Source organism: Mus musculus, chromosome 6 (assembly GCF_000001635.26).
Source record: "Mus musculus strain C57BL/6J chromosome 6, GRCm38.p6 C57BL/6J".
Classification (NCBI taxonomy): Eukaryota; Metazoa; Chordata; class Mammalia; order Rodentia; family Muridae; genus Mus; species Mus musculus.
In genome coordinates this window covers 71,209,250-71,270,150 of record NC_000072.6, presented here as the reverse complement: position 1 = coordinate 71,270,150, position 60,901 = coordinate 71,209,250, and the positions used below count along the sequence as shown (strand labels likewise).

Here is a 60,901-nt window from a genome sequence, read left to right as displayed (position 1 = left end):
TTTTTAAAATATTCTGTATTACATAAAAACTTACAAAGAAATAGAAACGTGGTGTTCCTAAAGATCTGCTCATAATCGTGTGTGTGTGTGTGTGTGTGTGTGTAGTGTGTTTCTTTTTTTGGCTTTTCGAGACAGGGTTTCTCTGTAGCCCTGGCTGTCCTGGAACTCATTTTGTAGATCAGGCTGGCCTCGAACTCAGAAATCCGCCTGCCTCTGCCTCCCAAGTGCTGGGATTAAAGGTGTGTGCCAGCCACCACGCCCTGCGTGTAGTGTGTTTCTGTGTGGAGACGGTATGTGCCCATGTGTGTGTGTCCTAGGAGGTCAGATGCATCAGATCCCCTGGAGACATGTCTGGTTATAAGTGGTCTGATGTGGGTTTTGGGAACCTGACTCAGGTCCTTTGCAAAAGCAGTACAGAGCTCTTAACCTTTGAGCCATCTGGGTAGCCCTTCACCTTTATTTTCAATGCCATTCCCCTTGTTTATTTAGCACCCCCTTAATTCAGTCTCTAAACGTTCTCGTTGGTCTCTCACATTGCTTATGGCACAAATGGATGAGCCTAGGAGTGTACGAGCTCTTCCTGGCCTGTTTAATATTGCCAAGCACTCTGACCATCCTATTATTAGACTCAGCAGGGGCTGGCAAGCATTTTCTGTAAAAGGTCATCAGTAAGCACTTTTGGCCCCGCTGGTTCCAAGTTTTCTAAGGGACATAGCCACCATGCTACAAATACATCTGTAGGAAAGACGTGAGCAAGTGAGTGTGCTTGCTTTCTGATAGTTATATTTAGAGTAACAGAAATTTGAATTTTGTCTAGGTATTTTGCTACAAAATTCATTTGCCTCCCCCCACCCCTCCACCAAACCATTAAAGACAGTAAAAACTATTTTTACTTCACAGCTGTAAAGGGCCCTGGAAATCTTATGCCCTAAATGAACTTTAGCACCAAGTAGAAAGGAAGTTGAAGGGTTGTGCCTTTTACTAACGTATAGGAGGTGAAGCACTTGCAGCTCCCTGGATTTGCCAATAGATGGTGATCTTTCTGAGTGTGTGTGTGTAGCTCAGCCAGTGGGTCTTTGACAGAGAGAACTTTGGAGGTTTTGCAGGGTGTGGTAGCATCCTTCTATTCGGCCAGGCACAGCAAAAACTTATTGCAAACTGTACTGGTAACATTTCCCCTTTACTTTTGGACTTTTATACCTATCCATACATATTCCCTAAACTGTGACATATATAACTGAGGAAACACAATTAATCACCCTCCCCAGGCCTCTGAGGTGATCAGTTGGAACAACAATGTATATGCACAGTGGGTACAGCTAAAGTTCTAAGTGCTACAACAAGCATCTGGAAACACATTCTACCAGAAGTTCAGGTCAGCAAGACGAACTCCTTCTTCCATTAGGAGGCTGTTTACACAGGAGTGGGAGTATACTGGCAATCCCAGCAATTTGGGAGGTTAATGCAGGACAATGACAGTTTTTAAAGGAGGAGCCGCATCAGCAGCAGGAGCCGCAGCAGCTGCAGGAATCTGAAGCATACCTAGGCTTTGTGATGATCTACCATTATCTCCAAAAAAGCCCTATTTTTTCACTACCTTTGAGAATATAGTCCCAGCTGGTCCCTTCCAATCACCAGCCCAACAGCTAGTGCCAGTACTCACACTCTCGGCGATGCTGCTGTGTGTCCTAGGGAGCAAAGGACAACCTTAAACAATAAAGACTCTGCTCATCTCCAATTCCCAGAGTGACAAGAAGGTAGCACCTGAGTGACATTAAACCCTGTTCCTTAATATTTATTTTTATTAATTTGATATTACATTTGTAAGTATGTCTCTGTATAGACACGTATACATGAGTCCAGGAGCTGTCAGAAGCCAGAGGTGAAGTGTCCACCAAGAACTAGAGCTAGAGTTGGTTGTGACCTTGTAGCATAGACACTGAGAACCTAACTGGGGCCCTCTGCAAGAGCAGTATAGCACTCACAGCCTGAACCATCTCTCCAGCCCCTAGAACTGTTATGTTATCATAGAGAAGATTTTAAAACACTTTAATATATTCTGGGGTCTTTTTAATGAATGTGTCTTCTTGTTGATTAAAGAAACAATTATATCCCTTTTGTTCAGCACTCCAAGAAGAAATGCTTACTGCATTATAAAGTCACGTTAGAGACTTCAGTTCCCCTTTAGAGATTTGTGTACCCAGATTTGTCAACCCCGGTTTTAGCTTTCACTGTCATAGTGAATAGGTTTGGAAGTGCAAAGATCTGACCACCTCTGCCTCCTTCTGTAGTTATTCTACCCAAACATATGGAAATGAGCCTTCCATACTGCCGCAGACCCTCTGGGCCCCTTTGTCTGCATGGAACAGCTCTCTAGTCGTGGGTGGGCAAAGCATCAGATGGAATGACAGACCGATGCACACAGGAGAGGTTGTGTAGAATCTGAATGTAATGTCAAATCGAGCATCAAACTTTTTATACAGAAGAAAATAAGGAAGTTGGGTGACACACTCGCAAGGTACAAAGAGGTTACTGGATTCTTACATAAAACAGAGGAATGCAAACACAGAAGGTCTAAGGGAACCACCTGGGATAGAATTCATTGTTAACAACAGGGTTCAAAAAGGGCTCCACCTAAGATTCACTTAATCTTAGAAGCCAGGGTCAAGGGCTTCGTGCCCTTGCCATAGTTCCTATTTTAGTCTATTGTATAGTCCACCTTCCCCCTAGGCCATTGTAAATACGTGTGTATGGGTGTAACTCAGCTATAGTTCTAAGTATCTATTCTGGTTTCTCCTTAGGTCTGAAACTTCCTTCTTCCTAGGTGATGGTAAATTCCTGTGTAGGGCAGTGCCTTAGCTTTTATTCAAAGTGATAGTGTAATACCAGAGGCAATTCTGAATGTCACTGAATAGCAACATTCTTACTGAATTTCAAGCCCATGGTCTTGCTCAAGGACGTTCTAGGACTGTTGGAACACTGGCGAAGGCTTTAGCTATGTCAGAATTCAATCTTAAAAGGCACTTATAATAGGATAATACTAAAAGAGAGCACGCGGATCCATACTTCAGACTAATGTGGGAATGGAATATTTATGTATGGGTTAGAGAAAACGCCAGACTCCAGGAGTGAGTTTCCGTGAAACTCTTCTGTCTCGTGAGTAGCTTCCAAGCCTCTCGGCTTGTCAAACTGACTCGACCAGAGTGCATAGCAACATACTTTATCTGCAACACACATATATTAATTTATTGTACATTAACTTTCAGTGTCTTCTATATTGAAGTAAGCTAATAGCTTGTTTTTAGCTGTGAGCTAGTAAATGACATTCTTCCTGAATTTCATTTCAGGTTTGTTTGCTTGTTTTGTTTTGAGACAGGATCTCACTGTGTAGTCCTGGTTGGTCTGGAATTTTCTATGAGAAATGGTTAGTTATATTTACTGTAATAAGAGGCAAAGGTAATATTTTATGTTAGATTCCTATTAGTGAGGTAACAAATTATTACAAAATTAGTGACTTAAAATAATGTACATTTACAACCACCTTACAGTTCTGGTGATCAAAAGGATATAGCGTTCACCTTGTCAGTAAGACCAAGCTCCCTCTGGAGGCTCTGGAGTGGGGGTTTCTTTCTTAGCTATTCTAATTTTCACATGTCTCCTGGATATTTGGGCTCCTGATCCCACCCCCTCAACTTCGAAATCAGCAAGGAAGGCCTTTGCAGTGTGTCTCAGACTCTGATCCTCTTGCCTCCAAGGTCATCTTTTCTGTCCCTGCTTTCCTCCTATGAAGATTGCTATGATTACATTGGTCCCATCAGGATTACACAGGATAATACAGGATAATCCTCTCACTGAAAGATCTTGAATTTAGCCATATTTGCAGAGTTCCTCCTGCCATGTGTCTCAGTCCATTTTTGGAGTCCCCAACAAAATATCGCAGATTAATTTATAAGGAATATGCTTTTTGACTCATGATTCAGGTGGCTGGGAAGTCCATGGTCAGGTGGCTGAATGTGTCGGAGTCCTCTTGTTGGTGGGACTTTCTGCAGAGGTCCAAGATGGAGCAGGACATTGCTCTGAGGGACAAAACATCCCCACTCACATCCTTTTTCCTCTTAAAGCCACAGTACTGTCAGATGAAGGTCTCCCCTACGGCCTCATTTCTACTACTTTCCCCAGAACCTTCAAATACCACAACTGGATTATGTTTCTATCCTCTACATGCTTCATGATAGAAAGTCTATTTCTACACGAATTTTGGTAGACTCTATAGATAACATTTGTAAGGTGGCATTTATATTTTAACTTGGGCATCTTCTAAGGGCTACCTGTCTTCCACCTGACTTCCTACTTCGTAACTCTACTGTGATGAGATGAATATCCACAGACACAGCTAAAGCTCAGAGCCTGAGTCTTTGTCTTTCCTCTCTGCCTCAGGTCAGGTAGATTTCTTTTTTGACCATGGCTTGGGCTGAGCATGTGCCAGTACAGCATCTAGAGTAGGTTTGAGTCCTTGCCCATCTGAGCACTGCCCTCAGAGCTTTTGTTGCAAAGGCTGTGGGTTACTGAGCATTGTCGACACAGAGCACTTAATGGATTGAAAACTCAAACTGGGTTGAAAAACTCATACTTTTTTTTTTCACTCTCTTGGTGTCTTAGCTTGGGTTTCCATTGCTGTGAAGAGACACCATGACCATGGCAACTCTTATAAAGAACAGCCTTTAATTGGCTCTGGCTTACAGGTTCTGAGGTTCAGTCCATTATCATTATAGACAGAAGCATGGCAGTGTTCAGGCAGGCCTGGTGTTGGAGGAACTTTGAGTTTTACATGTTGTTCCAAAGGCAAACAGTAGAAGACTGACTCCCACATGGCTAGGACTTCTCAAAGCCTACACCCAAAGTGGTACACTTCCTCCAACAAGGTCACTCGCTGGGCCAAACATTCAAACCACTACACTTGGCATCAGTGATATTTTATTTATTTATTTATTTATTTATTGCCTTTCTTTCTTTCTTTCTTTCTTTCTTTCTTTCTTTCTTTCTTTCTTTCTTTCTTTCTTTTTCCAAGACAGGGTTTCTCTGTGCAGCACTGGCTGTCCTGGAACTTACTCTGTGGACCAGATTGGGCTTGAACTCAGAAATCCACCTGCCTCTGCCTCCCAAGTGCTGGGATTAAAGGCATGCACCACCACTGCCCGGCTTTATTGCTTTTCTTGTTCCTCCTCCTCCTCTTCCTCCTTCTCCTCCTCCTCCTCCTCTTCTTCCTCTTCCTCTTATTATCCTTCTCCTACTTTGAGATAGGGTCATGCTATTTAGCCCATGACATGAAACTCACAATCTACCTGCCCTAGCCTCTAAAGTAGCACGTGTGAAGACTTGAATGAGAATGCCCCCGTAGGCTCATGTTTGAATGCTTAGCTCCCAGTTGGTAGACTTTTTGGGAAGGATTAGAAGGTGTGGTCTTGCTGGAGGAGATGTGTCACTGGTGGTGGGCTTTTGAGGTTTCAAAAACCTCCACTAGGCCCAGTCTCTGTCCTTCTGCCTCCATCTTGCAGATAAGATGTAAACTCTCAATGACTGCTCCAGCACCATGCCTGCCTGCTACAGTGCTTCCCACCATGATGATCCTGAGCTAACCACCTGAAACTGTTAGCAAGACTTCAATTTAAATTCTTTCTTTTTAAAGTTACCTTGGTCATGGTGTTTCTTCACAGCAATAGAATAGTAAGTACAACAGCTGGGAGTGTGTGGTGCTTTGAGTTTTGCTCATTAGGATACATCTGAAATAGCTGAGATTCTCTAGCTCTGGTATTCTAAGAATTAAGACATGCTGTCGGACAAGGGCGTTGGATGGCTTAAGGGGTTTTGAGACATGCAGTTTGGATGAAGACACAGAACTTCTGGTATATCCTGAAGACTTAGAGGGGATATGACGGAGTAAATAAAATAAAGCAAATCACTGAAATGCCAAGACCTGTGCTGTCCTTGCGCAGGACACCTAATTTCTCGCCCACCACACCAGTGAGGCAGAGATTATCACCCTTGTTTCAAAGATTCCATCTGTAGGTGGTAGCAGCAGACTCACAGTGACACACTTCCTCCAGCAAGGCCACACCTCCTATAATGCCACTCCCTGGGCCAAGCATATTCAAACCTCCATGCCAGGCATCAAGCTAGGATGCTTGATCAACAAAGCACTGTCACCTGCTGACAGCTATAAGAACACCACCACCAAGGTGTCTCTTTGCCCATTGACAGGGGGTCACTGGGTTATTTATAGTGAACAAAAATGTATCGACTCCTGATTCTGAAGACCTTCTTGCTGAATCACAGAATGGCAAAAGGTCCCCAGTGGATATGTGGTGGGGGAGAGGCCAAACTCATAGGACTCCATTCTCTCGATAATGGGTTCATTCATTTGTGAGGGCGCAGATCTAATGAACTAATCATTCTAAGATGTGCTGACTCTCCTGAATGCAGCACTGGTTATTGTTAGGTCTTAAACCCAGGACAAATCTCATTCAGTACCTCTAGCTCCTTCTAGCACTTTTATCCTTCCCCCATCCTAAGTCTCTCTCTCCCAGGGCTGGGCTTCCACATCCCTTCCCCCAGCCAGATCCCTATATAATGCAGGCATTTGGGCTATGAAGATCTCTTGGCCTCTGGGCTCAGGCCACCTCTCTTGCTCTCTTATTCCTCCCCCTCTCTTTTTTCATAGTTCAGTTTAGTCTTCAGGTCACGATCAGCCTGGACTGCACTCTGCCGGCTTTCTCCATTTTACCTGGAATAAAATCTCCTCCACAATTTGAGAGTAGTCACATGTACCTCCTTTTATTTCTTCTCTTCCTCCCCCCCCCCCCCATTCATTTATGTTTTCTGACACTTGAACTGTGAGGGTCACACTCAAACTATAACAACCCAGAATCTAAACATAACCAGAAATTTAAAAAAAATACTACACAGAAGCTAAGCCACAGAGCAGAATCCGCAAGGGCCATTCCCTCAACCTTAGTAAGATAGGCCAGTTGGCCAAGGAGTGGTGCTAAATTCACCGGGATTTTAGAACCATGCCTCTAATATCGCCCCTCCTGAGTGAGAGGAGGGACAGAGCAAGTTGATACTTTCCTGGCCACAGACACATCCTTGAGGGAGTTTGGTAGAAAGGTCTGGGAGACGGGTGCTCTTCTTTTCAATCCTGCCTTCTCTGAATCCAGCTGTCTTGTATCACCAGTGATGCTGAGAATTCTGACTTCCATGCCATGGGGTGGGCTGCTGTGAGAGACACAGCTGACATGGGAGAGAAACAATGTCCCTTGAGTCCTAAGAGTTCTGCTACATATGTGGCAAAAGGCTCATTTTAGCTTCTGCTATTTATTTCTTGCCACGGGGAGACACTAGGGTGGGGGTGGGGCAAGGGGCCCACCTCACTTGAGAAAGTCTGCATCTGACAGCTGAAGGGTCCCAGGGCAGCCATTATTACTTTGCCTCTTTTCTCTGTCCACTCCAGTTGTCTCCTTTTGATTGTCAGAGGCACCTGGAGGCTAAAAATAGCCTACTGACCAAGTGCTCTTGATTTCATCTCAAGCTGAATATGACCGCAGTTCAGAACACAGCACATGCTGGGAGTATCTTTAAGTGGGTTTTCAAATCCTGTCTGTCAGGATCCATGTCAGGACCACACTAGCTTGTGGTCATTTTCTGTCTTGGTGTCTTTTCTGGGTGATGAACGAGACCTTTGTAAGGCCACTCTTCATTGGCCTTTTCCCTCCTGACACAGTGGTGGAGGGGGAGGTGAGGGCCCAGCTCTGGAGAGGAGTTGGGAAGGGGAGGTGGCCAGTCCATTTATAGTCCTGCTCTTTGGGACGATGAAGGAGCTAAATAGCAGCAAGGACAAGAGGCTTGGCTCAGTGTGAGCGAGCCACCTCGAAGGCCTGACAGACTCTGAGATGACAATAGGCAGCATGGAGAACGTGGAGGTCTTCACTTCCGAGGGCAAAGGCAGAGGTCTGAAGGCTACGAAGGAGTTCTGGGCTGCGGATGTCATCTTTGCGGAGAGGGCTTATTCTGCAGTGGTTTTTGACAGGTATGTCAAGCAGGGAGCCAAGCTCTTAAGTTCTGGCTCCCCAAACTGTCAGGGAAAGAAGTGACGTTCATGGGTTCTTCAATGTTTAATATAAGCATTATTACATTTATTTATGTGTGTGTGTGTGTATGTGCGTGCGTGTGTGCAAAACACTCATGTGCCTTGGTGTGGAACTTAACTCTTGCCCCAGTGCATGTGGAGAGGCCAGAGGATAGCTTTCGGGAGTCAGTTCTCTCCTTCCACCCTGCAGGCTCTGGGGACTGAACTCAGGTAGTCAGCCCTGTTGGATAGATAGCACCTTTGCCCACGGAACCATCTTGCTGGCCCTTCAAATTGCGCTTCTGATAGCTATCTGCTGGCATCTCTTTTCTGCAAGGAGTCATTGTCTCTAACTATCTATGATCCCTATCAGAGTCCAAAGCTGAGCAGGGCCTTTAGACACTTTTTCTAATTACAGAGAACTTGGCTAAGAGACCGTGCTGGCTGTGGATGGGTGGGTATGGTGCAGCAGGAAATATTTTCTTACAAAAAGCCCCCTCGTTTTAGTTCATTTGTATATACAAGTGAGACCAAAAGTCTGAAGAACCCAATAGAATATAAAGCATGTGTGATAATATAAGAAGTTAGGTTTAACTATAAGTAATACATGTGTGGGTGTGTGCAAAACACTCATGTGCCTTGGTGTGGAACTTAACTCTTGCCCCAGTGCATGTGGAGAGGCCAGAGGATAGCTTTCAGGAGTCAGTTAATCCAAATATTAGAGTCTTGCCCAATGTCTACCTTAGGGGTAACTTGTGCTTTATTTTAAATAAACATTTCCCAGAACGTTCTCATATTACTTCATATATTGATTTGCCCTAGTCAAGCTGGAGAGCCACAGTTTGTCTTTGTCAGTTTTATAGAATGATACCGTGCTTCAAGGCTCAGGTTAGAGTTTGCTTTTTTCTGATCCTATCCTTGTGAGGACATTGAGTCTATCTATAGTTACTTCATTTGCTTCGATTTCATTAAAATTGTGTGTGTGTGTTCCTGTACATAGGTGTGTACATGTGGAGGTTAGAAAACAACTTTCTGGAGTTAGTTCTTTCCCTCTTTCATATAGGTCCTAGGATTGAACTCAGATCCTCAGCCTTGGGGGCAGACACCTTTACCTGCTCAGCCATCTTGCCTGTCCTGACACATCTTTTTTTTTTTTCTGGTTTTTGGTTTTTCCAGACAGAGTTTCTCTGTGTAGCCCTAGCTGTCCTGGAACTCACTCTGTAGACCAGGCTGGTCTCGAACTCAGAAATTCACCTGCCTCTGCCTCCCAAGTGCTGGGATTAAAGGCGTGAACCACCACACCCGGCTCTGACACATCTTATAAAGCCTCAAAGATCAATTTATTTTAACTATGCATAGAGCTTTCATATTTATTCACAAACTACATGGCTATCCATTTTTACAGCTGTAAATATTCCACCCTATACATGTAGATGTACATTTTACTTATTTTCCAACTAAGAGACATTTTATGGGTTCCTATTTCTCATAAAATCAAACACTCCTGGAATGAAAATGTATTCCCGTGTCCACAAGTACGTGTGTGACTAGAAAAGGGCTTCTGTTTTCAGCTTTACAGGGCTCTGTTCTCATGTGCCTACAACCTTTCCTACGTGGAACTATCAAAATTTAAGAATAGTACTTAGTCCTTATTTAAAAACCACCCCCTCCCCCCAGCCTGCGACACAGTGGTTATGTCGGAATGACAGTATTTTCTGAGCCACAGTAGGAGAGACATCTGGTGATTGTGTGGCTGAATTGAGACAGCCTCTGATAAGCTTCCGGGTGAGGAGCTGCAGGATCAGCTGTTGTGGGGGGGGGGGGTAGCACTGCTTTTTAGAGATAAGGTGGATAGCATTTAAATGCTCCTCCCTCCTGATTGCACCTACAGAGACTTTCAGGAAAAAAGCAGTGAACCAGGGTAAGCAACTCCTTACCATCCAAGGAGTAATCAGGAGCTCAAGTGACACTAATCATTTTAGAGGAGTCTGTGGTGCATGTGTGTGCCTGACCGAGTGCTCGTGGAATGCAGGTATGGAGTCAGATTTAGAGTTAAAAATATAAAAACACAGCCACACCAGATGGCAGGTGCTCTCTTGGTCCTGCCACCACCCATCATATACTTTGAATTCTCCAGAGCCAGTCTAGCCAGATTGGACTCAAGACTGAAGTTGAGTAGAGGGTTCCAGTAAAATGTTCTCTTCCTTTTCTAGACCAGCCACACCATGGAGCCCTGGCTGTCTTGGAGCTCACAGAGATCCGCCAACTCTGCCGACCCCTACTTAACTCTGGTTAAAGGTGTGCACCACCATGCCCGGCTCTCCACAGAGAATTTTTATTCTTAGCATGTTAGGCTCTTCCTTCTGGTTCATTTTATTCATTTTACTACACAGCAGAGCTTTTACTAAAAGACTTTTTCCCCCATTTAATAATTTGACCATCTTCTGTGTTTCCCTTTGAGTCCGTGTGCACATCATGTGTGAGTGTGAGAAGGTCTGCCATCGCTTGGTGTGGGTGTGAGCAGGGCGTGCCATGGCTGGTGTGTGGAGCTCAGCAGACAACCTCAGGGTTTGATCCTCACCTTCTACCTTGTCTGAGGCAGGGGTTGTTGTTGTTCCAAGACAGACAGATAGCCCTGGCTATCTGTAAACCAGTCTGGCCTTGGACTCACAGATCAGCCTTCCTCTACCTCCCAGAGTTCTGGGATTAAGGAGTCCCCAGGGTCTTTTGTTGGCAGGTTGAGTGGCCTAGGAGCATCTGAGGACTCTCCTGTCTTCATCTCCTAGGAGATGCTGAATTTACAGGTGTGTGCAATGGCATCTAACTTCATGTGGGACCTGAGATTCGAATTCAAGTCCCCATACTCTGTTGGGCAAGCACTTTGGCAGTTCTTATTGTGTTCCATTTGATAGTGATACCTAAGTTTTAAGCATCTTTCTTGTTTGTTTAATTTTTATTTCTTGTGTTTATGTATATGCATGCATGGAGTGTGCATGTGTTTGTGTGGGTTGGAGGCTTTAGTTGGGAGTCTTCCTCAATTCTCTATGTTATTTTTTATTTTACCTTTTCTGTGAATTGGTGTTTTGCCTGCATGTGTGTCTGTGTGAGGCTGTCAGATCCTGGAGTTACAGACAGTTGTGAGCTGCCAGGTAGGTGCTGGAAACTGAGTCTGAATCCTCTGGAAGAGCAGTCAGGGCTCTTAACTGCTGAGTCATTTCTCCAGTTCCTCTGCGTGCTATTTTTGAGGCAGGACTTTTCAATGAGCAAAGAACTCACCAACTCAGCTAGACTGATTTCTAGGAAACCCCAGTGGCCCTCCTGTCCCTGCTTTGTTTCTATGGGTGCTTGACAGGTGCACTGAGGTTCTCTTCTGACTAAACACTTTACTGGCTGATCCATCTCCCCGGGCCCATGATTCTTTATTTTAAAGATTTATTTATTTATTTATTTATTATAAGTACACTGTAGCTGTCTTCAGACACTCCAGAAGGGCGTCAGATCTCACTACAAATGGTTGTGAGCCACCATGTGGTTGCTGAGATTTGAACTCAGGACCTTAGGAAGAGCAGTCAGTGCTCTTAACCACTGAGCCATCTCTCCAGCCCTGATTCTTTATTTTAATTTAGTTCCTATTGCTATTGCCTTTGTTAATTTTTCTTTTTTTTCTTTCTTTTTTTTTTTTTGTTTTTGTTGTTTGTTTGTTTTCTAGACAGGGTTTCTCTGTGTAGCCCTGGCTGTCCTGGAACTCACTTTGTAGACCAGGCTGGCCTTGAATTCAGAAATCCGTCTGCCTCTGCCTCCCAAGTGCTGGGATTAAAGGCGTGTGCCACCACCACCCGGTTTGTTAATTTTTCATGTTCAGCAAATTAACTTAATTTTGTATCAAGAAGGAGATAATCACTATCGCCACTATCAGTACCATCACCGTCACTACTATAAGCATCATAATCCTCACAATAGGGAAGAGCTCACCGCTGAACTCATTCCCATCTGTGCTTATCACACTTGAATAGATTTTATGATTTTCTTTGTCTATTTAAGAGCTCCTGTAGCTCAGGCTAGCCTCAAACTCACCTTAGAGCAGAGGGTGACCTTGAACTCTTGGTTCTCTTGACTCTACTTGTCAAGTGTTAGGATTACAGGCATATGCCACCACACTCAGCTTATAATTTGCTTTTTAAAGTTGTTACTTATTTTTCATTTTGCTTTCTAAAATTTTTAGCTTATAAAAATATTTAACACTACTAAAAGATGTCAGGCTCCAAAGTATTTTCTGGGTATACCTAAATTCTTTTAAGTGCCTGACAGTGAATTTTCACTGCTTTTGGATGAAAGGCCCTGGAAGTACTGTGTAGAGAGACAAAGAGCTATTTTCCAGGCCCTTCCCTATCTGCTGAGGATGCTGTACGTGGAATCAGGCCACAGAAGAGAACTGAATCACATGACCCAAAAGAGCTGACACTGTGAAATTCTGTGGGTTGCAATGGGCCAAGTGCAGCAGGAGAGGGATGCCAGGCAGCAAAATGGAGCTGATTCTGATTATTACTTTAATCTAATATCAAATGCAAGAAAGATACAGTGATGCTGACTATGGGCAGTGCTAAGAATCCCAAATTTTCAATTCTCCTTTCCTTTTTAAAAATAAGGTTTCACTATGTAGCCCATGTTGTCCTCCTGCCTCCACTTCCTAGGTGCTTCACACCAGGCTCAGTTGTGTGTGTGTGTGTGTGCACACGCATGTATGTGTGCACATATGTGTGTGCAAGTGTGTGCATGTGTGTGATGTGCACACAAGTGAATTTGCCCAGGAGGCCAGATAAGGGCTTCAGCTTTCCCAGGACTGGAGTTATAGATGGTTGTAAGCTGACTGACATGGATGCTGGAAAGCTAACTCTGATCTCCTGCAAGAACAGTAAGTGCCCCTAACTGCTGAGCCATCCCACAGCTCTCTCGACCTCTCAATTATTTCTCCTGCAACAATAATAGCAATAATAATAGTAACAGTTATTATTATTATTATTATTATTATATCAGTGTCAGATACCTTGACTTCAGAGTTAGTTTAGCCCCTGGTCTCTTCATGGATCCTAAACTAGGGAAGTATCTGTAAGAGGAAGATCAACATCTGTGCAGATGCGCACATTTGATTTTTACTTCCGTGGAGAAAGTCAATAGCTTTTGTTGCTTTCAAATGGTCCTCAATATAGAAGTAGAAACCCATTGAGTTTCTTTCTTTCTAATAGATAGATAGGAAAACTGAGACCTAAAGAGGCAGTAGTAACCTTTCCCAGGTTGTAGTCACAGGGCAAGCCTGGTCTCTGAACTTCCCAAACAAGCAGACTCTGAGCACTGTCCACTTAAGTTTTCTTGTTCACATCGGTGCAATTCATATTATTTAGTGTTAATAAAAGAAAGGGCAGCTCTGGAGATGTAGCTCAGATGCCCTGCCTAACATGTGCAGAAAAGGATATCTACTATTAACTTTAGAAAAATCAAAAGTTGATTCTGGAGCCAGAGAAGTGTTAGGTCCACAAAGCAGGTAAGAAGTAGGAGCCCACAGTGGTTGGCGGCAGGCAGCTTAGTGGATCACACACCGGCAATGTAAGCCTGAGGAACTGCGTTCAGAGTTCTAAAACCAGATGTGGCCGTGTGTCTGCAATCCTAGCTTCTCTCTATTGAGACAGGAGGGAGAAGCAAGAGTCCTCAGGAGAAGCTCATGGAACTGAGGCTGTACTCTGAGCTCCATGGACTGCCATGACACTTGTGCACCCACACCCACATTTGAACACACGCGCGCGCGCACACGCACACACACACACACACACACACAACATAAAGATTTTTTTAAACAGGAATATAAAAGTGATTAAAAAGAGGGAATGTCCTTATAGTGATATATATATATATATATATATATATATATATATGCTATAACACACTACCATAACCCAGGGGCCCTTAAGACAACACACATTCTCTATACTTTCTGGGAGACTAAAATGGGGTGATGATTCTGTTTGTTCTCCTTTCCAGCCTTGAGAAGCTACTCCTAGATAGGAAGACGGCTCACATATTTCTCATCTTTTACATTTTTAAATTTTATGCCCACGAGTGTTTGGCTTCCATGTGTGCTTGTGCACCATGTGTGTGCCTGGTGCCCATGGAGATCAGAAGAGGCGGTTGGATCCCTGAACTGGAGTTACAGGCAGCAGTGTGTTATCATGTGGGTGCTGGGAACTGAACCCAGACCCTCTGCAAGAGTCGCAAAGGCTCTGCGCTGATGAGTTCTCTCCAGTCTGAAAGTTCCTTGATTTAATTTATCTGCAAAGTCTCTTTTGACACCCGGCTGGGTTCTGGGAATTAAGACACGGACATTTTCAGAGACTGATTCCAGGCCTCTACAGCCATACGCTATTATTTAACTATTCTAGATTAACTCAATTATCACAAACATATATAAGGCTGTTGCTGGACTTTTCTTTTTAATTCCCTTTCTTTCCTGTACTAGGGAATATCTGCATGTGGGAGGCAAATGTTATACCACTGACCCATACCCCAGTCCCCTTCTAAATTCTTTAAAGAAAAACTTGACCGTTTCCCAAATGACTGGCTAAGAACTGAAAGTACCTAGGGCTGTGCATATTTCTGTGTGGAGGTAAAATGACAAAAGGGTGAACACGAGAAACAGTTGAATACTTTTCAAGAAATCGGTGTCAATCAGGCTGTTTTTGAAAATCAAACCAATTATGAGCATTCTTAGGCCCCCTGGGGACATCTGGGCTTTTAGTCAATGTATTTATTCTATGTGAACCTGTGGGAGAGACAGGATTAGCCCTGCCATTTGCAGTAGCACACAGGTGATTTTTAATCTGATAACAGCTGGTGAGTGAGTGGTAATGGGCAGGCAATGTTATAAATGGGAATAATTTAATAACAGGATTATAAAAATTCTCGAGCAATTAGTTCAGAAAATGAAATAAGTGTTTGCTAAATTATTCAAGCTTCTCCTCAATGTTTAAACTTGTTGAGAACAAGCTGTAACAGATGTAGAATTATGCCATTTATTTAGCCGTTTTTGGGTATAGAGACAAGATATGCTGACATGCCACACAAACTGTAGTGAGCTATATTGCAAAATTTTATTACATAATAATGAAACTAATAACTCTGAAAATAATTGATATTTTATTTCATCTCTGGCTTTTGGGGACAAGTCTTTCAGAGCTCAGGCTGGCCTTGAGCTCTGTGTCGTGGAAGATGACCTTGAGCGGCTGATCTTCCAGCCTCTAACTCCGAGCGCTGGGATCGCATGTGTGTGACACTATGTTTGGCTTTTCGTTTTAATATTTTGAATCTGGGTTTTGCTGTGTAGCTCAGACTGTCCTAGAACTCTAGATCCTACTGGTGCCCCTCCCTAGTGCTTGGTGTTACAGGCCAGTAGACACCACCTTTTAAACCCAGAATAAAAGGATGGATCTCTGGCAGAATGAGGTTGCTTTTCTGAGGGTGTGACTTGAATTGTCAGCTCCAGAACAAGGCTTATCCAGGTGTGAATATGGGTGTGTGCATCTCACTCTGTGAGAGCTGTCGTGGAAAAACCGCTGTCGTGGAAAAACCTTGAGAACTGGCAGTGTGGAGTTTAAAACATCTGTGTGTGTGTGTGTGTGTGTGTGTGTGTGTGTGTGTGTGTGTACATGTCTCTCTCTGTGTGAATGTGGGTACATCCATGCCATGATACACTCACAGAAGACACTCCTAGAGAATAATTTCGGAGAGTCTGTGTTAGTTACTATCACTGTGGACTCTGAAGGTGGAGCTCAGGTTGCCAGGCTTGTTTGGCAAGTGCCTTTATCCACGGCACCACCTCATACACCTTCTCAATCTTAGTTTTCAAGAGTGGTCTCTCCCTGAACCTGGAGCTCACAAGTGCACCTAGACTGTCTGGCCGGTGGCCACCCTACCCTGCCTCCTCAATGCTGAGGCCACAGACACGCACTGCCACACCCAGAATGTATGTGATGTTGATGGTCTGAATTTGGCTTAATTTTTTTTTAATCTTTCAAATTAAATTTAGTGTGTGTGTGTGTGTGTGTGTGTGTGTGTGTGTGTGTGTGCGCGCTGGCGCATGTGTGTGTGCATGTATGTATGTGTGTGCATGTGTGTGTGTGCATGTATGTATGTATGTGTGTGCATATGTGTGTGCATGTATGTATGTGTGTGCATGTGTGTGTGTGCGTGCATGTGTGTGTTGAATGGGTGCTACACTATGTGGGTGTGGAGGTCAGATGATTGCTCTCTGGAGTTGATTTTCTCCTTTACCATTCAGGCCCCGGGGATTGAACTCAGGTCATCTGTTTGGGATGCAAGTTCCTTAACCTCTTGAGCCTGCTTCCCTCCTTTTCTCATTTGTCCTTTCTTTCACCATATCCTATATGGTGAGCAGAGTGTACACTTACATACACACAGACCCTCACACCAAGCTTGGAGCAGAGCAGTACTAATGTACATAGCTGGTCACAGTTTATGAGTTAGAGACTAAAAAAATGTTAGTTTTTCTCTTTTGTATATGCTCTGGAAATAGGGGGGAGACCCCCATTAATTAAGATATTAATAAAATTATAGATATTTCTATATTGCTTTGAGAAAAAAATCACATAAAAAACATTGTTATAAATGCTACCAGACCTTAACAGTAGCTGAACACTGTTTTTGTTTGTTTGTTTGTTTGTTTTATTTTGTTTTGTTTTTGTGTAGCCCTGGCTGGCCTGGAACTCACTCTCTGCCTGCCTCTACCTCCCAAGTATAGGATCAAAGGTGTGCATGCCATGTCCAGCATGCACCATTACAGCATAACCATAGACATCGTTTTCTGTCCTGAGGATGATGCAGACCTCCTGGCATTTCTGGTTTTCCTGCTTTGGCTTTTTAAGATTTTATTTTTATTTTTATTTTATGCGTATGAGTGCTTTGCTTTTTTTTTTTTTTTGGTTTTTCGAGGCAGCGTTTCTCTGTGTAGCCGTGGCTGTCTTGGAACTCACTCTGTAGACCAGGCTGGCCTTGAACTCAGAAATCTGCCTGCCTCCACCTCCCAAGTGCTGGGACTAAAGGCATGTGCCACCACTGCCCGGCTGCTTTACTTTTATATATGTATGCACACCGTGTGCATGCCTAGTGCTCAATAGGACCAGAAGAGGGCATCATATTCCCTGGAACTAGAGTTAACAGACATTTTGTGAGTCACTATGTACATGCTGGGAACCAAACCTGGGTCCTCTGTAGCAAGTACTTTAACTTCTGAGCATCTCTATAGCCTAATTTCCTGTCATTGGGGGGTGGGGTGAGTATCAGTTTCATTATCATCTTCCTTGTGTGTTTTAGGGTCCTACCCTTGAACATGTTCTTCCTTGAATTGGTTCTGGAAGGCAGTCTTTAGTTACATCCTATTCTTAAATTCCATAAGCGTCTCAATAGAGAGGTCCTAAAGCCCACAGTTTCTTACATATGTCACCTGACTGTTCTCCAGGCTCAGTGTCACCTGGTAGGTGAGCACTGAGGCGAGCATGCCTCAGGCTAGGTGCTTCCTAGATTGTTTTACAGGTGGAGACATTAGTCCCTGCAGTTCCTTTATGTGTCGTATGAGAAACTATCCCGATTCATCTGCTTCTTGATATGTTTCTGTAGAACACGTCTTGTTTTTAGACGGAGAGCTCCACTCTCAACTGTCTCCTGATCTTGTTCAAAAGTGGATTCCCCACCCAGCTCTTTCTGGTGTTTGTGGAGAGGACAGTCTTCTGGCCCATCTGATTTGAGGGATGCATCTGGAAAGCACCCTCCAAGGCAGCTTAGCTACCTCTTCCCATTCTGTAGGCGGAAGGGCCTGGGGACTGCTGGCTTTGGCATGTCTTAGAAAAGAAGGTTTTATAGCTATATCCTGGCACATTTGGAAAGGATAGGTTTGAAGAACAGTTACTTTTAGGCGTATTTTGGGAGAGAGGCCTTCAGGTTTGTCATATGTTGGTATTTTTCAGAAGGATGGTCCTCTAACACCACTTCCTAGTTCTCAGAAGTTGGTTGGTTTGTTTTAAGATTTGCTTCTTTCTTTCTTTATGTGTGTATAGGGGAATTCATAGAGACCAAAGTGGATGGTATTAAATATCTGGAGTTGTGATTATAGGTGATTGTGAGCCACCCAATGATGTAAGAGCTGGGAATTGAACTTGGGTCCTCTAGAAGTGCCAGCAAGTGAGCACAAGCAACCACTGAGCCATCTCTCCAGACCCATTTAAAACTTTCTGGGTGGATTTCAGATCAGTGTTTTGCAGGAACAAAGTTTTAAGGAGAGACTAAGAATAGAAGGTCTCTTGAGGCAGGTTGGTAGGTTCTTCTTGGCGGTTGCTGGTGCGTTCTCCATAGTTCCTTCTCTCCTTGTGATGGAGGCTCTAACTTAAGTTTGAATTTTGTTGTTTTTTTTTTTTTTTTGCTTCTCTGATTTTCCTCTCCTGCTCTCTGCCACTTGCATTTCCTTCTGTTCTCCCAGGAGCTGTTGTGAGGTTTGCTTCTCTTGCTTCAGATTTTTATTTCCCAAGCTGTTCTGTTCCACAGACTCCCAGGTTCCAGTGACTGCTGAGGCACAGCCTCCAGATGAGGTTGAGGTGTGTAGTGGAGCTTCAACTGGACTTGGTCCTTTTCCAGTCCATTACCAGTACCGCCAGGTAACTGCTCTGACTTCCAACAGCCGCCCTTCCCCATTCTTCTGGATATCTAGACAGTGAGAGCCTTTACTGCTGCTAAGGATGCTGTGCGGAGAGCCCAGGGCAGGGAGAGCCTCCTTCAGGCTCCTGGCAGTTGTTCGGGGCTGTATCTCTCATCTGCAGCAGCTGCTGCTGACCTCATCTTTACCAACCGGTGGGAACTCCTATGAGTCATTGAGTTTTTCTGGACTGCCACTTACCCGCTTAGTGCCACTCTTCTGGCTTGTGGAAGTTAGTGTTTTAATAAAAAGTGATGTTAAAAATAGGACTGGGAAGGTGGCTCAGTGGGTTAAATGCTTGCTACATACGCATGAGATTCTGAGTTCGAATTCCCAGCATCCATGTAAAAGGATGGATGGTACTTTGCTCTCGTAGCGAGTAGAGACAGGAGCATCCCAAGTGCTTGCTGGCTGTCTAGTCTATATGAAGCAGTGAGTTTCAGGTCCAGTGAGAAGCCCTGTCTCAAAAAGTACGGAGGAGAATAATAAAGGAAGACACTGGATGTTGAACTCTGAGTCTGCATGTGACATTGTAATTGACACTTAATCTCAAATGTTTTTTTCTTTTTTACCCTGCCTTTGATCATTGAGGTACCAGATAAAAGACTCACAACCTTTATATTTATAATAAACCTTAATCAGCACTAAGGCTGGGCTGATTTATTGCTCTCCTCTACTTCTCTGCCAGCAACTGCACAATATGACTTGCCATTTTCTGTCTGGGCCAATTCAGCATCCCTCAGAGACATGTTTATAAGATTCTTACTCCATGGTGTCGTCTCCTCTTTCTACCTTCTTCTCCCTCTCCTCTCCTCATGGTCTTTCCTCAGACCCCAAGTCTGGGAACCAAAAACCCTACCTATATCCAGCCCAGCTAGAAGATGCCAACATCTTTTTTAACCAATGGTTTTAAATTAAGGAGCAAGGTCACACTGTATGTGCAGATTCTCTCATCCCTGTGGGCAACCAGGCCTTGGGGGCCAGTATTTAGCATTACAATACATAGCAAAAGGACCAACCCTCAACAGTGACATACTTGTATACACCACACGCACACATGCATGCACCTACACACATGCACAGCTGGGCATGGTAATACCTGCCTATAACTTCAGTACTTGAGATGTGAAGGCAGGAAGATCACACATTTGAGACCAACCTGGGTTTCACAAGGAGACTGTCTCAACAAACAGGACAAGACTAACAAGGCAAGGCAAATAGACTATCCTTAAGCTTAAAGAAGGAAGCTGTACTGCCTAATTTGCGCCTAGGTATATAATAGTACAAACCTGGGCCCAGAAGTGCCTCAAGGATGACAGAGATCTCTGGATGACTGCCCCAGGCAGCAAAAGGGGCTCATTGTACTCTGACTGCATTGTTCCCTTCTGCAAATGCCTGCAAGGACTCTGCCCTTTGCCTACAGGACATAGACACGCTACTGAGAGTGACCTCCCCTGCCCCTGCAGTCTGGTTATCTCCCTGACATCATGTCCCAGAATAGGGAATCCTCTGAACTCATGTTCTTACATGTGTCTGCATGCCACCTGCCCTCAAGCCTTTGTCTTCCATCAGTGCCTCTTGTCAGAAGTCCTTGACCTTCTCTGAGTACGAACTCAGGCCACCTTTCCAGAGTTAGAACAATGTCTCTTTCCTGTCTGGTGGATTGAGTTTCTGGATGCCTCACCTTCTCCACCCTGGTGGGGGTAAAGGCTCCCTTCTTGGATATTTATTGAATTCACCCACATCTTTATGTGTTTATGTGCCAGCTCAGCCTGAGGTCTACTGGGAAGCAAAGTCTCTGTGTTGTTTATATTGAAGAACCACAGAGATGGTTTGAATGAGATGGCCCCCATGGTTTTAGGCATTTAAGTACTTGGTCCCCAGTTGATGATGGTGTTTGGGAGGCTTAGGAAGCCTGGCCTTGCTGGAGGGAGCCATGTGACTGGAGGCAGGTTTTGAGAGCTTAAAGATGTGCTTCATTTGGAGTTCATTTTGTGGTTCAAAGTGCGATCCCTCAGCTGCTGCTCCAGTCCCCATGCCTGCCTGTAGCCATGCTTTCCTGGTGCAATGGTGGCGGCCTCTTACTCTTCTGGACTGAACTTTGTGCATGCTAGACAAACATTTTACCAGTTGAGCTACATCTTTAGCCCCCAGGCTGAGTTTTTAAGCAAATTTGAGACACAAAAGCATTGGCTCAACCTTATTGGATCCATAGTATTCTTGCAGGACTGTTCGTTCACGGTGCACAGACCTTGTCTCTGCATATATCTGTTATGGCTCCTTATTCCCATATAAGGAGCTGTCACACAGCTGCTGTTCTGGTCCTCTTGACTCTGACAGATGAGAGAACTCAGGACAGGGCTGAAGAGTGAGTAGTGATTTGCAGACTTTCCTCCAGGGCAGAGAGTATACTTCAGGGTCCTGGCAAAGAGGTTTCTTCCATGTATTCCAGGAGCAGTGGTTGGGAGCAAAGACTTGTGAGACCAGTGCTGCCAATGAGGACAGTGATCACTGGCACTCTAAAGAGCAGATTAGGAGACTAGGAGTGCTGGGGAGGTGGCTCAGAGGTTAAGAGCATTGCTGCTCTTCCAGAGTTCAATTTCTGACACCTACACAGTGGCTCACAGTGTAGCTCCAGTAACTCCAGTTCCAGGGACTCTGACCCCTGTGAACACCATGAACACATATAGTACCTGCATAGTGTACATGCAGGCAAAACATCCATACACATAAAATAAATATACAAAAAGTTAAGAAGAGTGGCTAAAAACATCACTTCGAGGATGGTGAAGTTTGGTGAAAATGGGAATGGCTACCTTGTGTGAACAGGAAGTTGAGGATGGAGGGGGCACAAGACTTGCTGAAACTTACCTGGCTGGAGTAAGCACCCTTTCTCCTGGAATCCAACAGGAATTTGGGCACCTGGTGCCTTTTGGACACTTTCCATTGCTAGGGAAAGTAATAGGTAGGGTAGTGGTATTTCTGTCATTTATTGTCCTTTTTCTCAAATAGCGGTTCTCCCCTACCCAGCTGACTTCCTTTCCCATGGCTGCCTTTCCCATGGGTGCTAGAAGAGAGAGAACTTGAGTTCCCTGGCTCAACCATGCCATGAGACATTGGATGGGCAGGGTAGGCATATGTCTGTGGAGCTCGTGCCCAGAGACAAGTGGCATGGCACCTGCTTTACCCTTGTTATTCTTGTTACTCCAGTTAACTTTGGGTCACCTTGACAATGAAGAAACTGGAAAATCTGTCCATCTGTCTATTTATATCTATCTATCTATCTATCTATCTATCTATCTATCTATCTATCTATCTATCTATCTACCTATCTATCTTCATCATCATCTATCTACCTATATAATCTATTTATGTACCATTTATCTCTATCCACCAATCATCTATTTATTAGCTATCTAATTTTTCTATTTATATATCATCTATCTATATTTATTTTCCATCAATGATCCATCTATTATCTAATCTATCTATCTATCTATCTATCTATCTATCTATCTATCTATCTATCTATCTATTGCATCTATGTATATGTATGCCACCTGGAGTTGTAAGCAGTAGTAGGCTGCTTGATGTAGGTGCCAGGAAACACATCTTCTAGAAGAGCAGAAAGTACTCTTAACCACTGATCGGTATCTCTTCCCCTCCTTATATTGTCTTTATTTGAGAGAGAAAGAGAAAGAGAGACAGAGAAAGAGAGAGGGGTAAGGGGAGGGGGAGAGAGAGGGAGAAGAAGAATGCCACTTGTATGTGACAGAGACCAGAAGATGTTGGATCCCCTAAAGCTAGAATTACAAGTGGTTGTGAATTGTCTGATGTGTGTGCTGGGAACTAACCCGGGGTTCCGTGGAAGAGAAGCAGGTACTTTGAACTGTGGAGCCATCTCTCCAGTCCTGGAAGTTCTGAAACTTCTTTATAACTTTCTTCTTGACTACATTTTTTTTCTTGTGACTAAGTTTTGAAGGTTTTTGGTTGTTTTAAGTCAATGTCTCACAAATCCAAGGGCAACATAAAAGTGACCATCTATCTATGAATAACCTTAAAATTCTGACGTTCCTCCCCTAAGCTCCAAAGTGCTGAGATTACAGGCCTATGACATCATCTCCAGTGTCTGAGTTGCTTTTCTATTGCTATCATAAGACACTGTGACCATTGCCATTCATTAGAATATTGAGGTTATTTCAGGCTTACAGTTTCAGAGGGTTAGGGTCCATGACCGTTATGGCAGGGAATATGGCATTAAGCTGCCAGAAATGGTGGTGGAGCAGTAGTTGAGGGCTCAAATCTGGAGATAACCAGGTGGCAAAGAGAGCTGACGGGTAATGGCCTGGGCTTTTGAAACATTGAAGCCTACCTCCAGTGACATACTTCTTTTAACAAGGCCACAACTCCTAATCCTTCCCAAACAGCTTCAAACAAGGACTAAATACTCAAATATAAGAGCATAAGAGAGGCATTCTCATTCAAACTACCATAACCAGGGTATGCAGTATTGGGGCCCTGACCCAGTAATAGGTCACTCATAGAGCATTTACTCATTCCCAGGACATAGATTTACTTACTCGTCTTCTGAAACAGAGTCACTTATGTTTCAAGCTGGTCTTGACCTCCTGGGCTGGGAACATATGTATGCACCACCATGCCCCAGTTTCTGTGGGCTTTCTTCACGCTAGGCAAGTACTGTGCCAACTCAGCTTCCATTCATTTTGTTTTTTGAGACAAAGTGTCCTTCTGTAGCCCATAATGATCTGAAGTTCACTATGTAGTCCAAGCTGGCCTCAAATTCACTTTAATCTTTCTGCCTCATTCTCCCAAGTGCTAGGCTTTACCATATTCATTTGCTCAATTGGAAAGAGTATATTTGTGTGTGTGTGTGTGTGTGTGTGTGTGTGTGTGTGTGTGTGTGTGTGTGTGTGAATGCCTGGTGACTCCATTGGTCAGAGAGTACACTGGATTCCATGGACCTGGAGTTACAGATGCTTGTAAACCATCATGCGGATGCTGGGAACTGAACCTGGGTCCTCTGCGAGAGCAACACATGCTCTAAATTGAGAAGCCATCTTGCCAACCCCCAGTTTGTCTAATTTTAAAATTTGGTTTCTGATTTTGTGTTTTTGTGGGCATTGGCGATGATGATGATGGTGACACTTATTATGTTGTGAATTTCTTGGTTTGTTTGTTTGCCATTTTGTTTGTTAAAGAGAGGGAGAAAGAAAAGGCAAGGAGTTGGGTGGGCAGGGAGGGGGAGGAATTGGGAGAGGGGAAACATGATCAGAATATATTATAAAACATTAAAAGAAAGCAATAGTTATATGTATTCAAGCTGTCAAGACATCACTGTTTCTATTTGCTTTTTCACATCAGGAAGCATAGGCTCAGAAAAGTAAGAACTTGCTCAGGGTGATACAGGTAGTAGATCAGGAGTGGAATCCAGCTTAAACCAAGTCCACCTCTGACCTGCCACACTCCTGCCAGGAACAGATGGGAACTAGAGGACTGTGCCTCCCTTCCTCCCTCCCTCCCTCCCTCCCTCCCTTCCTCCCTCCCTTCCTTCCCTTGTATCCCTCTGTCTGTCTGTCTTTCTGTCTGTCTTAACTTCCCCTTCTCGTCTACTTAGCATTTCTCAGCATGCCCAATCCAGATGGAATAGGATTGAGTTTTTGTTTGTCTGTTTCTCTACCTTCTTGCCAAGTGTCTTCAGGAATAAGAAAGTTGAAGTCCCAAGCTCCAGCCAGATCTGGAATTAGATTCTGAATTTTAAACAAGATCTCTGAGGATGAATGTGAGTAGGTGAAAGCTGAGAAGTACTGTTTTACATTGTGTACCATTCTCAGGGTCTCAGCTGAGGCAGGGTGGCAGCTATGGTAATGAAAACATGGCTGCTCTCCCAAGGAAACCCATGTCAGAAGGAAGCTTGTAGTGCTCACTGATTTGTTTTATATTTTAACACTCTCAGGCTCTGTCTTTGTCTCTGTCTCTCTCTCCCTCCCTCCTTCCTCCCCCCCCCCTTTCTGTATGTCTTCTTTATTCAGGTGTTTGTGGAGGTCAGAAGAGGGTGTTAGGTTCTGGGCAGTTGGAGTTACAGGTGATTGTGAGCAGCTCAAGGTGGGTGCTGGGAACTGAACTCAGGTCGTCTGCAAGAGCAGCACACACTCTTAACAACTGGTCCATCTTTCTAGTCCTTCATTTCATCTTAATACATGTCTCTAAGCCCAAGAAAAAATGTGGAACAGAATTTAAGTCATATTTTGAGTTCAGAGGAAATACTTGGTGGTTCATATTCACAATGAGAAAAAAACATCCCAAATTGATGATGTTTGTTTTTATGAAAAATTTCTTATGGTGAAGTGATTTTTGTAGAGAAGCTTGCGAGATAAAATGTTGGGTGCCCTGGTTTCATCTCTGTTGCTGTGACAAAAAGCAACATCGGGGAAGAAGGGTTTATCTGGCTTAAGGAGTCCAGGTTACAGAGCATCATCTCAGGAAAACCAAGACAGGAATTCAAAATTCAATCACAACACAAAGAGAGATAAGTACAGAGAGAGAGAGAGAGAGAGAGAGAGAGAGAGAGAGAGAGAGAGAGAGAGTAAACACACCTCTGTTTCCTGCTAGCTGCCTCCTCTTGTATACTGTTCAGGACCCCACCACCTAAGGAACAGCATCACCTCCAATGGTTAGGTCTCCTTACATTGATTAACAATCAAGGTGTCCTCCACAGACATGCCCACAGGCCAACCTGATCTAGTCAACTCCTCACCGAGTCTCAGGTGACTCTAGATTGAGTCAGGTTGGCAGTTAGAACTAACCAGCACAATGAGGAGATATTCTTGAGCTGGGAGGGATTTTGATTGAAGGCTTAGCAAGTGATTGTAGATGTTCCCTTGCTACTCAGCCATAGGTGACAATTTTACTGTAGGAACCCCAAGGATATGCTCACAGCTTTCTCCTGGTCAAAGTGACTCTGAAGACATTGGACCACGCAGCTGGAACTTATTTCTAGAAATATAACATAGTTACAGTTCACAGCAAGCAGATCGTTTTATAACTGTGCTCTATTCAAAGAGTATTAAGTCAGTCATAGGCACCAAGGCTAGTGCCAGTTAAGGCACATTCCTTCCTTCTGTGTCAGTCTGGGAAACCTTGTCCCAGTCAGCCACAGGTTGTGTGCACCAGAAAAGTGCAGGGCAGGGCAGGGCAGGACATCTGGTTCATCCTTGGTACAGGCAACAAAGGGAATTTAGCACAGAAGTAAAAGGCACTTAGCAGCTAAAACAGGAGGATCAGAAATTCGAAGTCAATGTAATTGAGGAAAATACGTAATAAAAAAATATATAATAAAAATAAAAGAAATTCAAAGTTACCTATACAGTGAGTTGGGGGCTGGCCTGGGCTATACAGTGAGTTGGGGGCTAGCCTGGGCTATATGCGACCCTATCAAAAAACAAAACATGGTGGAAAGATGGCTCAGCAGTTAAGAATCTGTACTACTTTTGCTGAGGACCCATACCATATGCCTGCAACGTCTACTCCAACTGCTTTGATATCGTGCAAGGCATCTGAATTCTAGTGCACATAGCCCCACAGAGGCACACAAACACATAATCTCTTAAAATCTCTTAAAAATCAAAACAAAACAGCAAATAACAAAAATAATAAAACTAACTAGAAGTCAACCATTTTAAATAAATAAATAAAATTCTTAGGGCTGGAGAGATGACTCAGAGATTAAGGGTTGCTCTTCTGGAGGTCTCGAGATCAATTCTCAGCAAGCACATGGTGGCTCATAACCATTTATAATGGGATCTGGTGCCCTCTTCTGGTGTGAAGGCATATATGCATACAGAATACTGTATATTAAATAAATAAATCTTTTTTAAATTTAAACTTTTTATTGATTCTTTGTAAATTTCACATCACGCACCCAATCCCCTTTATCTCCTAATCCCTCCACGTTTGCCCTCTGCCCTTGCAACTCCCCACAAAACAAAACAAAACAAAACAAAACAAAACAAAACAAAACAAAACAAAACAAGACAAAACAAAACAAAACATCTTACTGTGGAAGCTGCAGTGTGTTACAATGTGTCACACAGTGATACCCTTTTGCCCAAACAGCTTTTCTTGCAAATGTTTGTTGCAATGAGTCATTGGTCTGGTTCGAGACCTCTGGCTTCTGCTACACTATAACTACTGTGTTCTCACCAGTTTTCCTCTGGAATGACCTACTGTTGCCTTGTGTTATGGAGATCCTGCAGCTTTGGCTCTGCAGGAATGGCCCCTTCACACACTTCAGCAGTTCAGAGATGGGGTAAATGTTGGGTAACTCAGAGCCCTGGATCTGAGCCTGGGTGGTAGCTGAGTTGGCCAGCCTGCCAGCTCTCCTGAGCCCAAGCCACTGGGCCAGCTCTCCAGCATTGCCCAAGTGAGGGGCTCATCCCTTGGACATTAATGTGACAGCCCAGATATAGACATCCATATGACCTATGGCGATAACGTGGCCAATGGACATAGACATAGATCCTGCTGCAGCAGGGTCATGGACCCTGACATAGCCCCTGTGGCAGCACAGCCTGGACATCACCATGGCTTCAGATGGCAGAGCAGACAGGCTGTCCCTCACATCAGGCTGTCCCTCACATCAGGCTGTCCCTCACATCAGGCTGTCCCTCATCTCAGGCTGTCCCTCATCAGCTTTGTCCATCAAAGCTCCAGTCCTATCTTTCCTTATCTTCCCCTCTCTCTCATCTCTCCACCACACAGTTGCTCAGCACAGTGGTGTTCACCCAAGGGTGATGTGTGGTGGTGGGCGGGCCTCTGCTGGTCAACCTGTTTTAAATCACCACACACCAGTGATTCGAAACAATCCAACAACAGTCTCTCCTGCCTCCTAACCAGTGTCGGCACATGTCTCAAGTAATCGTTGTCAACTGAACTTCACATGATGACCATATTACTTATCCTAGAAAAACTTGCCCCCCCCCGAAGTTAGTTTGACACACAGTGTGGCCTCAGCTGCATGAGTCATTTCTGAAGGTCCTGAACTGTTCAGGCTGGCTCTGGTCTCAGAGCATAATACCAATCCTACGATACTTCATACCCTAGTATTTTAAATAGATAAGAAATGAGCAGCCATTGTAACAATGAGGGATGGGGCTGTAAAACACCTCTGGGTTCCAGGGGGCAGTCCAGGTTTGGTTTAATTTTTGCTTTTGACAAGGTCTCACATGCCAGATGTATGGAGGCCAGGGGTCAGGCAGCAAGAGTGAGTTCTCTCCTTTTACCTTGAGGGACCAAGGGATTAAACTCAGATTATCAGGCTTAGTACAAGTGCCTTCACCAGCTGAGCCATCTCACCAACCATTAAATTTTATTGAAAAAAAATAGTATTGAGTTATACCCACAACCTTCAGCATTTAACATCCAAGGCATAGACACTGATGGGAATTGTGTTTTATAATATTTTTGTTTTTGTTCAAAAAGTAGGAACAAATTTAATTCATGAAATACAGAATATACATATATGAGTAAAAACATGAGGAGACTCTATTAAGAGTGTTCTAGAACATCCATTTGGAAATAATCTATCAGAGCAGGTGTAGGATGCCCCTGAACAGATGGATATGGAGTAATAACTGACGGCCAGCATGACTGTGCCTACATCTAACCCCCGCCCTCTTCAGATTCCTTCCTGACTTAGATGTGCGTTTCTGAGCCAGAAGTGGACGCTTGTTCCTCTTCCTTCCCAAACTAAGTCAGGCTCTCAGACTTTCAGATGACTCCATACTTAGGGTACATCTTTTATACCGGTATAAAAGATGACCAGACAGCTCAAAATGACCTTGACTATTTGGAATGCGGCACTGAGAGCAGCTAGAAGAAACGTGAACCCTACACTTCCAGTTAGATAACGGAGTGTCCTGAACAACCTTCCGGCCATGAGGTATGCTGCCTATCTTAATGAAATATTTGTCAGAACCTATCATGGAGGTAGAATGGATGTTTCATGAGATGGGCATGAGCCTTTGGGGGCACAGCAGAATTCTACAGTTTAGACCTTGATTGTCCCCCCAAAGGCCCGTATGTTAAAGGCTTGGTTCCAGCCTGTGGTACCAGTGGGGGTAGTTCTTTAGGAGGTGGGGCTTGATGGAAGAAAGTAAATTCACTGGGAAGTGTGCCGGCGAAGGGGATTCCAGGATCCTGGACACAGCTCGCTCTTTTTCTATTTGCTTCCCAGCTGGTGAGCAGCTGGCTTCCTCTGCCCTGCACTCCTGCCAGGATTTACTACCATCTTGACGTAGGTCTAAAAGTAAGGGGCCAGACAACAGCTCCAAGCCTGCTCTTATAAACCTTTCTCCTCTTAAAACTGATTATTTGGGGGGCATTTTAAACACATTTTGTGCACAATAATGCGAGCACATGTGCGTATGCATGGATGTGTCACAAATGTGGAGGTCAGAGGACAGTTTGCAGGAGTTCTTTTCTTCTACCGTGGGAGTCCTGAAAACTGAACTCATGTTGGTAGGTTTGGCAGCAAACACCTTTATCCACTGAGCCATCTCTGCAGCTCTGTTTGGGTTGTTGTTGAGTGTTGTTATTATTATTACTATTGGGACTGAACCCAGGACCTTGCCTGTGCTGAGCTTGTACCTCTAAGCTACAAGCCCAGTCCTAAGGAATACCTGGGAGAGTAGCTCCACTCTGATATCTTGATTAACCCTGCCTCCCAGAGGCGCCACCTCAAAACACATAGTTTAATTGTTTTCATTTCCTTAGTACTTCTAGATGGGAATTACAACTCATACGTTTAATCATGGGGACACGTTAAAGACTGTCCCCAAACCAGGGTGCATGGAAAGAGTATATTACTGCAGATGGGGGAGCTGGGTTCCAGTCCTGCCTCAGAATGTGGTCTTTATCGTTCTCAACTTTAGATTCTCAATTTTCAAAATTAAGGTCTTATTCTAAAGGCCTCTTCTGGATGGAATTAGTTCTTTAGCAGACACTTTCAACTGTGAACTAAAGTAAATCTGTCTTCTTTATCCCTTTTGTTGTTAAGGCTGGCTTCAAACTCTCACACACACCCCAACCCCCACCTTTGCCTTCTGAGGGCTGGGATTGCAGGTGTGCCATCCAGCTAGGTAGTTCTCCTGTTCTCTCTCTCTCTCTCTCTCTCTCTCTCTCTCTCTCTCTCTCCCTCCCTCCCTCCCTCCCTCCCTTCCTCTGACTTACCTTGCTTGTGGTAATGTAAGTATTGTATTTGCAACAAAATATGGGCAAAGGCACCCCTTATTTTAAAAAAAGATGTATATATTTTTAAATTATGCATATGTATATATGGGCACAAGAGTGGGTGGCTTCTTAGACCAGAGGCGTCGATCCTCTGGAGCTGGCTTTAGGGGTGGTAATAGGCCACCGGCATAAATGCTGGGACCAAACTTGGCTCCTCTGCAAGAGCGCTATTTGTTCTTAACCTCTGAGCCATCTCTCCAGACCCCATACTTCCTGTCTTCATTTTCTCCCTGTCTGTATTTCAGCCTCATTAACTTCGTGTGCCACACCTGCTTCAAGAGGCAGGAGAAGCTCCATCGCTGCGGGCAGTGCAAGTTCGCCCATTACTGCGACCGCACGTGCCAGAAGGATGCTTGGCTGAATCACAAGAACGAGTGCGCTGCCATCAAGAAATATGGGAAAGTGCCCAACGAGAACATCAGGTCAGAGCTGGTGCCCAGGACAGGACTTGGGATTTCCAAATGGGATGGCAGAGGTGCCAGCGTTCTCGGGTCTCAGGATGCCAGGCCGAGTGCCAGTGCCTCAGGTCCTTTATTCCGCTCACTTCTTTAGGCCTGAGAGGAACACTGGGTGTCTCTACCTCCGATTCCAAGCGCGCTCCTAGAGAGGTGCATCGGACCCCACAGAGCTCCTCCGGAAAGCACACATTGTGAAGAAATAGTTTCTGTTTTCTCTGGGGAACACGAGTAAAAGCGAAACTCTGACATGCAGTTAACAGCCTGTGCCTCTCATAAAAGATTTTCTAAGTCACGGAGCTCCCTTTACAGTGGTCCTCCTTGAAGTCCAGGCATGTGCATGCGTTGAAGATGCAGACTTCCACATGGGGCGGTTGCTAGGAGGTTCGGGGCCTAGTACGAGAGTTTCTGCTGAGAGCTCCCTAATGTTGGTGGTTCTCTTGGAAGAAGGTGTTGGTGCTGGGATGTGGGCAGGACTGTAGGAAGCCAGGCTGACTCGGAAGCGAAGTGCGTGAGGACAGTGATAATAGAAAGCGTGGGCTTACAGGGTGTGACAGTCAAGAACAGAGTCTCATTTCCTGGGGACATTAGGAATCTTCAGGCTGCGGCTCCATCAGTCTCGCCAGGCTCCCTGTCCTCTGTCTACTGGAGTCATAGTTTTCAAGACCCACAATAAATACATCTCCGAATGAATGAATGAATGAATGACGAGTGTGTTTAGTCCTCCCTAATGCTGTCCTCCCCTCTCTTCCCAGGCTGGCCGCCCGCATCATGTGGCGGGTGGAGAGAGAGGGCACTGGGCTCACAGAGGGCTGCCTGGTGTCCGTGGATGACTTACAGAACCACGTGGAGCACTTTGGGGAGGAGGAGCAGAAGGAACTCCGAGTAGACGTGGACACGTTCTTGCAGTACTGGCCACCACAGAGCCAGCAGTTCAGCATGCAGTATATCTCACACATCTTTGGTGTGGTATGGCTTTTCATCCCCTCCACCACCCCTGCTCTGTCCCCTGAGTCCGTCTCCTCCCTCCTCCCCCTCTTCCCCTTTGGGAGCATAGAGTTTTTCAGATGGAAGGAAGCCCCAGCTCCCCTGGATGATGTTTCCTGTTTTCATGACAATGGCCTCTAGCCCAGGCAGCCGGAAGCATGAAGAGTGTCCTCTTGCTTCCCAGGTGTAACAGGAATGCATACCGCCCTTCTGGTTCTGAACTCAGAGTCAGGTTCCTAAATGAGCCCAGTAAAATAAACCAGAACCTTCCAATAAGATTTCTCATAATAGAGAGGCCATGGTGACTCTGGGTATTGTCCAGCTAGGAAGCTTCCAGAAGCAGTTGGAACAGACTCAGGAGAGAAGGCTTAAAGTCTGGAAAGGACAGAAACTTAAAATGATGCTGGTTTATCCTACCATATTTTCTCTCTTCATTTTTCTACTTACTTGGCTTTGAATTCCCAAATCTACTATATCTACTTCCCAAGTACTGGGACGCAAGTGAGTGCCACCTCTCCTAGATCAAGAGTATTTGCTCTTATTTGATTTACACACACACACACACACACACACACACACACACACACACACCACACCAGAATATGGAAAGATAAACCAAGATGGATACTTAAAACAACCGCTGAGACACAGATGGCATTAGCAGCCAGCATTCCTGTCTTTGGTCCTTATTAGGCTGGAACTACTGAGAGCTTCAAAGTGGTTTTGTTAAACATGGGACTCCTTCCATGGCACACATCTCGTGTGAAATGTGTGAAAAACAAGTCTTCAGGATGAAAATCTCCCTTTTAAAAGATTGATCATTTTTGCTATTTGTAATTACACATGCATATACTATATTCGGATAATCTCTCCACCCCTATTGTCCCCTCCTATCTTTGTTAACACCCTGCCCCACCTCCCTACCTGTCCCTTTCCCAGACTCATGAGGCCCTCTAGTTTTCAAACTTCTTCAACATCTAGGGTGATAATCTGTACCGATCTGTGCCTGTTGACTGAATCTTTTCTCTTGTCCTCTGGGTAGATCAACTGCAACGGTTTCACTCTCAGTGACCAGAGAGGGCTACAGGCAGTAGGTGTGGGCATCTTCCCCAACCTGGGCCTGGTGAACCATGATTGCTGGCCAAACTGCACTGTCATATTCAACAATGGCAAGTGAGTGCAACGGGGATTGGGCAATCTTCTACTTGATTTCAACCAAAGTCAAACTTGTAAACGTGGACTGCCATGCACTGCCAATGTTCGGCAACTCAGAGTCTCACTCCAGACCGAGGAGAGGCAGGAACTGAGGTGGATGCAGAAGAATTTTACCTTGTCCGTTTCTGAATCTCTAGGTCTGCCTCCGTGTATTGGATAAATCATTAACTACTGCTCTAAAACTTGACCTCTGGGATTATTTGCCTAGAGCCAAAAAAAAGTGCTCTGGCAGTAGCCTGTGCTAGCTAAGGGTCTATAAGAAAGTAGAAAGCACATTCAAAGGAGTAGAGTCAGACAGAATTTAGTAAAAAGACAATTTACAGGCATGTGGGCAGGGTTTGGGAAGGACCAGGCACAAAAGGAATAGGATCGATAAACAGCCTGGGGCCTGATGGTGCAGCTCAGGCTGGGGAGGTCTGGGGGGGGGGGGGGATGAAGCCTGAACAATGTGCTCGGAAAGATGGCTCCTTCCACTGAGCTGTGCCATACAACTGCTCCTGCAAAGAAGTTAGGCACTGCTGGAAATACGGGCTAACAACTTCAACCCCGTTCTCTTCCACTTGGCCAACCTCACCCAGAGGCCAAAGAGCAAAGGAACCCAGGTGACGCAGTCCTCAGGGTTCAGCCCTTTGCCCCCAGAAAGGCACAGATCAAAGACACGTGGGCAGACACTTGGATCTTGGGAGTGGGGCACATGACAGATGAAAGCCAACTTCGAGCCACCCACCAGCAGCTTTCTCCTAAACCTTCCTTGAAGCCAGAGACAGTGGTTTCTGGGTCTCAGCTGAGAACCAGGTTGAAGTGGCCACATAGCCAAGGCTATGAGTTCTTATTTCCTTTCTGTTCCTGACCCCAGTATCTAAAGCAGTTGAGAGAGATGACAAAGATTGGGAAAGCTTATTTTGGACTCTGAGAATAATATTTTCTAGCACATTGTACTCCAGGGTCTAAGCCTCTAGGGACAATTGGCCTAGACCTCATGGAATCTTTTTAGAGGATCTGTTACCCAGGTTTAGCCTGGTTGACTGAGTTAATCACACTTAGCTATGCACAATTCCCAGATGGCCCTTCTGTAAGTGCTGGTGACCCCAGGCCCCTATTCTGACTGTGTAATAATTAATGAACCTAGGGCCCGTGCTTCAGGGCATCTCTGGTGTCTGCTGTAGCTTCTTTGTATCTACTAACTGTGAGTGGTCATGTGTTCCCTGGATCTGTTTGCTTTTGTGCAAGGGAGAAGGTCATTACAGTCACTGCCTATCTGCCTGCGACACTGGAAATCAGCCTGGACATGGTATCAGTGGCCCCATTTTTTTTTTTTTTTTTTTTTTTTTTTTTTTTTTTTTTTTTTTTTTTCGAGACAGGGTTTCTCTTTTAGCTCTGGCTGTCCTAGAACTCACTCTGTAGACCAGGCTGGCCTCAAACTCAGAAATCTGCCTGCCTCTGCCTCCCAAGTGCTGGGATTAAAGGTGTGTGCTACCACTGCCCGGCTCAGTGGCCCCATTTTAACCACAATAAGTACTCTCTACATATGCAATTCAGAACTCTCCCCCAAAGAGAGTCACCAAAAAGGCCGTGCTTATTGATGCACCATGCTAGTCACTGGGACAGGAAAATCATCTCTACATTTTTCTCAGCACTCTCTTCTCAGTTACGTTGTCTTACAACAATCTCACTGTTGTACTCTAAGTGGACACTGAGGACCTGGGAAAGGAGGTCAGTTGTTCAGCAGTGAATCCCTCTGTGACTCCATTTTGTAACCCTGTTCCCAGTGCGCTCTCACTGTTCCGGGCAGCACCCTGGCAGGGGAGCCCAGCTAGCAGGGGTGAGGTTGGTCGTGACTGTCAATGCCCTGATTGCGTGAGCCCACAATGCTGTGCTCTCTTGGGGCTGCAGTGGTATTGACTTCCTCGTGGGTGTCTGTTTTGTCTTTCAGTCATGAGGCAGTGAAATCCATGTTTCACACGCAGATGAGGTGGGTCAGTCTTCTCACATGTCCGTGTTTGTCTGACCCATCTCCCTCACGTGCCTGGCTTCCTGGGGACAGCCTTTCCTGACTGCTTGGCTGCTGTCACGCGTCATGCCCTGTACTGCAGTGTCTTGGCTTCACCGAATGGCGATTTTTCCTGTCGTTGAAGTCACGACTTCCTCCTCGCCTGCCTGCCTCTCACTTGCCTATGTTTTATTTTGTTTGCTGTCTTCCCTCCCTCTCACCCCTTACTTCTCCACTTTTATCTCAGTGTGTGAACCTTCCAGTTATTTCAGCCCCAAAGTACACTGGCTCTTTAAACTCCGCTTGCCACTAACCCGCCAATTCACCGTGTGCTCGTGTGTAGACCCAGCTTCTCACCAATAGCACCCAGAGCTGGGATGTTTTTGCTAAATATGTATTCATTGTGTACTTTTTAACGGATTAAAACTGTGAACATGTGGCTTAGGTAGCATTTTACTTTAAACTTTGTTGTTTTTAAGGAAACAAGAGATAGTTTATTTTGGACTAAACCGTTTTGAGTGACCATGGCCCAGGAACATAGATTTAGGTTGCCCTAAATTCCATGTTCCAACACGGTAGCAGTTTTATGAAGGTCTTGTTTTTATTTTATTTCGATATGACTTCACAGAACAAAGAAAGTCATAAGTCAAGGCAAGTTTAAGATACCTTGATAGGTACATCAGAGAGGCAGGTGCAGCAAGATTGGGAAGAAGCTTTCATTGGGCTCACTGTGTCATCTGCTGACATCAGTAGCTAAGTTAATTGATTCTAGCTAGTTCTGACATAGATGCAGGAAAGGGCCGGCTCTTTTGGAGGGCTAGAACTAGCCTATGATAAGATAACTGGCCTCTGGAACGGCAACATTCAAACCTCCCTGCAGACTGAAATGCTAGCCAGTCAGTCAGCCTCTGCAGACACAGCCTCTTTTCAGGAGTTTCTGTTCACAGCTCTGCTTTCTGGCCAAGCATCACATTTTGTACATGTGTAGGTAACATATTACTTATTAAATATTGTTAGGTCCCTCAGAGCTAGGAAGGCTTATTCATAGGATCTGATATAAGGGAGGCTGAGTAGTGGGCAGGACAGCAGTCTCAGGACAGAGGCAGAGCTGGTAAAGGCCACGGAGGAAGAAACTTCTGGATCATATCAAGCCTATTATCCATCATGATGTGGATCTGAATTTTTTTTAACACTGTGTCTGACTTAACACTTACATGTGACCTAGGATGACAAATCTAATCCCCTGTATTCACAGTTATTTACACTCTATGAGTCATCTTACTTATATTTAAATTTTTAGAAATGGGACTTTCAAATGAGTCACTGTAGTATTGTTTCTTTTTTTATTAGTAAAAAAATTGTTTAATGAATTTTTAATCCTAGCTATTTGTACTAAAGGACATTTTGGATATTAATTAAATCAATAAATACCAGTGCTTAAGGTATAAACCATCATGAATGTTGTTGTTATTAGGAAATGATGTCCTCTGTATAATTTGGATAAGAAGAGTTAACCCAAATTTTTGGACATTTCTAGGTAGAGTAAATGGAGTGAAAATTTAATTTAAAAATGAAATATTTTTGTTTTGTCCAAATTATACTGAACAATGAGAAAATATATTTATATATTTATATATATTTATATATATATTTATATATATATTTATGTATTTATATGCATTTATAAAAACAATGAAAATACTTGACTCTTTCAGACATTAATTTTAAATAAGGTAGGGTTTAGGGTAAGCAAATAGTCACAACCAAAAGGATGATCAAATGAAAGAACACAATATTTTAAATTCATTGAAATGAAAATTAGTATTATTTTATCAGTTAGAAATCTACCACATAGAATAATGGATTTCATAAGCAATTTCTAACATCTAATTACACAATGAATAAGGAACATAAAAAGTGAGAGCAATGTTTAATAACTTGGAATACTCGCTCGTCGGTGGCATTGGAAGTAGGTATTGCACAGCATGGTGAGGTCCTCATGAACGTGCTCTCAGACCATGTGAGCACCTTCCCCGTCTCTTAGGCGTGAGTTGGAAGTTCCCGGGTAATGTCCTGATCTTTCAGTCAGAATGGAGTCTTCCATGTGATGTCTTCTTTTCCTTCAGTTGATAGAATCATTTGCGGTTTTGTTTATTTGGAGACTCTGTAACTAATTTTGATTTTTAATTATTAAAGTTAACTTTTTTTTACAATATTATGCATTATTTGTTTATCTGCTAGATCAAATTTTATTGACCTGGACCCACTGTTATTCCTCAGTGACAGAGACCTAATGGGGAGGACCAGAAGATGGGGAGATAAAGAAGACAGGAAAGATGGGGTCAGGTGACCGTGCATAAGCCGTGTCTTACGCCAAGAAGGTTTATTGAGAACTACATAATCTTACTTACACTTTGTTGGAGAAAAATAGGACAGAGTCAGCAGAGAGCTAATCGTATGATACATCACACAATGGGACAAAGTCAGCAGGAAGCTAATCAAGCAAATTGCACAAGGGGAACACACAGTATCTCAAGGGTATCACAAACCCGGCACACAGCAACCTTGAGACTGATAACTCCAGTCTCTTCGGGAAGAAAAGTCAGTTCCCGGGAAAGAACCTTCAGTCCTTCGAGGCTCTGGCTCCAGCCCTAGACACAGAATTAGGTTCCCTTGTCCTTTCAACAGGGCCTCTGAGAAAGCCTTTGCTTGCCTGGCTTCCAACATTTTATAAATAAATTTAAATCTTTGTCTATCAAAACACATTTCATAATCACTCTGTAAGTTAGAAATATTCTAAATAGGCATAACTCTCTAAACAGATCACACGCACACGCACACGCACACGCACACACACGTAATGATACAAAAGCAAAGGCTCTGTCCAGTGAGGAAACATATTAAATTTACTACGCAGATTTTAAATGTCTTTGTAGTAAAAGGATACTAAGAACAAATAGAACCTTGAGAGAATATTGTAGAAAATCAAGCATTAATTTTATCTCAGGGTATTGAATTAATTTAAAAACTTTTAAATACTCTTTTTATATTGTTTTAAACTCAATTACACTATATTAATTTTTAAAACAACCTTCTATAACATACTTTATTTTCTTTATTATTATTGTTGTTGTTGTTATTAATACTACTACTACAAAATTTAGAAAACAATTTTAGTGAGGTAATTTTAAACGAAAGCTCAGGAGGTTATGTCTAAAAAACCAGAAAATATGATATCCTAGACATGTCAGTTATAAACATAGGTAAAGTATATTCACTGTTTTCTTAACCAAATTTAATTACTTGTTAAAAATTAAAGTTATTTGAAAACGTAGATAGAAATAGTGTTTTGGTTGTTGTTAGAAAAAGCATTTACTTTTCATTTGTGTTTATGAGACATAAAATGTAGACTAAGAGGTCCAGGGCTGGATAAAGTTTTGCATTTATAACTTTATTGTTATTTTTTTACTAAAAATCATAGAAGCATAATTTTTAAGTCTATTGTTATGATGTAATATACTAAGGTGATCTGTAAACTCTAGGATGTCTGTGTAACCCTTAAAGTAGGTTTTAAAAATGACAATAATTTCGGTTTTAGTTTTTTTCTTATGTAGGTTTGGCTACAGTAAGGATCTTGAGAAGCTTATTTGTTTATGCATTTGTTTGTAAAGAGGCAGCATGGTAAAAAATATCCTTAAAATCCCTAAAATGTACCCTGCAGTGGGTAATCATCTAAGTTAATTTGTATTTTCAAGCGATAGGGACCATGTAGTAGAACCAGAATTGGGACACGGATCCAGGAGAGAACACCCTGACCAGAATTGTTTCTGTAGTCTTGTCCTTCAAAGCAGATTTCGAAAATTTATTTATTTATTTATAAAATAGTACACATTTATTAGGCCTTAATGTCCGATCACAGCATTTCAATTTAATCCACACATGCACTTTATTCAGGCATGCCAAAAAAAATTTAGCACATAAAAAAATAGAATTTTAAAAAAGTAGAGTGTACACAATTTATTACAATTTTTTTGACACAGCAACATAATGAAAACAACAAAAATATACCAAACCAGTTATCATAGACAGACTCATGATGCAACTGCACGAAAGTAGGTGTCCCCAGCTTAGGAAAAAAGTCTCTCCATTTCCTTAAGCTGTGTGGAAGACTTAGTTACACAAAAGATCTCCATGTAGACTCAAGGTCTCTCTCCCTCTTTAAATAGCTGAGGGGATAGTGTGTGTGTGTGTGTGTGTGTGTGTGTGTGTGTGTTTTGTTTGTCTTTATTGTGTCCTAGGCTGCTTTCTAGCAGGTAACTAGGAGATCACAGCTTGTGCCAAGTCAGGTCTGGCCACCCTTCCACAACAAGTCAATTAAAAGAGACAAAAGTGGAAAGCAGAAAAAGATTTATGAATTCAGGTCACATTGGGAAGCTGGAGAGAGGAGAACAAAAAGATGTGCAAATCCCTCACATCCATCTTTAAAGTCCCGAAGGTCAAAGTTTAAATAGAGGGACTGGGATATATGCACAGCACAACAGTCATGGTATATGCACATCAGAACAGTCATGATATATGCACACCACAACAGTCATGATATATGCACACCACAACAGTCATGGTATATGCACATCACAACAGTTATGATATATGCACACCAGAACAGTCATGGTCAAAGTTCAGTTATGCTTCCCCATTGAGGGGTTATTGTCTGAGTTTCAGTCTAATCCTCTAAGTTGTTAGAACTGTGTGAAATCTCTTTCCAGGAGACAAGCTTCCTCTCTGATCCTTCCCTCTCTCCAGAGAAACTTCCATATCCTTAGGGTCCATTTTTCTAAGAGTCTGATAGTTAGATTGAGAGATATGATTGTATCTAGAACATCTTGTATCTGCCAGCCCTGTTACAAGGGGGAAATCAGGTTTTATGAAGATACCCCTCAGTAAAGCCATGTATTAATTACTACATACATCCATGGGCAGAATATGGATGGGTCTAGGGAATATCTATCTTTGATGTTAGTAGCACTCAAACTGTTAATGGGAGGAGAAAGACACTGACCCAAATCAATGTGGCCAAATTAATTAAAGCAAGCAAGTAATTAAAGCAAGATTAAAAAAAAATTGTGTACATGGGCTGCGTCCTGCTAAGGTAGGGCTTGAGAGGCCAGCATTGGATGTGAGGAAGACAAGGGTTTTATAGCTCAGGGGAAGGGGCCTTACAAACGAGGGGATTTTGCAGGCAAACCAGGCAGGGTTACAGGAACAGAACATAAATGTAACAAGTTGGTGCCTCCAGAAACAAAGATATAGTTGCAAGGTGGGCACCACAAGGTAGTTATGACAACAGGCAGTCATACCAAGGTAGGCACAGGTGCTCATGTAACCTTTTGAAACAAAAGTAGACTTGCAAAATGGTTATAAACAAGTTTTTGAAACAAAGAGGCGATTGCCATTCTGGAACAGATAGTACAGAACTATTTGTAGTTAAGGTTTCAGACAGATGCAGTCATAAACAGGAAAATTAGTTTGTCCTTACTATATGATGGCTTTTAAGCATAAGATGGAGGCAGGCTGGTTCATCATCAGTAACATCAGATGGTCTGGCCTTAATGGGGCCATGTCTATACCATGGTGCAGGCGATTCCTCTGGTGGAAAATGGATCATTTTCATGTTGTGGCATAGTAATTGTCAACCCAACAACCACAGCTCTCATTTTAAAGGGAATAAGACCATGGCCAGGAAACAAATTTAGGTCACCCAAAATTCCATATCCCCTGGGCTTTTCTTAACGATGACCACATGGGTCTTTTGCTTGGTCTGGGCTTAAAAACTGGACTTCAAGTGGATTTAAAGCAAAATGTTGTATTCCAAAATTTGAGCTTTGCAGTGAGGGCAGGAATGGTTGGTATATCTGTGTCAGTGTGTACCGCTTGTGACTGGATCACTCTCCCCATGTCCTAGGCTAAACCTGTAGTGTGAAGGTCAAAAGCACATAGGCAGTAGAGCTGTAGGGCAGGAGAATCAGGAGTTCCAACCTGACTTGTTTCAAATCAAACAAAACAAAAATAACAAAATAAACAACATTGAAAGAAGCAACTCTGAGGACCTCCTTAGTTCTAAGTCTATGTGGTTCTGGCGTTGTTCCCCATGTCTGCAAGAAACACTTGGATGAGTTGCTTGCTTGCAGTTTGGTTAGCTCCACTACAGAACTGTAGAATGTTGGGGTCTGGGTCTTGGGGTGAATCAGATTTAACCAAGGAAGCTGGGTAGAGGAAGGGGCAAGGCTAAGCCCTCAATTCTTGGCTCCTGCAGTGATTATTTTAATCACTGTTCATCTTTCTCTTAACCCCTGATTCTGAGTATAGGCAGTTCCTAACTTACTGTGGTTTGACTTGACAGTCTTTATGCTTTACGGTAATAACAAGCAAATAAGGATATAACCATGACATTTCTCACCTTTAGGACAGTGATAAACGTACTATGGGACATTTGTCCCTTCACTATAAAACAGGCTTCGTGCTGGCTCATTTTGCCTAACTATAGTCTATTGAACATGTTCTGAGCACATTTAAGGCAGGCAAAGCTAAACCATGGTGCTCAGTACATTAGATGCTTATAGTGTTTTTAACATACCGTGAATTTACTGGGACACTCCCTGCTATGTATTGAGAAGCATCTGTAGTATAAAATGGGGTGGGGATCTATAGATTCTCTCCTTCCCATGACCCTTACCTCTACTTCTCTTCTCTTTTTTTCTTTCCAGTCCTAGGGATTGAACCTAACACCTGAGGTGTCAAACATGCAGTCTACCACTGAGCTATATCTCCAGCCCCCTTTCTATTTTCTATTTTGAGACCATCACTAATTTGTTTAGGCTTGCCTTGAGCTCTCTTGTCCAGGTAGACCTTGAATTTACCACCTTAGTCTTTGGAGTAGCTGAGATTATAGGCATATTTTTATATTTAAGTGACATAAGTTAATTCATTTTGGAATCCTTTTTCCTCCCTTCCTGTGGCCATCCTACTACCTTTTCTCCCCTCTTCTTGTTTTCTTTCATTTTTCTTCTCTTCCTTTTCTTCTCTGCTCCAACTTTCTCCTTCCTTCCTTCCTTCTTTCCTTCCTTCCTTCCTTCCTTCCTTCCTTCCTTCCTTCCTTCCTTTTCCTTCCTTCCTTTCTTTCTTTCTTGGAATAGGGGCTTACTGAATAACCCACCCTGGCCCTGGACTTCCTATGTAGCCTAGGCTGACCTCAAACCCATAATCCTCAAGAGTGTTACAGCATGCACCACCACACTCACTTTGGTTTTGATCTTTCCCCCCACTATTGAAACAATCCAATATACCCGAGTCCTTGCGTGGGAAGGAGAGTGTCTGAAAGTACCAATCAATCTGCCACTGCCACTGAATCACACTGCATCATGATCTGTCACTATAGTGGCCGGCTCTGTAAAGGGTCTCCAGGGGAATACTTAGTCCCCCAAATATGCCCAAAACATAGACTATGGAGGCTGGAGATGTAGCTCAGCAGAGGAATGCTTCCAACTTGAGCCTTCCACTGTCCTCACTGCCCAGGAGTAGCTCACATAGGACATTTTAGAACACTAGTGGAGCCATATAAATAAGGCCCTTGGTCGTGTATCTGTCACAGACCCAGGGGGCAGCTGAAAGCCATGAGCTGCCAGTCTGAAGGATACAAAGGACCTAAATTCTAATCTTGGCTCTGCCTCCCACTGGGATTTTGAGGGAAATGACTTATTTCTCTCATGTAGGCAGCCTTCTCTGTGAAATGAGGGTTCTCTACAGGTTGGAAATACCAGGCTTCTCAGAAAGCAGTGAGCAGGAGCCTCCCTCCCCCATTTGTCTTTGTCACTTCAGCTATACCCTTTGGAGACAACTGGAAAGCATTCCTGGAATGCCGGAGCTCCAGCTGCCTGGCACCACCAGGGATTAACATTTTAAACTGTGTTCTATTCAGAGAGCCAAGGGTCTGCGGAGGTAGCAGACTACAGCTTCAGAAATAGCTGCCTTCCATGTCGCCTCTACCAGCAGAAGGTCAGTCACCCTGGAGCTCAGTCAGCCACGCCTCTGAGACTCGCAGTGTCTGTGCTATAATTCCTAGCACTCTTTCCTCATTCTGTGGATGTCTGGACCAAGACACTTCGTGAAATGCTGGGTCTAGTCAGTGTGCCAATATTATTGTGGCATCTGGGCTGTGTATGTTTGTGCACATGTGTGTGTGCCTGTGTTGGTAATAGTTACCTCAGAGCAAACCAGTGTTGATTTATCAGTAACACGTATATGCAGACTCCTATCTACAACTGGGAGTTTAATTGTATCTTATAAGACAGAATATGGAAAGTGCCCCGGTTTTTCCTGCCCCTTTCAAGGGAAATGAAGGAGTGAGAGTTGGGCAGCAGACAGGCTTTCCAAAGCACCATTCAGTTGGATTTATACACATTCATTCTCTCCCCTTCCCTGACTTCAGTGCTGAGAACTGAGCCGTGGCTCTCGGCTCCATGCGTGCTTAGGAAGCAGTCTTCTACTGAGCCACACTCCCGGCTCGGCCCCCAACATTATCACGTGTCCCCCACTTATGCACAAGGCTTTGGAACCTTAAGTAGTCAGCCCAGAGAGTGGGGCCTGCATATCCCTGTCACTCAGCATCTGCTTCTGCATCTTCAAAGAAGACTGGGAAGGGGGTGTCTTTGGACCTTTCTGGGGTCCTGGGGTCTTGCTTTTCACATGGTGCTTGACAATCTTTCTAGGAGTGATGACCAAGAATTTCTGCCCCAGTCTGCTGCTTTCTGCCACTTACTACCTGGTCAGTGAAACTCCAGGCTCCTGGGGCTACAGGAACATAACTGAGGACTGAGCCTTGCCACTTTTCCTCTTTCTCCCTCTCCTCCTTCTCAGACCCTCGTCCTCCCTCTCTTCCTCCTCCTCTTCCTTCTCCCCCTTCTTCCCCCCCAACTCCCCCCCCCCCCCCGCCCTGCAGTCTGACTGTGGTAGAGAGGCATGGCTGAGAGGTGCCTGTCTGAGATGGACTGTGCTGCGTAGCTGGATGGCTGTCAGTGGTCTTTTTCACTTCAGCACCTTCTGTGTTATTAAACAGTAAGGCGGGTAGTTTTCTGAGTAACCAGAGGGCCATGCCTAGATTGAGAGGAAATAAAAATTTAAAATACTGTTGCTAACGAACAGTTAGAACCATCTTCTTACAAACGCGAAAGTGAATCAGATTAGGAGCCTCTCTTTATATTTAGATTCCTTTGGTGGTCTCCAGTGAGCATACGTTCTCTACATAATGTAGTCCTGAGCTTGAACCTATGCATAAAGAACAAGGAACCATAAAAGGTTTAGCACAGAATGGGCCGAGATGGTAGCAGCTTCACATGTGTGTTACAGAGGATGTGGTCTTCAAACTAGGAAAATGATTTCTGAATCTTTTTTTGTTTTCTCCTTGTTATTATTCCTATCCTGTGACAGCTGATCAGTAGATGAGTGTATTAAACCTTGGGCATAGTCGCTGTATAGGGCTTTAAGACCAAGCCTGGTCCTTTATAGGATCAGGTTCTATCTGGTCTATCTGGTTCTATCTGAACCAGTTCCAGAAAAGTTAACTGAATGGAGCAGATGTGACACTGGATGAGAGTGATAGCTCTGCTTTTAGGTTGTGACCTTTCTGGAGGAAGTAGGCATTTTCTCAGCGCCTTAGTGGAGGCTGTTGCCATTGAAGCCGGCTTGCTGGAAGCCCTGGAGAATGCTAATCGGCCGGGGGTTCTGTTGACTTTCTTGTCTTGCTTCAGGATTGAGCTCCGGGCCCTGGGCAAGATCTCAGAAGGCGAGGAGCTGACTGTGTCCTACATAGACTTCCTGCACCTCAGTGAGGAGCGCAGGCGGCAGCTGAAGAAACAGTACTACTTTGACTGCTCCTGTGAGCACTGCCAGAAGGGGCTGAAGGACGACCTCTTCCTGGCAGCGAAGGAAGACCCCAAGGTACACACCACCCTGCTTCAGGGTCCGAGGCTGCCTTCCCAGCAGCTGGGCAAGGGTGGCATGTATAGCCTTGAGGGGTGGCGTGGGATGGAGAGAAGAGCGGGGCAGGCAGGTCCCAGCTGACCTGGGGATGTCTGAAGAAGCCAGTCTTCCCTGTGAAAGGATAACAACGACCTGACTACATGGTTATTATGAACATTGGGCAAGATGACCTGCACAAAAGGCTTGGCACAGGGCACTCAGCAGGATCCAGTTCCTTACCCCTCAGCCTGTGCAGAGCCTGTGCAGGTTAATTAATGTGGAGAACTTCAGATCAAAATCCAATGGGCAAAGGGATTGCTATGGATTTCCTTGTGTTGAGATAGGTACTATGGAGATGGGGCAGGCTTGCCAAGGGGATGCCAGGAGCTCAGCTGAGCTGGGAGAGACCTGAGCTGTCAGGAGACAAAGTAGCCAGTTAAAGCCACATGCCAAAAATTCAAGTGAAATATCCAACACTTACATAGCAGTATAAACAAGAAGCAGAAACGAGACAAGATGCCAATTCCGTTTCCTCCCTTGGAGCACACAGGGGTGGAGGGTGGGTTAGTACAGACATGGGGCCACTGTTCTCAGTGTTGGGAGAACTCTGTCAAAAGGCTCAGGCCATTTTCTGAATGTATGAGTAGAGGAAACAATCTGTCATTCTGTCAAGGGGCAGAAATCTCAGGGTACAAAATAATTGGCTATCACATCATAGTGTTAAAAATGGAAGGGGAAGTCTTCAAGGCTTCCTCTCTTCCTCAGTAATGAGGTCTCAGTAGAGGTATGCAAGAAGTTAGCTAGATGATTCTCTATAACTGCTACTCCACTAGTGGCTGTGAGTACACACACATGAACTTATAACCCCGCTCTGAATCCTGTGTGTGGGAGGAAATATGTTCCTAGTCAGAACAGAGGGGCTGGGTGGATTCCAGGGTTCCAGTCATATGATCTGTCTCATGGCTCCATTACCTACTGGTGTATGTGCTCACTCATGTTGAGACAACATCCTCCACACCCCAGTGCATCTTGCTCTCTCATCCCTGGGCTGCTCTACACAATGTTCTGGCCAGGAACTTATTTGTATTCTTTTCTTCTCTTTCCTCTTCTTTTCTTTTCTTTCCTTTCCTTTTTTTTTCTTTCTTTTCTTTACTTTTTTTTTTTTTTTGGTTTTTTTTTTTTTTTTTTGGTTTTTCGAGACAGGGTTTCTCTGTGTAGCCCTGGCTGTCCTGGAACTCACTCTGTAGGCCAGGCTGGCCTTGAACTCAGAAATCCGCCTGCCTCTTCACCAAGAAGTTCTACTTCTAAGAGTCTACCCAGAAGAGACACATACATGTTTGCTATAAGATACACAGATAAAGATAGACTGTACTGGTGCTATTAAGAACAATAAAGTAGTGAGAGGAAAAAAATACCCTCAAGTCAATACACAGGGAAATATTTAAATAGAAAATAATGCCCTAAGCCATTCCTATGAATGAAGCAGGTATCTGTATGCAGTGCTGCAGTGGATCTGTTCCTCAAGGAAACCAAGTTAAGGGGCCCAAAGATGCTATGTGCATATATTAGATTGCTTGAGATGCTATAGCAGATGCCCCAAACTGGGCAGTTTAAACCTTAGTGTCACCGGTCTTACAGTTCTGAAAGTCAGAGGCATACCAGCCATCCATCATCAGGCCATTTGGGAAGGATCTATTCTGGCTGTTTCTCCTGAGCTTGTAGAAGAATTGTCTTCCCCCAGAGTTTCCTCTTTGCGTCATCTTCCCCTTTGCTTGTTGGTCCTCTTTTTTTAAATGAGGTCACCAGTTGTGTGGGGCTAGCGATCAACCCTACTTCATTCACCATGACTCATCTTAGGTCATTGTATCTGCAAGGATGCTACTTGCAAGTCAGACTGCATTCTGAGATCTTTGGGCTTAGGATCTCAACATATGATTTTGAGAGAGTGGCACTCGATTCATAACAACATGTCTTCTTATCGTGTTGTGAAACTTAAAAGACATGCACACACACTTTGACATGCAAGAATAGCCAATATCCTTGCAGAAAGAAACAGAAGCAAGCTGTGACCAGTTGGTCATTGGAGCACGGGGTAGAGACATTTAATTCATCCTCCTAAACAGGAAATAAAATAGTTTGGGTCAAGGATTATGTTTTTAACAGGAACAACCTCTTTTTTCCCCCTTCAGAATCAAAGGACTTATATACTGTTACTATTGTTTTTTAGGGTGTTTTGTTTTGTTGTGTTGTGTGTTTTTTGTTTTGTTTTGTTTTTTGTTTCTTGTTTTGTTTTGTTTTGTTTGGTTTGGTTTGGTAAGTAGACAAGATCCTCTGTATACCTTTCAAAATTCTACAATACATAGTAGTTTAAGTCTTTATATATTTTGGATGGGTTTCTGCAGTTCAGAAGGTGATGGTGGTCTGAGGTCCTACTCCATCACTGTAGATAAATTGCCAGTGGTGATAATGTGCTGATGTCTCTCAGGTTGACATGTCTCTGAGAAAAGATTGATGGTTTCTTCTTGAACCTAACTAGATTCAAAGGAAAATCTTTCTAGTATTTTTCTAGACACCAAGTTGGGCTTTCTATTTTAAAACATTTAAATTACATTTATTGGCTGGGTGTGGCGGGGCATTTAATTTCAGGAAAATAAAGTAGGTTGATTTCTATGAGTTTGAGGCCAGCTTGGTCTACATAGTGAGTTCCAGAACACCCTGGGCTACACAATAGAGAGACCCTGTCTCAAAACCAAAGTTTAAAATGAGAATAAAAACAGATAATGCTCCCCCCTCAAAAAATAAACAAACAAAACAAAAAAACCCTGTAGACCGTCTAACAAAACCTCCAGTGCTAGATACAGGAAACCTCCCTTTCATTTGTTGATCAGTGATGTCTAAGGAGACTCCAGAAACAATAGGCTACTACCATTGCCCTTGGTTAGCTCCCAGCGCTTGAAGGCAAGACCCTCTTGCCGAAGACATCCCACACCAGAGACAGGACTTGGAGGAACGATGGGCTTCTTTCCTGAGGACTGGCTCTCAGAGTATTGGAAGGTGCTATGCAACCTTGCAAGGAAGAACTAACTGGTAGAAGAACCCACATGAAAGCCTAAAAGCCACAGTGATGACTGGCTGGCAAGAGATCCTTAATGATGCGATAGTGACAACTTCATCTTGGCAGTAAACGACAGATGTTTAATTGGACGTAAGGTCCAAGCACAGTCAGAATTCATGCACTGTAAAAATACCTACCCATTGCTGGGGAGGCCATGGAGCCCAGCAGAGAGCCTACGACTTTTCTAAACCAATGTAATTTCTAGCTGTATTCTAAATACTGATGCTTTTATTCCTAGATAAGTGTGGTTCTCACTCCTCATCAAAGATGCTTCTTTTTGCCCAGTCTATGACAGAGATCCACAACTGGTCAAATTGCACAGGACAAGTGACCATAAAGTGACCAACTCCAACTGATAGACCCACAATGCAGCCCCTACACCCAAGGCTCAGGGAAAATTACAGAAAGGGGAGCAGAAAGATTCTAAGAGCCAAAGGACCAGGATGCCTGCTGTGAGATAGTATCTTCTAGACACAACAGGAAAACCACGCCCATTAAACCTCAACGAAGTGGTTGCCTAAGCAAAATCTGAATAAGAGCAATAGTCCATGCAACCTGTATAGACAGAGAAGCTCTTACAAGGCCCCACCCCTAAGTGAAAAGCTACGGATAGTCAATGGCTGCTGAGAGAGGGAGCATCCATTTTCTCCAGGGGTGAGCTTCCTGGTAAGTTATTCGAGTCAAGTGGTCATCCTTACCGTATGTGTGTGTGTGCACAAGTGTATGTGGGCATATGTGTGAGGAGCATTGAGAGGGAATGGGGGAACATGGGAGAGATTGAAGTAGAAAAAAAAGGGATAGAAATAATGTGGATTCAGTTCTCATGTGTAAAATCCTCAAAAACCAAAAGACTCTAAATTAAGAAAGTGAGCAAAAGAAGCACAAAGAAGCAGTTGGCAAAGACAAGGGGTCTTTAGCACACTTGGAGAAATGAGACATTCGGAATTCAGAGGGCTCTGACCCTGTATTACAGTGAATGTCCAAGATGGCAGATACTCGAAGAGAGTTAACTTTTCTTTCTTTCTTTTCTGGTAGTGATGGGATTGAACCTTGGGCATTATGCATGCAAGGCAAGTGCTCTTCCATGGAATTACATTCCCAGCCTTCTGGTACTCAGAGATAGAATGGGCCGCCCCATGAGGTGATCTCAAACTGGATGTCCCTCTCTTTCCCAGCCCTCCCAGGAAGTGGTGAAGGAGATGATACAATTCTCAAAGGATACACTGGAAAAAATAGACAAGGCTCGCTCCGAGGGTTTGTATCACGAGGTGAGAGCACTTTTAACAGAAGACAGTGATGGGGAAGAGGATGGAGAGGGAGGGAGGGAGGGAGGTATGTGAAGAGAAAAGGGAGACCACTGAACAAGTTGCACTCCTGGAAGGCTGTTTCTCTTCATGCCCTTCCATCTTAGCACCCACTAAGGACATATTCTCAATGCCCGCCGAACCCAACGAGATCTGGCCCAGGAGAGCAGAAGCTGCCGGGCCCTGAGTTAGGGATTGGGGAGATGCCCGTGACAGCTCGTGAGTCATCAGAAATGGAAGAGTGGACACTGAGAGTGGCCTGCCTGCCTTTGCATCACTGAGTATAAGCCTCTTACACCCTGTCGCTGCACACTGGGCATTCAACGTTGGCTCCTCTGGCTGTATACTATAATCACCTGTGTAAACGCCTCATGCCCTCCCCCAACCAGGACAATTTCTCTAAAAGTCTCTGCTAGAGGAATCTAGGCATCAAGGTTTTGCAGCCTCCACAGGTTTTCAGTGTGCAGCCAAGTGGTCGGCAGAGCTAATGCTGGGTTGGTTTTTGGAAACAAGGTCTTTGTGTGTAATAGAGACTGGCCTTCAACTCTCTATCTTCCTGAGTATGGGAATGACAGCATATACCATCATACCTGACAAGTTAATCGCAGTGACATGTTGGAAGTTTATTCTTGTGTCTTGCCCTCTGAGCTGGGATCTATCACTGAAATAGAACAGAAGCACCGTGAGTCAGTGCCTTCCCCCAAGCTCGCTGTGCAGCTTGGATGAGCCAGGTGTGGCTGCCACTAGGGTGTGTTAGTATAGTAGTTAATTTTACTTCATGCCTGCTTCATTTCCCTTCTTTTCCTCCTTCTCCTTTACTATGTATGAGCCCTTACTATGGTGCCCAGTGTAAGGCAGTCTCCTTAGCCCCTGAGTCCTGTCAGATGGGAGGAAGCCATGAAAACTAAGTGTTCTGCATGGTAGGGAATCTATGAAAAAGGCATGTGTTAGGAGCCACAGCAAGGGTGGAGGGGTGTCAGTCCCCGGACTCCATTCCTCTGTTCTACCCTCTTCACTTCTGTCCCCCAAGAACATCACAGGCTGATGACTAAGCCTTAGGGTGGGCACTTACCCAAACAATCTCAGTACATTTACTTTGCATATATTCACACACACATATGCGCATATACATACTATATATATTATATGTATATATACATATTATATATATACAGAGAGAGCATATATAGAGAGATATACACACATGCATGCATATATAGTTTCCATAGCTCTGCTGTCTACTGACTGAAAACTCCTCTCTTTGTTGTGTCATCTTTATGTCCCGACTCTATCCTTTCCCATGCCTATATCTTAGCCACGCAGACCATTTTGTTAGTTCAAACCACAAAGTTTGTTTTAATTTTTCCACCAGGTTTCAAAGAGTGAGTCTAGTGTTGTCTTGATGTTCCACGTGTCGGTTAAGACATACTCTGGTACTGTAATGATGAATGAAGCTGTGTCTCCCTCCAGGTTGTGAAGCTGTGTCGGGAGTGCCTGGAGAAGCAGGAGCCAGTGTTCGCCGACACCAACCTCTACGTGCTTCGGCTGCTCAGCATTGCATCAGAGGTCCTCTCCTACCTCCAGGCCTATGAGGAGGCCTCACATTATGCCAGGAGGATGGTTGATGGCTACATGTAAGTGATGGTCCTGAGTCTCAGGTAGTCTCCCGGACATCCTCTGTTCCAGGGATGCCAAAGAGATGGCACACATTTGACTGTTCCTCTTATACCCACAAACGGCATCAGCCACAGGCCATGGTCATGGTCAGGCTTCTCCTTACAAATGAACCTTTTTATCATGTTGTTCCAAGTAATAATGATCAAATAATGATGTCGGACCTGGTCCTCAGGTGAAACCTAGTTGTCATCTCTGGTTTATTTGTGTACACATTCCTTACTTGTCACTTGAGCCATGTCTTTTACCTTTGATTTTCCTAAAAGAAGCTTGATTTTAAGTGCTTGGAAAGTTTTTTTTTTTCCCTTTAATAACCTATGACCAATCTGTAACTCATAGGTCTTGGCCTTTGGCACTTATCCAAACCATAGCAATGTATTTACACTTTGTATATCTTTATATGAGTATACATGTGATATATATATATATATATATATATATATATATATATGTATGTATATGTGTGTACATATGTGTGTATGTATATATATAAATAAAACATGTGCATAAGTTTCCGCAGCTCTACTATGATGAGAGAGGCCATTCTTGCTTATAAATTATAATATGTTGCTTTCTTATTCCCTTCCACCAATGTTCTCTCTTACTGTTTATGTTCATATTATCATAGAAATTTGTGTTTCTGGTCAGATGAGTAAGTTGTCATGAGAAGGCTTTTCTTTAGAGGATGCTGCTCATTAAAAATGCAGGTAAACTGTAAGCATGCTAGGAAGGAGCCCTGCTAGGAGAAGAAATGAGTGCAGCCCCAGGTGCCACAGACAATCTGGGTCCCTGGTCTGTGAAGAACGGGATTTCTTAGGCAGATGGACAAAGAGTTTGGATGAAAATGACAGACAGATACACGAAAGATGTGTTGAATCTGAATGTAATGTTCTGGTTGAGCTTCAGACTTATATAACAACGAATTATCAGAGGATACAAATCACAAAAAGACAAGATACACTGAAATTCACCAGTTACAGCAGAAAGGAATTTACAGGGACTAATTAAATGTTTACATTAGGGATAACAAGCCCTGCCTAGGATCAGCCTAATGCCAGGCAAGAATTTCACACTTTAAGGTTAAAAGCATCAGGGGGTTGTTAACTCTTGACAGGCCTTAAGAGTAATGCGCTATCACAGAGCTCTAAATTCTTAGGTCTAGTAAAACTTATCTTGTCTGGAGAGTTTCCCCTTATCAGGGTAGTATATCAACTTATACTTGACATGGAAGTAGCCTGTAGTAAAAGATTTCTATCTCAGTGAGACTTTTAGTCTCTATCTGTAAACAGCTGAGTAAAATGGCAAGTGCTTAATTGTTTACTGAATGGGTTAAGCTCCTTGCTGCTATCTGGAATCTAAGAACACTGGAAAAGGGCTTTAGCTATGTTAGAATACAATCTTAAAAGGCATTTACTATAAGGTAAAGCTATATAGAGTGCACGTGGATCCATACACTAGACTAATGTGGGTTTGGAAAATTAATTTTATGGGTTAGGGAAATAGCCAAAGATCCAGGAGTAAGTTTCCTTGAAACTTTTTCCTCATGAGAAAGCTTTCAGACTTTCATCTGTCAAGCTGACTCCACCGGAGTCCCTGGCACCCAGGAAGGACATTAAAGTTACATTTTCCACCTTGAGCTTTTTTTCATGTCCCCCAGAGAACTGGGGGTGCTCCAGATGGTACCTGCCTCTCTATGCTCAGGCTCAGAGTACACCTGTGACCCTCTTTGTCTATGAAGCACTGACTCGATGGTTCAGATCAGATTCCCAAGTCTCCTGACCTCACTGTGTAGAACATTAGCCAGCTCTATGCATTTCAATATCTTATGACAAGCTGCTGGTGCCTAATAGCAGTAGTGGGACGACTAGATGGACTTTATCTGTAAGAGTACTGGCTTTGATATCATTTCTGTCTACTGTGACAGAGTACCCCGAGAGAAACAGCTTAGAAGAAAGTTTATTTTAGCTTACAATTCCAGGGTCACAGCCCATCACTGCTGGGAAGCTGAGGTCACAGCACACCCACACTCAATAGCAGAGAGGAATGAATGAATGCATGCATGCAAGCTTGGTCTCAGTTTGTCCTCTCCACTCATACAAAGCATAGGATCCTCAGCTCAGGGAATGGTGCTATCCACAGGTCCTCAAGAAAGCTGCCCACAAACATACCCATTGCCTCATTGAGACTCTTGTCCCAAGTGATGCTAGATTATGTCAAGGTGACAATGATAACCACCAGAGTACATTAAGAGTTATTCTGTGCTGTACAGATGTAAGGACGGTTGAGATAATGAGTCATGATTACTTTCTGTGCCTCTGCAGGAAACTCTACCACCATAACAATGCCCAACTGGGCATGGCTGTGATGAGGGCAGGGCTTACCAACTGGCATGCTGGTCACATCGAAGTGGGGCATGGGATGATCTGCAAAGCCTATGCTATTCTCCTGGTGACCCATGGACCCTCCCACCCTATCACCAAAGACTTAGAGGTAAATAGCATCCTGGGGGTGGGCAGTAACTGTATTGTTAGAAGATCTCTTAAGATGGGAGACCTGGTTCATCTGGACTTTGCTTTGTGGTAAGACTTTCTGGTATAGACTTCCAGCTAGACCAGAAAGAAACATAAAATGCTTAGCCCACCCCCTTGATTAATATGTGGAAACAGAAGCCCCAAAGAGGGGAGTTCTCTGTCTATAGTTATCTAATGGTTTGATGGTAAGGTTGGAGATGGCTAATTTTATATCTAGTATATTAATCTTGTCAATTATATATATAATATTGTCAAATCTTGGCAGGATCTCTTGTCAGTCTTACCATAGTGTCCTGAGTCTCTGAGCATCTAGCTCCCTCTGAATATTCCCTGAGTGGATATGTGGGAGAACAAGAACTTAGTTGCGTCTTGTTCCCGATAATCTTTCCAACCTGCTGTAAAGTACAGAGAAATCTTACTGTCTTTGGAATGGTGAAACAGGGGGCTGAAGTGATCAAGGCGCTTCGCTGAGGTCCTACAACCACAGAGTTCAGGATCCAGGGTTCAGATCCAGGTTCTCAGCTGATAGTGAGAGGAAGCATTTTCTACTGAAAACAACCATTTGGCTACTGTCTCATGGGTCCAACTTCCTCTCTCTATGATGCTAGGCATACTGCTACACCATCAATTCACAATATTGTAAACCCCCCGCCGCCCCCCGTTTTTGAAGGGATAGAGTTAAATAATACTGACCAGGGGTCATTTATCCAAAGATGTGTCAGAACTGTGTCTTGAGGACTTGTTATTATCGGTGCTGTGTCTATCTATGTCCCACAGGCCATGCGGATGCAGACAGAGATGGAGCTGCGTATGTTCCGCCAAAACGAATTCATGTATCACAAGATGCGAGAGGCTGCCCTGAACAACCAGCCCATGCAGGTCATGGCTGAGCCTAGCAATGAACCAGCCCCCGCTCTGTTCCATAAGAAGCAGTGAGGACCTTGTTGGAGGGTGGGGGGGCTGTGGCTGGGGAGCTGAGGAAATGACTACTCTGTGTCCTCCACTGTCGTTTTGGTTCAATTCAATTCAGTTTAGTTCTCTTTCATTTCAGACCAACTCTTCCTACATGTGTCAGGTGCTAGATCCCACCATCTATTTAATAAGGGAGCCCCAAATATAATTGTGCTAGAAAGAAAAATGTAAACAAACAAGGCACAGCATAATAGTAAATGCCATGGTGAGCTCTATGCAGAGGGGTTTGTTTAGGGGAGGTGAGTTTGTGTGTGTATCGGGTGGGGGTAACACCTGAGCTAAGAGTGGCAGGTACCTAGAATCCCAGGTGACTGCTTGTGTATCTGTGTAGGCATCTCTGGGGCTGCTGGTCTCATCTACAGTTATGAATATTTAGGTTTTGCAGACTGGGGTGGGTGATGTCCTGAATCCTCAGGCCAAAAGTGTTTGACCCTTTGAGATATACTCAGTGATGCCTAGAAAGATGCAGGGATCTTGGGATCCTGTGGTCTTTACTCCTAATCAGAGCTTGAAGCATAACTTTAAAATAACTCTAGAACACACATAGAAGGAATTTTTCCCTCCCTGGTCCTACCCACCATGCCTGTAGCTCTTTATGATGTTGAAGAAAAGCTGAGTTTTTCCTGGCCATTGACTTGTAAAGCTGACTGTGCATGCCTGCCAGTGATGGACCCATCAGAAGTGGTGTGTAGGGGCTTCCAAGACTGAGAAGTCTGCCTCAGCCTAGGCTTCATCATTGGCCCAATGAGGCTCTACTCATTGTATTGAGTGACTGTTAGTTCCTCTGCTTAATTTCTTTATCCTGTCTGTGCTCTGGGGGCTTCTCCCCTTTCGTAAGGCAGTTCACCTGGCCTGGATCTCATTGGAGAGTGGCCAGTTTGCTCTCATTTACTTGGAGGCTGACTTCCAGCTGAGAAATGAAGGCCCAAGAAGTGTCTTTTAGTTTCTGGAACCCCAACTTTCACACCAACATGATGGGAAATCATGAAGTAAATTCTTTTGGTTGAGGGTGTCACCAAAACTTCTACGAAACCTTGTGCTACCACTGACATCTCCCAGAACTCTAACATCTTGAAGTCACATGATTCCCACTAAACTGCAATTTATTTCTGCCTAAAATGTTAGTTTCTCCATCCCCAGCCTTTCATCCCAGAACAGTACCCTACCTGCCCTTGAGCCCTGCCCAGCCTCTGAGGCCTATGATGCGGGCACCTCTTTGTAGAATATTAGCACTGACCCTTGGTTCTTTTTGAGGATTTGTTCTTCTCTAGAAGGCTTTATGAAGACTGACAGTGAAGACCATGCTCAGTATAAACTTACAATGGGGGGGGGGGGGGGATGACAGAGTGGATCCTTAAAATGTTAAAGGAGTTGTGGCTTAACTGGAGACTACTCACAAACCCTGAGAGCCACAGTAAACAAGCCTAAGAGTTCCACGCACCCCCCTCACCATCTGCATCCACCCCATTTTGGTGAACCAGAGCACTAATCAGACATCTGTCATTGCCTGGTGACTCTATTAGGGACTGCCTCTTTAAAGATCTGAGGAAGAGAACTATGGTGAGGCCTTGACCATGGCCAGAAGGATTTTCCTACAAAGCACTTTATTTGCAGAGTGTAAATTCATCATTAAGTACCTGCCGTCTCCTGGTCAAGTTCAAACTCCAAAGTTAAAAGATTCACAGCAGATGCTCTGTTCTCTCTCTGTGTCCTCTCGTGTATGCCCATTTTCACTTTACCTGCTTGCAAAATAAATTCCCTTGGATGCTCTCGGACCTCCTGTGATTCTTTTCTGATGTAGAACACTAGAAAATTGTGGATTCTTAGCGTGTATGTAAAAACTGATCCAGGACCAGTGAGATGGTTCAGTGTGGGTGAGTGTGCTTGCTACTAAGTCTGACAACCTGAGTTCAACCCCAGATCCTGTGGAGTGGGAGGAGAGAACATATGCCTGCAAGTTGTCCTGGCCTCCACAAGTGCACATGGAACCTGAACATCCCCTTCCCCAAGTACATAATTAACATGTAAAATAAACAGATAAATATCAAATGACTAAAAGACAAAGTACCCAGAAGGCCCACCTGCAGCCACCATGCCATGCAGTGTGGGTTGGGGAGGAAACCCAGAGGCCTGCCTGCCCACAGTGGGAGCCACTACGATGTGTGCAAGTATGTGGTAGACAGTATACTCACACACATACAATAAATACGTCTTACCCAAAAAAGGGTCAGGGAGGAGAGAGTTGTAAGTTTCACGTCGTGCACCCCAATCCCACTCATTTTCCAGTCCCTTCCTATCCGCCCTCCACCTTACAACCTTCCCCTAAAAGAAAACAAAAGACAGGAATAAAATAAAATAATAAAAATATAAAACAAAACAAAAGCATCTCATTATGGAAGCTGTAGTGTGTCACAGTGTGTCCCACAATTTATCCTTTTGTCCACACATTTTTACTTGGAAATTTTCATTGCAGGATCTCCATAATTCAGGGCAGCACCAGGATATCTGAGAGGAGTGCTGGTGAGGATGCAGGGTTGATGGGAGCCAGAGGCCTGGAACCAGACCGATGACTCACTGCAATGAACATCTGAGTACACTGTACTGTCTTCAGACACACCAGAAGAGGGCATCAGATCTCATTACAGATGGTTGTGAGCCACCATGTGGTTGCTGGGAATTGAACTCAGGACCTCTAGAAGAGTAGTCAGTGCTCTCAACTGCTGAGCCATCTCTCCAGCCTTCCTTTACACTTTCAAATCACCTTCTTTACCCTATTGCTGTCAATTATGGAAAAAGAACAGAAAAAAAAAAAAAGATCAAAAACAAGGAGAAAAAACGGTAACAGCTATTTTGTGGACATACTTAAGAATGTGCATTAGCCAGGAAAGTGGTCTCATAGGATGAGTGCCCCTGTTGGGAAAATGTCCATGGCCTACGTAAAAGGCTGTGGAATTAGTATGTGTGTGCGCTCACATGCTGCTTGGTGTGTGTGTTTGCAGGTGTGTTGGGGGTGGCCACTGAAGATAGGATGGACCAAGGGAAAATCTCAGAGCCCATCAACAGCTGTTTGTTAAGGCACTAAGTTCTCTGGGCACCTACACAAAATCCAAGTTCAGCATCTCCCAGGGCAAAAGCTCCTCACCCCAGAGCTACTCTCAGTGCACGATCCTGGTAGGAAACATTTTGGGAAATGTTTGGTTTTGTTTTTTGGTTTTGTTTTGTTTTTTTTTTTTGTTTGTTTGTTTTTTGTTTTTTGTTTGTTTTGTTTTTTTGAGACAGGGTTTCTCTGTGTAGCCCTGGCTGTCCTGGAATTTGCTCTGTAGACCAGGCTGGCCTTGGCCTCAGAGATCTGCCTGTCTCGGCCTTCATAATGCTGGGATTACAGGCAAGTTCCACCACTGTTTGGCTCATTCTGGGGAAATTCTATCTGATCCCTAGAAATTTTGCTGAAAAGCCTTCGAATTATTTCCCCTCGCGTCAAAGTCAGAGAGCTTGGTTGTCAGCTTGACAAAGCGAATCTCTTCCCCTGCATGACACTCAGCTTGGTTGCTTTGGTGATAACAGTTTCTGTCAATGCTCCAAATATCACACCCTTCCAGTCCTGCTCTGTTGCTGTGCCAAACACCACGACAAAAGGAAGGAAAGGGTTTGCTTCAGCTTACAGCGTCTAAGTAGCTGTCAATCACTGAAGGAAGTCCGGGCAGGGACTCAAGGCTGGACCCTGGAAGCAGGAACTGAAGCAGAGGTTCTGGAGGAAACACTGCTTGCTCTCTCTGGCTTGTGCTCAGCCTGCTTTCTTATACAACACAGACTCTCCTGCCTAGGGATTGTGCTACCCACTGTGGGCTGTGCACTTCCAATCATCAGCCAACACAGTTCCCCACAGATGGGCATCCGGTCCAATCCATGGAGACAGTTCTTCAGTTAAGGTTTCTTCTTCCTAAGTCACTAAAAGTTTGTGTCAAGATGATAACAAAACCAGTTATACACACCCTTTCGGCCACCTGACACATACACACCCTCAGGAATTCCAGAAAAGCATTTGCTTTGCAAATCATTTCATGGCTCCTTTCAAATGACACAAGACAAGAAATTGCACTATGCCCCAGTACAGGGGAACAACAGGGCCAAGAAGTGGGAGTGGGTGGGTAGGGGATCAGGGTGGGGGGAGGGGATAGGGGAATTTCAGGGTAGCATTTGAAATGTAAATGAAGAAAATACCTAATAAAAAATGGAAAAAGTTAAAAAAAATAACTTCAAGTCTGAAAGTAAAGTGGTGAACATCGTTCAATATTGTATGTAAGCCTATGGGTCATCTCTGCTTTAAACAGAAATCTAATAAAACAGCAAATCACATGAAAAAAAAGAAATTGTACTATGCATTTTATAGGAGCAGTGACTATGATCCAATATCATAAGCCAGCCAGCTCAACTATATTTACAAGCTAAATACTTCTTAAATCATTTCATCATTAAACACATAAATGCAGAAAATTGGTTGCCTATAAAGAGTCAAACAACATAAATTTTGTAAAAAGCTTTCAACCTCCTGATTCTGTCCCCATACCAGAAGCACTGGCTGTCATCTGATGTACCAGTTGCCCAGCGCCTTTGTCCTCAGTTCCCATAGGTGTATATTAAGAGACAAGTTTACCTCCTGCTTTAACACAATTCACATGAAGGATATTATATTGTCAGTACTGCTCAGGTTTATGCTGGTCAAGGTGGTTCCAGGCATTTGGGAGATGGAGCTAGGAGAACCTAATATTCAATGGTTTCTTCAGTAAGTTGAAGGCCAGCCTGGACTACGTTTTTCTATAATTTACTTTGTATTAGACTGACATCATCATTTATAAATGACTTTAAAAAGCATCATTTATAAATGACTTTAAAAAGCATGGATCTACAACACTTAATCTAATCCCTCTTTTCTTCCTTTTTAAATATTAGTTTTATTTTAAACTCGTTCTCACTCACTCTTTTTCCTGACTCTCTCCCCACCCTTCTCGGTGTGTGTGTGCATGTGTGTGTGTAAACACAAGTGCAGGTTCCCACAGAGATCAGAGGGCATCTGATCCCCTGGAGCTAGAGTCATAGGTAGTTGTGAGCCTTCCTACATGAATACTGGGACTAAACTTGGGTCTTCTTCAAGAACAGTAGATGGCTGAGCCATCTCTCTAGCCCCTTCTGCTCTTCTTTTCTATGTATGTGTTGGGAGGCAGGCATATGCAGTTTATAGCATGTATGTGGGGTCAACCTCAGGTATTGGTTCTCACCTTCTACCTTGTTTGAGACAGGTATCCCATGACTGGCCCATGAACTTCTAAGGATTCTCTTCTTTGCCCCCTTCTTCCTGTGGGGGTGCAGAGACTAGAGATGCATAAGCCACTCTGTTGGGCTTTATGCTGGGAATGTGAAGTCAAGTTGTGATTAAAAAGCACTTTACCCACTGAACAATCTCTTCAGCCCTATCTAGACAAAGAACATCTGTTTCTAGTTTACCTTGTTGCTTTCTTTCCAATCTCAGAACCATGTGCATATTAGGCAAATGTTCTACCATTGAGCCATATCCCCAGCCCATTTGCTTGCTTGCTTGCTTGCTTGCTTGCTTGCTTGCTTGTTTATTAAGACCTAGTCCCACTATGTAACTCAGGCTGATATCCACATCTCTTCCTCGTAAGAGTGAGAATTACAAGGGAGTGTGCCACGACACCCAACATACACTTGTGACATCGTTTATGCTTTCTGTATAGGTATACAGTACTGCTTCGGGAAGCTGCACAAGGGTGTTTGCTAGGTGCTAGAGACCTCACTGAAAATGTTAAGGGGTGCTGTCAAATGGCCTCCAGCACAGATGGCACCAGTTTATATCTCCACCACTGACGGTAGAGCCATTCACAGTATCCTTACAAACTTGGATGTAAGCAATGTTAACTTTTACTACCATTTGTATTGAGTACCTCATCTTACATTCCCCACCTCTGTTATAATTATGGTAAAATACACATCTTCTATATTGCAGGTGGCCTATTACATGCCCTTGACCTGCCTGTCCATTGACTTGTTAGTAGTTCATTTTAATTTGGAGGAAGTTTTATATCTCATAACCTTCATTACATGGGTATAATGAAGCACAAGGGTAATCTCCCACAGTACTGCTTTATATGAAATTACATTTACACTATCCTTTTCATGTGTAATCTTGATAAATGATGAAGTCAAATGTATTAATCTTTTCCTTTGGTCTTAGCACTTTCCAAACAAAACCCAGTGTTGGAGATGGCTCAGTAGTTAAGAGTGCACACTGCTATTGCAGACTCCAGTTCAGTTCCCAGCAACCACACCAGGCGGCTCCCAACTGCCTGTAACTCCAGGTGCAGGGGATCTGACACCTTCTTCCAGTCTCTGAGGGCACTCTCACACAGGCACACACAGGCATACACATAATTAAGACTTTAAAAGAAA

The 60,901-nt window shown here is 43.9% G+C and overlaps 1 protein-coding gene across 2 annotated transcripts; it reads left to right on the top strand.

Annotated features, from left to right (window-relative positions):
- Window positions 1-7,869: 7,869 nt before the first annotated feature.
- Smyd1 (SET and MYND domain containing 1) lies at window positions 7,870-56,211 on the top strand. 2 transcript variants are annotated; one of them, NM_001160127.1, is made up of 10 exons: window positions 7,870-8,083; window positions 30,425-30,601; window positions 31,390-31,603; window positions 32,664-32,794; window positions 34,770-34,808; window positions 44,630-44,819; window positions 49,131-49,223; window positions 50,730-50,893; window positions 53,255-53,423; window positions 54,242-56,211. In NM_001160127.1, the coding sequence occupies exons 1-10, from the start codon at window positions 7,947-7,949 to the stop codon at window positions 54,398-54,400; spliced, it is 1,473 nt and encodes a 490-aa protein (NP_001153599.1). In that variant the 5' UTR covers window positions 7,870-7,946; the 3' UTR covers window positions 54,401-56,211. The 2 variants fall into 2 exon arrangements, with proteins under 2 accessions (NP_001153599.1, NP_033892.2); NM_009762.2 differs by lacking the exon at window positions 34,770-34,808.
- Window positions 56,212-60,901: the final 4,690 nt, after the last annotated feature.

Bases quoted from the DNA above. Each gene is read 5' to 3' on its own strand.
- Smyd1 (NM_001160127.1), top strand. From the start codon at position 7,947: ATGACAATAGGCAGCATGGAGAACGTGGAGGTCTTCACTTCCGAGGGC. The intron at 8,084-30,424 runs GTATGTCAAGCA...TCTGTATTTCAG, and splicing joins TCTGCAGTGGTTTTTGACAG to CCTCATTAACTTCGTGTGCC. The intron at 50,894-53,254 runs GTAAGTGATGGT...GTGCCTCTGCAG, and splicing joins AGGATGGTTGATGGCTACAT to GAAACTCTACCACCATAACA.